This window comes from Urocitellus parryii, chromosome X (genome assembly GCF_045843805.1).
Source record: "Urocitellus parryii isolate mUroPar1 chromosome X, mUroPar1.hap1, whole genome shotgun sequence".
In the NCBI taxonomy this organism is placed as follows: domain Eukaryota; kingdom Metazoa; phylum Chordata; class Mammalia; order Rodentia; family Sciuridae; genus Urocitellus; species Urocitellus parryii.
In genome coordinates, this window is record NC_135547.1 from 61,046,846 (window position 1) to 61,118,934 (window position 72,089).

Sequence of the window (72,089 nt, forward strand, 5' to 3'; positions counted from 1 at the left end):
CTAGAGTTAACAAATAGAATCAACAAATGGGACTTACTCAAACTAAAAAGTTTTTTCTCAGCAAAAGAAACAATAAGAGAGATAAACAGGGAGCCTACATCCTGGGAACAAATCTTTACTCCACACACTTCAGATAGAGCCCTAATAACCAGAATATACAAAGAACTCAAAAAATTAGACAATAAGATAACAAATAACCCAATCAATAAATGGGCCAAGGACCTGAACAGACACTTCTCAGAAGAGGACATACAATCAATCAACAAGTACATGAAAAAATGCTCACCATCGCTAGCAGTCAGAGAAATGCAAATCAAAACTACCCTAAGATACCATCTCACTCCAGTAAGACTGGCAGCCATTAGGAAGTCAAACAACAATAAGTGCTGGAGAGGATGTGGGGAAAAGGGCACTCTTGTTCATTGCTGGTGGGACTGCAAATTGGTGCAGCCAATTTGGAAAGCAGTATGGAGATTTCTCGGAAATCTGGGAATGGAACCACCATTCGACCCAGCTATTCCCCTTCTCGGTCTATTCCCTAAAGCCCTAACAAGAGCATGCTACAGGGACACTGCTACATCGATGTTCATAGCAGCTCAATTCACGATAGCAAGACTGTGGAACCAGCCTAGATGCCCTTCAATAGATGAATGGATAAAAAAAAATGTGGCATTTATATACTATGGAGTATTATTCTGCATTAAAAAATGACAAAATCATAGAATTTGGAGGAAAATGGATGGCATTAGAGCAGATTATGCTAAGTGAAGCTAGTCAATCTTTAAAAAACAAATACCAAATGACTCCTTTGATATAAGGGGAGTAAACAAGGACAGGGTAGGGACGAAGAGCTTGAGAAGAAGATTTACAGTAAACAGGGATGAGAGGTGGGAGGGAAAGGGAGTGAGAAGGGAAATTGCATGGAAATGGAAGGCGATCCTTAGGGTTATACAAAATGTCATATAAGAGGAAGTGAGGGGAAAGACAAGAGAATACAAATGGAAGACATGATTTACAGTAGAAGGGGTAGAGAGAGAAAAGGGGAGGGGAGGGGAGGGGAGGGGGGATAGTAGAGAATAGGACAGCAGAATACATCAGACACTAGAAAGGCAATATGTCAATCAATGGAAGGGAAACTGATGTGATACAGCAATTTGTATACGGGGTAAAAGCGGGAGTTCATAATCCACGTGAATCAACCGTGTAATATGATGTATTAAGAACTATGTAATGTTATGAACGACCAATATAAAAATAAAAAAAAAATAAGATCAAGGAGCTGAGGTCTGACTAATTTTCCTGTGTTACTGTTAACAGACAACAGTTCCATTCTTGATGATGGGAAGTTTGAGTATTGTTTAAGAGCACAGGATTTCGAACAAATATCATTTACACGAGTCCTGGCTTAATCATTAAGCAATTGTGTATTTGTGAAGATGTTTTTCCTCTGAGCGTCAGTTTTCTTATCCTAACGTACACAACAGAATTGTAAGGGATAAGTGAATTCATATAATTATATTACAGAAAAAAAGCACCAGAATTGTGATACTTTTGTGTGTGTGGAGGGGTACCAGGGATTAAACTCAGGGTCACTCAACCACTGAGTCACATCCCCAGCCCCAATTTTGTATTTTATTTAGAGACAGGGTCTCATTGAGTTGCTTAGCATCTTTCTGTTGCTGAGACTGGCTTCAAACACACAATTCTCCTGTCTCAGCCAAGCTGCTAGGATTACAGGTGTGCACCACCGTGCCTGGTTGTAGTAAAATCTTAATAGGTTCTGTTATAATAACTTAATATGAATGGACACATTTAACCCTAACAACAATCTTAAAAGTTAAGGGCTTAGCTTTATCCTTATTTTACGAATAAGGGAAATAACACTGATGCACTGAGGGGTTAAATTACTATCTTGACTGAATGGTAAGAGCCAAGCTTTAAACCTAATAGATTAAATTTCAGAGTCAATCACACTAACAAATATTAGCTATAACTAGTATCACCACTTTATGGAATACGAAATCAACTTAGTTTAGAATTTTGAAAGTGAAACAGCTATGAAATAATGAATAATTAACAACATAAAATCATTTAACATTGTCTTTCTATTCAGACAATCATTATCATATTCTCTAATTTGGCAAGTTTGAATCAGTGGACATTTATTGTTCTGAGATAGAAGGATGTAGAGAAGACCTCAAAGGGACTTGCATCATTCCAGTCCTAAGAACTACCAAATGTATGATCTTGAATAAGTCACTACTATCTAAGACACAAATTTTATATGGGAACTATGAATGTAGAAGCAAATGAATTCTACAGGCCTCCATGTCTACAGTTCTATGAGAATCCAAACAAGAGAGGCATTTGAATCTGTTTCAATAAATAATTATGTAATTTTGTCTCATCTTCATTTTCACTTCTGAGAAAGAAAGTATTTTCTCTTTCTTGAGGGTAAGAATGTTGAAAAAAATTACAAATGATATAATTTCAGTAACAAGTATTATAAATGGATCAGGCATTCCAAAGGGCAGTGTTAGAATAATTTTCAGTTGCAATTAGCAGCTATGAGCAGCTCGGAGTGCTTGAAGAATCCACATTCATTCAGGCCTGACAGGAACTCCTGCAAGATGGGGTGCTCTGCTCTAGCGAACCCTTAGTGAAACCACATCCTCAGCACTTGTGGTTAGCATTGCCAAACTACTGGGCCAGGAAACCTAGAGTCAGGGGGTTCAGGGCATGAAATCCCTGACTCAGTAAGCCCCCTCCCTTAGGGACAAAGACCCTTCCAGACTGCTTTCCACCACGACAGCAATATTTAGAGTTTCCTCACAGTGTGGTTACATTAGGCAGAAAATAGTTGGCTTATGGGTATTATCTTGCTAATATATCATTGACCGGCACGCCCCACTCGAACCCTATAACAATTGTGTGCATTCCAAAAATAAACTGAGCTACTGGATGTCCACTGAGGTTTGTCACCAGCCAGTTTTCTCACCAGCTTCTGGAGTCTGTGTATTGATTCCACGTCTACCCCCATGACTGAGGTAGCTGAGTGACTAACTGACCACACCAGTGACAGGAACATATGCGGGGCAGCACATATATCTCTTGATTATATGCAAGATGATTTTAGATACTTTGTAAATAAAGTTTTAAATTTTAATTATTAATTTAATGCATGAAATGAAAATGTAATTAGATTGGGCTATTAATCAAAATCTTGAGCAAAGAGTTCAGCTGAATATTACCAACAATCTGATTGGCACCAACCAATCAGAAGAATGAATGATAAAGAGAGGAAAATTCTCAAAATCTCATGATTCACATGTTACCCTTTAGTTGTTGTATCACACAGGGAGGAGTGTGTGTTAAGGGGCCTTGAAGATACAGTGATTTATTAACCATTTGGAAGATTTTTGATTTTTAAAAATTGATAATGGATACTAATTCATATTGATAATCTGATAGATCTAATTTTAGCACCTCAAACATTTGATTTCATGCCTATTATTTTTGAGAGTGAAGCTCATATAGGTATTTAAACTATAAGAATCAACTTGAGGGTAATATTGAGTATCAAATAATGTAACATTCAAGGTACTGTAAACATTTCAAAGATGAACTGACAGTAGTGGTACATGCATGTAATTTCAGCGACTTGAGAGGATGATGCGGGATTGTCATAAGTTCAAAACCAGCCTCAGCAATTTAGTGAGGCTCTAGATAAGACTCTGTCTCAAAATAAAAAATAAAATAAGAAGTGCTAGGTATGTGGCTTAGTGGTTAAGTGCCTCTGGCTTCCACCCCTGGCTTCCATCCCTTATACTTCCCCCCAAAAATGTAGAGATTATAAGCACATGATTGAAATTTGAGAAATACCTCAATCAGTAATATTGTCTGAAAATCAGCTAGACAACACATACATACATTCACACAAATGCACATTTTTTATCCTATTCAGAGTAAATCAGCATCAATCCAGTAGAGTAGGTACTAATATAAATTAGTAAGGGACTCTGAGAATCAGAAATATTAATTAAGTAATAGTAAAACTTTTTGAAGATTTTTTCCCCTGATCATCACCAGAGGATACTAATGTTCAATCAATCATCTCTATTGTTTTATAAAAAACTCATATTCATTTTTGTAAAGTAAAGATTCTGAATGGTAGCTATTCATTTCTTCAGTTGTAACCATGTAAACAAAATTGCATTTCAGAGACCATTGAATAAAAAAAAAAAGCCTCACTAAATAAATACCACATTAAAATGACATTAAGGAGTAGAATATTTGGTGTGATGCATGGAGAATTAGCTGCTTAATTTTCATTAGTGGTAATGGATCTAATTCACCTTATATCAGGCCCTCAATATTAGAGGCAAACCCAATAGCAAAAGAAGAAATGGTAAATCAAGCCTTAAGATCTAATAGGAAAGGTAATGGAGTTTCCCATTCTATTTTACTACTATGACCTTACTCATGTACTCTAGGGGAGTCCTCTAACTATGAATCCCTGGTGTAAGCCTACTTTCTTTTAGTTTTCTATCTTATAACAGATGACATTCTTATAATCCATTACATGCCACACACACACACACACACACACACACACACACACACGATCAATCATGTTTCTTTTCATAATGTTAACATCTATTCAGTAAAGTAGGTGCTAATAAGATATCATAAGGGACTCAATGAAAGTCAGAAACATTTATGAAGTAATAGGGATAAATATGGAAGATATTTTCTACTGGTAGTCATCATACAGTCCTAAAGTCAACCATATCAATTGATTTCTTAAAGCTCATATTCATTTTTTGTGAAGTGAATTAAGTTGTTACCATGTAGGAAATTGGAATCTAGAAGGCAGTTTTATGTTCTCTTAATAGGTTGTAATATTATTCCAAGTCAGGTTTCATTGGGGCAGGATAGCAGATAAAATGAAAATTACAACTTCTTTTTTGTTTTTATTTTTTGGGGTACTAGTTATTGAACTCAGGGGCACTCAACCACTGAGCCACATATCCAGCCCTATTTTATATTTTATTTAGTGACAGGATCTCACCAAGTGCTTGGTGCCTCATTATTGCCGAGGCTGTTTTTGAACTTGTAATCCTCCTGCCTCAGCCTCCTGAGCTGCCGGGATTACAGGCATGAGACAACACGCCCAGTTTACAGCTACTGTTCAATATAGTAATGCCTGTATAGTAAAGTTACCCGGAATCAGTTCCTATATTTATTATTTTGAAATTAAAGTGCCAAAAAACCATACTAATAATAACGATTTATATTTCTCCTTTTAATAAGACATTGTTACTTGTTTTTATTTGCAAAACTAATAATAAACTGATAAAACATAAATAATATATTTTTCCTTACTTTTGTAACTGGGCATGTAAGAATCTTCTGTTTTTTTTTTTTTTTCCTCTTACCTCTGATCACGTCTTCTCAATCTACAAGAAAGTATTTTTCTCTTTATTCTAAATTCTACAAGTTGGAATATATTAGAGCTTTGTCTTTGAAACTCTTCTCTACAGAACTGCAGGTACTCTTTTGGTACATTTTCTACTATCATAATATTATATATCACCTATATGGTGATGACTCTCCAAATTATAATGCCAACTCATATGTAGCCTTTAATCTTCAGGATTGTAAACACAACTGCCTATTCCTCATCTCCATTTAATTATATAACACAATTCAGAAGTCTAACATGTACAAATGTTAGCTCATACTGTCTTCTTATTTTCTTTACCATCTCTGTAATTTTGTAGTGGTTTTCCAGTTGTTCAGGAAGAAATACTTTGTGTCTTTCTTGACTCCTCTTACTTATCCATAGTCTGCATATAATTTGCCAGCAAATTTTGTTGACTCTGCCATCAAAATATATTTTGAATTGAGGCACATCTTTCAACCTTTACTGGTATGATCTTAATGCAAATGACCTTGATTATTGCGATAGACTTCTAACTGGATTCCTTCTATCATCCATTGACACTACAGTTTATTCTAATCATTCTCAGTGCACTAACCAAATTGCTCATATTAAAATGTAAATCAGGTCATGACTCTATTGCTCTGAATCTTCCACTTGGGTATTTTCTCATGCTTCTTAAAAGCTAAATTCTTTATAATGAACTATAAATCATTATGTAATGTACCTATTCCCCTACCCTCAAAAAAACCAAGACAAAATACTTCTCTCTCATTATCTTTTATAACTCTCCCTTTTGCACACTCCCACTCAATGTTACTGGCTTCCTTGTTGTTTCATTACAAATCACACTGAATTCTAGCTCAGTCTTTCCATATTCTATTTTCTCTGCCTGGAATGATCTTCCTTTAGATATTCTCATGACTCAAATATTCCTTTTCTTCAGCTCTTCATTCAATTATTTTTGTTCTATAAAAGGCATTTCCTTGATGCCCTGGTATTTCAAACTGACATCTTCAACTTTATACTTCACTTTCCTGATTTATTTTTCACCTTGAAATTTATCATCATTAATATATAATGTATTTTACTTGTTTACCTTTTCATTATCAGTCTCTTCAACAACTATAATGCAAGTTCCATTGATAGGGATGTTTATCTGCTATGTTCACTTCTATATCTATAGTGTATAGATATTTTATGTGCACATTATTTAATGTAGGAAGGAATGTGTGACAGAGATTTGGGAACTTTAGAGGGGTGTGACAGACACCAATTTATATATGGCCACAGAGTATATAAATATAATGCCAACTCATATCTAAATTTATATAATTTGCCTTGATCAAATTATATAAATCATTAATTTATGATAAATAAATAAGTATGAAAGTGTGTACTGAGAATTACAGGTTAGGTGATTACAATTGTTTTGAAGTTCGCATTGAAGGGACTTAAGTACTTGCTTAATAAGTATTGGCCATATTTTACTGTCAAGAGTTCAAGTTTCATTACATATACGAAATGCTTGAAACATTATCCTTGATGGGTTTCTCTTTGTATAGGGTTATGTTTTCAGGTTGCAAAAGTTTAAACATTTTATACAAATATGAGATAATTATTTGATATTATTAAAATTCATATTCTCATTTCTTCCACAGCAACTTGTTACTAAATGCAGGAAAGAAATTTGTTGCTATCGCTTCTGCTATGACTAATATTTTATATTTCTTGGCAATTATTAATTGCAACAAAGTCGAACATTGAAAATGAGAAAACATTTTTCTAGTTTGGAACTTTGTGTAAATTAAGAAAAAATATTTTTGAATAGAAGAATAAAGAAAAAGTTGCATTTTTTAATTTTAATTTTTATTACCACACTAAATGCCGAAGAATGAGGGATTCCCATCTATACAAATGTATTTATAAACCATTAAAGTTTCTCTGGTTAAATAACATAGGTTTATTCAAACAAATAATTAAGTAATATCATCAATTAACTGTGTCCTAAAGTGTAATCATTATGTTTTTGGGAAAAAGAATAACATCTGAAATTAAATATCTTCCATACCCAAGACAAAGTGTAACTGTGCAAGTAGTATAAAGATGATATAATGGAGATAGGGATTATATACAAGTAAATGTAAATAGAAAAAAATGTATTTTGAACCTGAAATGAGAGACTCACAAGTATTTTATTTCATGAGAAATAAAGGCTGAAATACATGATTAATTTGTAACACATGACTATTATACTAGCCACATTACTTGGATTTTCTCAGTGTTATTATTTAGATGTGGTGCCCCCCAAAAGCTCACATGTGAGACAATGCATGAAGGTTCAGAGAAGAAATTATTGGGTTCTGAGAGTCTTAAGCTAATCAGCAAACTAACCCTGATAGGATTAACCAAGTGATGACTGTACTGATAGGGTGTGGCTAGAGGAGGTGAAAATTGGGACATGGCTTTGGGTTATATATTTGTATCTAACAAGTGAAGTCTCCATCTCTCTCTGCTTCCAGATCACCATGATGTAAGCTGCTTCCCTCTGCCACATTCTTCTGACATGTTAAGCCTGACCTCGGGCCCTGAAGAATGGAGCCAGCTTTTTATGGATTAAGACCTCTGAAACCATGAGCCTTCAATAAACTTTTCCTCCTCTATAGTTGTTCTAGTCAGATCTTTTAGTCACAGGAACGAAAAAGCTGACTAAAACACTCTGGTTACATATAAGCATTGAGATTTAAAGGAATTATAGAAATTTTTTAAGATAATCATTATATGCTCCCTTTTCAAATCTCAGATATATATTCATGTTTACATTGTTATAGATGTAAATGCTTATATTATATTTGTATATTTAACAGTCATTTACAGTAGTTTTACATTCATAGAAAAATTAAAAAGAAATTACAGAATTTTTATACACCTTTTTCTAGACGAAATTTTTCAACCCCAAAACTCATAAGAAGCCCTAACCCTTCCTGTGATTCTACTTGAAGATAGGAAGTATCTGGGAAAAAAAATTAAGTTAACAAAGTCACAAGGGCAAGGCTCTGATCTGAAACTGTGCATTCACATATTTATAGGAGGAGATACCAGGGATAGGTGTGTGTGAGGGTGTGTGTGTGTGTGTGTGTGTGTGTGTATGTGTGTGTGTGTAGTGTCTTTGTCCCTTTCCTTTTTTTTTAAAGAGAGAGTGAGAGAGGAGAGAGGGAGAGAGAGAGAATTTTTAATATTTATTTTTTAGTTCTTGGCAGACACAACATCTTTGTTGGTATGTGGTGCTGAGGATCGAACCCGGGCCGGGCCGCGCGCATGCCAGGCGAGCGCGTTACCGCTTGAGCCACATCCCCAGCCCCTGTCCCTTTCCTTTTCACTCTCTTATCTTTCCATCACATGAAAAGGTAGGGAGAAAGCAACCATTTATAGAAAGGGAGTGCTTACCCAAAACCAAATCAACACTTTGATCTTGAATTTCCTATTCTCCAGTAATGTGAGAAATATATTTATGTTGATTAAGTCACCTAATCTGTGATAGTTTGTTATAGTAGCTCATGCAGATTAATATTTTTTACATCACACATTTCCTCTATTATATCTTGCATTAGTATGCTGAATTTTTAGAAACTAATCAACCAATATTATATTCTATTTTCAACCATAGTTCCTAGTTTAGAGTGCAATCTTTATCTTGTATGGTTTTATGTACCCATGATTATAGTGCCATATATAATAGCTATGTAGACCTTAAAAGCTCTGTGCTTCAGCTATTCAACTGTCCCTCCCCTCAAATTCCTTGCAATCACTAACTTTTATTGCCTTTATACTGTATTATATGTATTATTTTTCAGAATATCATACAGTATATGCCCTTGTCACACTGTCATCTTTCACTTGGCAAGGAGTCCAAGGTTCCCCCATATTATTCTGTGGCATGATTTTTATCATTGAATGATTTTCCAGTGGCATATTGTATACCTATACCATGGTTGGTTTATTCATTCACCAACTGAAGAATATTTTGGTTACATACAAGTTCAGTAATTGTGAATAAAGCTGCTGTAGATATTTGTGTGCAGGTTTTTGTGTTTAAGTTTTCAACTTATTTGTTTAAATATCATAATGTGCAATCATTGGATATGTAATAAGTCTCTCTCTTTTTAGCTTTGTTAGAGACTGTCAAAACTGTCTTCCAAAGCTACTGTGTTATTTTGCATTCTCATAAAAAAATGAAAAAAAGTACCTATTATTCCAAAATCTTGCCATTTATTTAATGGTGTCATTGTTTAGAATTTTAGCTATTCCAATGGGTATATGGTAACATCTTGTTATTGTTTTAATTAACAAATCTCTAATGATATATGGTGCTGAGAATCTTTTCATATGGTTATTTTTCATCTGTGCTTTTCCATTGGTGAGATATCTGTTCAGATCTTCTTCCCATTTGCCCATTTTTTAAATCAGCATATTAGTTTTTCTTATTTTTCAATCTTAAAGTTTCTTTGAATATTTTCGATATCAATCCAATCTCAGATGTATATTTTACAAAAATTATCTCCTGGTTTATTATTGACTTTTTATACCTTTAACAGTGTTGTTCACAAGATAGAAGATTTTAATTTTAATTAACCTCACTACTCTACTTTTTCTTTTAGGGGGTTTGCTTATAGTGTTGTATTTTAAAAATCATTTCAAAATCATCACTTAGATTATCTTGGATATTATTGAGTTTTAGAGTTTTTTCCTTTTACATGTACATCTATACATTTTCTAAATACTTTTTATAAAAATTGTAAGATATTTGTCTATATATGTGCATACTCATATATATGTTTTTAATGTAGTTGTTCACTTCCAATCACACTATATTTTAAGTTTTATTAGTAATTATAGTTCTGCATAATATTGAGGATCATTTTGCATAATAATATAAGCATGGAATAAAGTTTACTTTAATTTAGTCCCCAGTACTTCTCTTTTCCCTCCCCTCCTCCTTCCACTTGTTCCCTTTTCTCTACTCTACTGGTCTTTCTTCAGTTTATTCATAGTTATTTTTAAATTAGTGCACTATAAATATACTCAAAGGTGAAATTCACTGTTGTATACTCATGTATGTACATATGATAGCTTTATCAGTTTCATTCCACTATTCCTCCTTTTTCCTATGCCTCCTCCATCTCCCTCAATTCCCCTCCTCTATATTATTGCGTTCTTTTCTATTTCCACATGATCCTTCCTTCTCAAAAATATTTTCATTTTTTTCCATGCCTTTGCTATTTTGTCAAAGATTAGTTAACTATATTAGTGTGTGTGTAGTTCTGGGCTAACTTTTCTGTTTATTGATCTACTTTTCTATTTTTGTTGTTGTTAATATCACAGGTTCTTGATTATCATAACTTTATGGTGATATAGATAAGATTAATCCTGTCATGTTTTAATTTTCTTCACTATTGTATTGGTTACTCTAAGTTCTTTACATTTCAAAATAAACTTTCAACTCTCTTTGTTAATATCCACAAAATAACTTGCTAATATTTTAATTGGGATTATATTGAGGATATAAATCAAGTGGGGTGGACCTGACATGTTAATAATACTGAGTCTTCATGTTCATTCATATTAACTATTTCCTTTATTTTATTTATTTTTTTTAAAAGAGAGAGTGAGAGAGAGAGAGAGAGAGAGAGAGAGAGAATTTTAATATTTATTTTTTTTTAGTTTTTGGTGGACACAACATCTTTGTTTGTATGTGGTACTGAGGATTGAATCCTGGCCACACACATGCCAGGCGAGCGCACTACCGCTTGAGCCACATCCCCAGCCCTGTTTCCTTTAGATATTCTTTGGTTAACTTAATCAGAGTTTTGTACTTTTTCTGATATATATATATATATATATATATTTGTTAGATTTATGCATACTTCATATTTAGTGGTAATGTAAATGATGCATGTTTTTCATTTCAAATTCTAGTAGTGTATTGTTGGTATATAAGAAAGTAATTGTATTTCATATGACAGTCTTATAATGTGTAAACTTGATATAATTTCATGTTAATTTCAGGAGTTCTTTCTTCTTTGGTATTTTCTACATAGATTATCTGTCTGAAAATACAGTTATATTTTGTCTTTTTCTATTAATGTATTTCTATTTCGTTTTCTTGTATTACTGCATTAGCTAAGACTTCTAGCATGATATTACAAAAGAGTGATGAGACAGGAAAACCTTGCCTTGATGTTCATCTTACATGAAGAATCTAGCATATCATGACAATATTTTTCAAAGTAATGAATTTCTCTCCACTGCCAGTTTGCTGAAAGCTTCTATTATGAAAGGTTGTTAGCTATTTCCCAAAGCTTTTTATGTACCTGCTGCTATGATCACACAGCATTCTTTGCATTTTCAATTCAATTTACATTAACTGAGTTAGAAATAATGAATCAGCCTTGCATATTTACAATAAATCCTACTTGGCAGTGATATATAATTATTTGTGCTGTGTGAGATTCTATTTGCTAATAGTTTTTAAGGATTTTTTATATTCAGGTTTATAGTCTTTTTTCTTTTTGTTTCTGAGTATCTTTATTTGATTTTAGTGTTAAGGCAATGTCCTTGTAAGAATCATTTAGGAATTATCATCCTGATTTTAATTTTTTGGAAGAGGTTATAGAGACCTGGTATTTTTTAAGTTAAATGTTTGGCAAAACCCATATTGAAGTTATCTATATCTGATACATTCTTCTTGGGAAGGTTATTAGTTATTGATTCAATTTATTTAATAGATTTATACCTACACAGATTTGTTCATGTATGAATATTGGTAGATAGCATTCATTCAGGAGTTGGTCAATTTCATCTAGGTTATAAAGTATTTAGGCATCAAGTTCCTAATAATACTCATTTATTATAATTTTCATGTCCATTGGTTCAGTGATAAGAGCCTCACTTTCATTTCTGAAATTAGGATTATTTTGGTAGCCTAAATAGAGGTTTGGAAATTTATTAAAGTTTTCAAAGAATGAACTTTTTTTTCTGTTTCCTATGTTCAATTTAATTGACTTCTTCTTTAATTGTCATTATATTTTTATTCTGCTACATTAGATTCAATTTACTCTCTTTATAATTTTGTTAGAAGAAATCTTAGCTTATTGATTTTAATCAAATACAGTCACCCAATATTATTAAGTATTGAAACACCCACCTAATATCATAGATTTGTTTATTTTCCCTTGAATTTTCTAAGAATGACTTTTACTACATTCCACACATTCTAGTACATTTTAAGTATAATTTAATTAAAATTAAAAAATTTTCTCATGAGATAAATTCTTTTTATATTTTAATTTTTTAATAAATGACAGCAGAATGCATTAAAATTCATATTATACATATAGAGCTCAATTTTTCATATCTCTGGTTGTATACAAAGTTTATTCACACCAATTCATGTCTTCATACATGTATTTGTATAATGATGTCCATCACATTCCATCATCATTGCTGACCCCCTGCCGCCTCCCTTCCCCTCCCATCCTTCTGCCCTATCTAGAGTTTGTCTATTCTTCCCATGCTCCCACTCCCTACCCCACTATGAATCAGCCTCCTTATATCATAGAAAACATTTGGCATTTGTTTTTTGGGGATTGGCTAACATCACTTAGCATTATCTTCTCCAATTCCATCCATTTACCTGCAAATGCCACTATTTTATTCTCTTTTATGGCTGAGTAATATCCCATTGTGTATATCTCCCACAGTTTTTTTAAATCCATTCACCTGCTGAGGGGCATCTAGGTTGGTTCCACAGTTTAGCTATTATGAATTGTGCTGCTATAAACATTAATGTGGTTAGATAAATTTTTTTAATATATGTGTTATTTAGAAGTATTTTGTTTAATTTCAAGTGTTTGGGGATTTTTGTAGCTACCTTTCTGTGATTATTTCTCATTTAATTACATTATGATTTCAGAGTAGATATTAAATGAGTCTATGCTTTTTTAATTTTGACAAGATATATTTTATGGTCCAGCATTTGGTCCATTTTGGAGAAGGTTCTATGTGAGCTTGATTAGAACACATAATATTTAGTTGTTGGGTGAAGTAATCTATAAGTGACAATTAGATCCATTTGAGATTAATGGTGCTGCTGACTACAATTAAGGCTTTACTGGTCTTCTGCCTGGTGAATCTGGCAATTATTATTAAGTATTGAAACACCCACCTAATATTATGGATTTGTTTATTTATCCTTGAATTTTTTGCTTCATATGTTTTGATGCTGTGTTTTCAGGTGCATAGACATTATTGATATTTGTCTTCTTGAAGAACTGATTCAAGTTTCATATGTATTCACCTTTATTCCTGATAATTTTCCTAGCTCTGAATTATGTTCTCTGAAATTAATACAGCTACTTTACCTTTCTTTTTATTACTGTTAGTCTGGCATATTTTCTCCACCATTTCCCCTTTTATCTATCTGCATCTATATATTTAATGTGAATTTCACCTTTTGAGTAGAGTAGTCATCTTCTAATAATTCACCAAAATGATGAACCAAATGGAAAGATGAAGAACAAGAGTTGCTCCTTTGTCACATATATGCAAGTCAACAAAAAAGTGATTTTGTAGATATAAAGGGAGTGGATACTATTAAAAAAGAAATGTTCTACAAATCCTACCATGGAAAATTGGGAGTCTATTAGAATTATTAGCAAGGTATTGAAACTGTTGTAAACAAGCAAATTAAGAACATGTTTCATGTCAAAAGTATTAATGGTGGGGCTGAGGATGTGGTTCAAGCAGTAGCATGATCTCCTGGCATGTGTGCGGCCCGGGTTTGATCCTCAGCACCACATACAAACAAAGATGTTGTGTCCGACATTAACTAAAAAATAAATATTAAAATTCTCTCTCTCTCTCCCTCTCTCTTTAAAAAAAGTATTAATGGTTGTATCAAGCCTATTAAGCCTTCTATGAGCTCAGATAACATCATGGAACATGTGAAAGAAAATGAAAAAATCCAATTTCAGTAAAGAGTTTTAATGTTCAAATATGATATATGATCTGCTGATTCTACTATTTAAGATCTATTATTATGGTGTATGAGTTAGGTTTATTCAGAGAAACAAGAAAGATGGATAGGTTATAGATGATAAATAGACATTTATCATGAATATGGGGGCTAACAAATCTCAATGCCTATAGTCAACAATATGTAGTTTCTGGAAAACTGATGGTGTAGTCTCAGTCTGAGTCCAAATTCCCAAGAAAGAAGAAATGTGATAGATTATTTCTAATGGAAAGCTAGGCAAAGTCAAAACCCAGGAAGAGACAAATTCAGATTGAGTCCCAAATCAGGCAAAATACAATGCCCCATCTTAAAGGCCATCAGGCAGGAAGAGTTCCCCTGTTGCTATAATTTGGCCTTAAACTAATTTCCTGAGATCCTCTCAGAATCTGCTTTACTCTATCGACCAATGCAAGTGCTAATTTCATCAGAAATAGGTTTGATTAAATATCTAGGAATATGTGTCCCAGTCAAATTGACACATAATATTAACGATGTTAGAGTGGTATACGTTAACACATATACATGTGTACTGTGTTTATTATATTAAAAATTATATTAACAAAACACAAAGTTGGGGACTTGGAAGATAGTTGGGCAGATCTAGGGATCAACCCTTAATTTTTCCATAGTCCAGAAATTTGGCAGTGAAAGAACAGTTGACCAGAGATGTGGGTGATAGAAAAAGACACTATAAAACTGAATAATGGAGAGTTTGAGAATTAGAGGGACTTGGAATTTTGTAAGTGGAGAAGAAAATTAGGATAGAATTCTATGACCCCAAACCATGACCAGGATGAAGCCTGGGGAGAGAGCTAACAAAGAGAGAAAAAGGGAGTGGAAAAGTCCACAAACTTACTCCCTTAACAACAGTTGGAAAGAAAAGCTAACCATGTTAAATAAAGAAGGACAGGAATGCTAATACGATGAAGGAGATAACAGAGTTTAAAACAAATTGTGAGCTGAAATTGTGCCAGGATGGGCAGTCATTTTATAGAGTTCACAACTAGTCAGCCTCCATAGAAGAAATTAAATCAATATAGTTTCTCCCCACCTATGTATGGCAACAAATAAATCCATAGAGAATGCACCTGACAGGTGTTCTCACTAATCCATCTAGAAGGATCTTGTAGAGGGAATTACTGCTAACTAATGGCTACTGAAACCACTTCTTCCTAACCACAGACAGGGAGAGTGAGGTAGGGATGACCCAAGAATAAATCACTTCAGTGGAACTTTAATCCCACCTCAACCCTTCCCAGAGCCTCCCCAGAAGCTCAGAAAAAAATAGGTCAATTGACATGCTTCTCCACTCAGTTACAGTTAAACCCTAGTGATCTGCAGTAGCCTGATTAGAGACATCTGTGTAAGAGACTGCCCACAGAAAGCTTGCATCCATATGCCCCAGAGTTTCAGATAGTCACCAAGTGTTTGAGTAGTGCTACCATAAAAATGCCCCAGTGGAGGGGAATAAGCACTCAGAAATTCACAACTGCCAGCCATAAGAGGTCAGATGAAGGCAGGCCAATGGACACTCTATCCCAGACATAGGGATGATACCTTGGTGATATGCATCAGCCAGTTTGGAAGTTACCATAGAACAGACCACCCACAGAGAGCCTGCAATCATAGACACCAAAATTGTAGACAGCTACCAAGTTCTATGCTACTATAATGTAGCCCTCACAGAGGGGAGTGGGCACTCAGTGTTACACAATAGTCAGCAACAATCCTTAGCCCTGTACCTTGCATCTCTACATCTCACAGCAACAGCTAGCATATACAAGCACTCTGCAAGCGTGTAGACTTAGGTCCAGAGGGGGGGAAAAAAAAAACAAGCACCAGATTGTGAGAAAACTATAGCAACCAGGGAAGTTGTTGTTGGTCCTCAGCAACTCTATGATGATCCACAGTTACAAGTCCCAGAGTTGCAGTTATCAAAATTCTAACTCAGATGCATAAAGGCGTTTTCTGATAATAACCCTAGGAAGCTGTTGGAGAAGCTCAGTGCATACACAATAGCAGTACACCCCACAGAGGGTCTTACAGAGGACCATTCCAAAGACACCAACAATCTCCCTGTACACCCAAATACAAGCACACTAAACTTGTGTAACTTGTGTGCTCCAGAGGGGAGCAATAGCTTTTTATCCCCCACAGGCCACCAGCACCACATCAACTAAACTACAATACCTCCACCTTAAACTACCTCACCAACACACCATGAGATATACATGGGGGAGCCCATACTGGATTTGACAATAGTACTTACACAGAGCTTTTGTTCAGGAGGGCACAGAAGCCTGCACTCATTAAAAAAAGAGCTGCTAAGTCAGAGAAAATTAGAGAACCTTTCCTATGACCTAACACAAAGTTAGTAGGTACCTGAACAGATTGGAGGGGCCTCATACAATAGTATCAGAGTTGTACTGGTGTGATCACTACTTCTATATCCCGGGAAATGTAGAAGAAAATCAAAGGAGTAGTGGGAATCTTCTAAAGGTCTTGTATACTGATGAACTCCAAATCTGGAAGACACAATTAAAAATCTCTCCAACTCAGCATTGAATATCATAAATAGCTTTAACATAAAGTTTGATTTTATTGATATCACTTTAAACATTGAATAGATAGACATTATATTATTATTTGACATTGGAGCCCTCAAACCAATTGACTATATTTTTCTCATGTTTTAAAGCATTAGCAGGAATAATCCTTTCTATATTTGCTTTTCTAGCACAAATTTACACTTGGTTCTCTATTTTTCTCTCTTGCATTATTGACTTTTGCCTCAAATCACTCCCCCATTTTTCTTATTTTTATCTTAGTTTGTTTTATTTCTCTATGTTTTCCTTTTCCTTTATTTTTCTTTGCCATTTCTTCTTTTCTAACTTCTGCAACTCATGCATAGTGTAACAGTAATTATATTATATTTAATAATTAATTTCTCAACCTATTGAAAAACATTACTACAATTATATTTGGATTAGGGTAAGTGTAAACATTATCAATAAACTTTGTTCAAGGTTTTTTTTTAGCACATAGATTTGTTCTGAAATGACTGCAGTTAATAGGGTTTAGTATCTTCCCTCAATATGAAGACACTAGGCATGGAAAAAGATACACATTAAGAAGGATTATCAATAATTGGATATTTGCTCAGCCTGGGTCAATGAAGAGAGAGAAGCTCACTAAATAGTATTTTGCATAAAAGTAGAATAGACAATCATGCCAGCAGATGGGTAGAAATGCAAACAATATGAAAAAAGCAAGGAAAGAACCACCTCAAACAGCCCGCAACACTTCAACAACTGATCTCATTGATAACATGGTGGCAGAAAAGTTCAATACAGAATTTAGAAAGGTCATAGTTAAAATGGTCAATGAACTAAAATGAACTATCAGGAATGAACTAAGTTTGAAAACAGAGGAAGTTAAAGATCATTTCCATAAAAAGATATTCTAAATGAACCAAACAGACCTGGGCTTGGTGTTCACTCTTATAATAGTGTTTGGGGAGGATGAGACCAGAGGATAGCAAGTTCAAAGCCAGCCTCAGGAGCAGAGAGGTGCTAAGCAACTCAGTGAGATCCTGTCTCTAAATAAAATACAAAATAAGGCTGGGGATATAACTCAGTGGCCGAGTGCCCCTGAGTTCAATCCATAGTACTACCCCCCCCCCCAAAAAGGAACCAAACAATTACTAAAAATGAATGATTCAATAAATAGAATTAAAAATTCAGTTGAAAGCATTACAAATAGATTAGTCCCCAGAGACAACAGATTCTCAGTCCTCAAAAACAAAGTATATGTTCTTTTGAAAAAGTAAAAAATAAAGAAAATGTATTAAGAAACCATGACCAGCCTGTAATCCCAGTTGCTGGGGAGTTTGAAGCACTAGGATTGCAAGCTCAAAGCCAGGCTCAGCAAAAGTGAAGCACTAAGCAATTCAGTGAGACCCTGTCTCTAATAAAATATAAAAATGGGGTTTTGGATGTGACTCAGTGGTTAACCCCCCCTGGGTTCAATCTGCAGTACTAAAAAAGAAAGAAAGAAAGAAAAAGAAACCATGAACAGAATATTCAGGAAGTCTGGGGTAACATTAAGTGACCAAATATAAGAATCATGAGCATGGAAGAAGGCATTGAAATAAAAACTAAATAAAGCAGAAACTTTTCAATAAAATAATATAGAAAAAAAATCCAAACCTTAGGAATGAAACGGAAATATAATTATAAGATGCGTTTAGAGCCCCAAATGAACAAGATCAAAAAATATTCTCTCCAAGGAATAATATAATTAAAGTGCCTAATATACAGAAAAAAAGATAGAATTTTAAAAGCCTATAGGGAGAGATGACAGGTCACATTAAACCTTAAGACAATTAGACATTTGACATATCTCTCTGTCCAGACCCTAACATCTAGGAGAGCTTAGAAAAACATATATAAAGCCTTTAAAGATAATGGGTGCCAACCAAGATTGTCATAACCTTTAGCTTATATCTCTAGTTCTCTTATATCCCAATGATTCTTAGGTTTGGTCTCCAGATGTTGTATGAGAGATCTTCCTTATTATGATCATTTGCTTTTATTTTTTCCTTTATTGTATTTCATGTACTCAAATATCCTGTCTTCAAGGATGAGATTCTGTCTTCAAAGACTGAAGTTCTATTTTCCATACAAGATAATCTGTGGATGACACTTTCAAGTGAATGTTTAATTTGATTAATTGTGTCCTTCATTGCCAGAAGTTCTGATTGACTTTCTTTCAATATTTCCATTTATTTATTGAAATGGTTTCTCATCTCCCAAATTTGTTGTCTTAATTTATTTCTTATATTTTCCTTTAGTTCATTGAAAATTTTAATAATCGGTTGCTTATAACTTTCCTCTGGAGTTTCATCCATATCTGTGTTTATGGGATCCTTTGTTGAGGGATTGTAAGTTTGTGGGGGAGATTTTTTGCATGTTTCCTCCTATTTCAGAGGTCCTGTAGTTGCACATTGAGTTAGATGTATTCTCCTTTCTCTTTTATACATTGACCTTACATGTGAAGATTTTTTTTTTTTAAATTGTAGGATTTCTCTGTTTTTGATTTACAAGTAGATGCCAAAGAAGAACCTGGAGTTCCCCTCTCTTGTTATTCTTCAGAGCCTGTTTTTTTTGGGGGGGTGGCGGGAAGATTTTGTCTCTCTAATTATTTGAGTTTTGTTTAGGTTCAGGAGTGGTTAGATCTTGTGAAGAATGTAATTCACTGTTGTTTGGCTAGGTTTTAAGAATACATTCTCAGAAGGGTCTCCAATCTTAAAGTGTCCAAATCACTCTCCAGCCTCACTTGGAAGGGAAGGTAGGAAAAACACTCATATCAGTGAGTGATGTGTAAAGACAAATGACCAGTGTCCACTATGACATTTTAAATATTCATTGTCATCTATATAGGAATGGTGGGGTCAGCAATTAACGTCAGTACTAGCAATACATGATGGTTAACAAAACCCATCATTCAATATCAAGTGTCCACTATGTAATCCACTGTAATAATCACCTAAAAATGAAAGGGGTATGAATTGTATGAACTATATAATTCCATTGTTCAGTGAAGTTATAGTTTCTTATGTAAAAAGAAGATAGGTTTTGAAGGTGAGAGAAAGTTTGAAACAGTTATTAAAAAGCAATCAGAGGAGAGGCAGGAGGTAGACAGCAGATGTTGGCTACAAATAATAAGGAATAAAATATCATCCAAAAGTAATAAAATAAAGAAATAGAGAAAGTGGGAACAAAAATATTTGAATCTTAGTAAGGGAAGAGAGTGAAGAATGGGGATAAGATGCCAGAACCTAAGTATGAGCAAACTAACAACTGTAAGATCAAATTAACTCCAATCCATGTGTATTTCATCTCATCTAAGACAAATCAAGTCTAAATAATAAACAAGTGCAGAGGGAAGCAATTAATATGAAGGCAGAATAATAATCAAATTACATATATTTTTTTCAAATTTATCCATGCAGTGAGTACACCCCGCACACACATATGTACCCACATATACATACACAAAATTATGCATAATAGAAAAAAACCAATATGATGAAATGATGTTTGCAATTTTTTAAAAAATAGCTAAAATTTTTTAAAGCCGAAGAAAAAATAGAATAAAAATGGGAGTATAGGCAAAAGGAAAAGGAAAAGTGAGAAAAGAAGAAAAAATAAAACAATGAAAAATGAGGAAAAATCCTGTGTAGAAATAACAAGCTCATTTATGTCGATGATGGTTATGATGGAATTTCTTTTTTTTTAAGAGAGAGAGAGAGAGAGATAATTTTAATATTTAGTTTTTAGTTTTCGGCGGACACAACATCTTTGTTTGTATGTAGTGCTGAGGATCGAACCCGGGCCGCAAGCATGCCAGGGGAGCGCGCTACCACTTGAGTCACATCCCCAGCCCGGTTATGATGGAATTTCAATATTTGATTTGTTTTTGGTTTTGTAACCTTTGGGTCAGGGGTTACTGCCTGCCTTTGTGGTTAGGAGACAAAGCTGGTTGTGATACATCTCCTGTCACTGAATGCAGTTGTGCTGGATGTGTAGCAACACCAGAGCCAGTTTTTCCTGTCCGGTATTCACAGGGACTGTGCTAGAGGTGCCAGTGATGATGCAGGTGGTGGTTTTCCCCACAGGGGCCCACATGAAGTGTGGTTACTGGGGCAGGTGCCTTCCTCACTGGGCACATGGGTAGAGCCTGGCTACAGCCATGGCATCTTTCATATTTAGTGCTCAGAGCCCTGTGTACTCTTTCCCTGCTTAGGCACATTTTCCATGCCTGGAGTGTTTGCCAAACCAGGGGAACTAATTTTGGATTTGCTTACACTTAGCCACTACCCTTACCAACTCTATTAAGTCAGACTTCCTCTCTAATATACAAGTTTCCCAAACCAATCTTTTTGTGATTATTATTTATTTACTTATTTTTATCTACTGGCCATGCAATTTCCTTGGTTTGTGCTGTCCGGAACTTCCCTTTGTTGACACCTGAGCTGGTGTTTTTCTTATTATTTCTTATGTTCAAGTTTCTGACTTTGTGCATTGCCGCAGTCTGGCTGGGCACAATTCAGGAGCCACTTGTCAAAAGAAACAAACTTTATTTTTAAAACTACAAACGCCAAACAAAACAGCTCCTCAGGAAAAACCCTCAGAGCCCAACTGCCACCACTGGCTTCCAGAAGCCTCTCCCCACACAAACCACACCACCTCCCACAATCCTCCTGCTCTTGAGGCCGATTGGCTGGGTCGTGTGGGCGGAGCCAAAGAAGTCCCCCAATGAGCAGTTCCGTAGTCTGAAGGGCAGGGAAACAGCCCAATGAACATGACTGCAGAGGAGCCAATCAGCTAGATGTTGCTGGGGTCACTGTGAGCCAATCATCAGCTGGCAGCTTGAAGGGCAGGGAAACAGCCCAATGAACATCGCCGCAGAGGAGCCAATCAGCTAGATGTTGCTGGGGCCACTGTGAGCCAATCATCAGCCGGCAGCTGGGAGTTTGCTGGCAGCTGGAAGTTTTCTGGGGCCCCTTTGGCTGTGGCTCTCAACATCTCCCCCTCTCTGTTTAAACAACAAGCATGTGGCTTAGGGACCGTGCCTGCCTTAGGTTGTCCAATACTACATATGGTTCTTACCCGTCTTCGGATGAGCTGACCTCAGGGCGTCAGCCTCCTGTCTTAGGTTGGTACCATTGTAATTGGATCTTACCCGTCATTGACTACCGGTCCAGTATACAGCCACACCTGTGGAGAGGTACCAGCGGGGGGGTGAGGTTCTTTGCCTCACCTCTGTTGGCCCCCAAATAGCTGAACGATCATGACAAGCAGAAGAGAGGAAGATATACCAAGCCAATTGACAGCTCTTGTTGGAAAAATTGTACCACCGATGACATCATCAGCAAAAATACTCCAACACTACCACAAGTCGCTGCACCAACAGATAGTTCACAATGCATACAAGTGAGTTAAGCGGTTCAGTGATGGCTATTGCAGAGACTGTAGATTAGTTTTATCTTTGTCTTCACCGGCACAGGGATGAAGATAGGAATTCTGGCAATAATGGCTAAAGAAAAAATTATATAACATTCTAGAAGGTACTAAAAGAAAACAATTTTCTTAACAATTTACATTGTCTTCACTGGCACTGGGATGAAGATAGAAATTCTGGCAATAATAGCTAAAGAAAACATTGTGTAACATTCCAGAAGGCACTAAAAGAAAACAATTTTCTTAACAATTTACATTGTCTTCACTGGCACTGGGATGAAGATAGAAATTCTGGCAATGATGGCTAAAGAAAACATTGTGTAACATTCCAGAAGGCACTAAAAGAAAACAATTTTCTTAACAATTTACATTATCTCCACCGGCACTGGGATGAAGATAAGAATTTTGACAATAATGGTTAATATTAATAATTGTGTAACATTCTAGAAGGCACTAAAAGAAAACAATTTTCTTAACAATTTACATTATCTTGAAAAGAATTATTAAATATAATGAAAATACATTATCTCCACCGGCACTGGGATGAAGATAAGAATTTTGACAATAATGGTTAATATTAATAATTGTGTAACATTCTAGAAGGCACTAAAAGAAAACAATTTTCTTAACAATTTACATTATCTTGAAAAGAATTATTAAATATAATGAAAAGGATAGGTGAAAGTAAACAAACAGATCTGTTAGCCTTTTTTTGTTTACATATTAAAACAATTCTTAACAGTTATTTACCCAATTTAAATTAAACCATTTAAATCACGTGAATAAAAAAAAAAAATTTTTGGATCCATTTTTTTTTTTTTTTATGAGCGCTCATCATATATGATATATGGACATATGTACATTCAAACACAAAACACAAGTGTGCACACATAATATAATACATACAACACATAACATAATGGTAAAGGCCTTATAACTTTTTACAGGTGAAATCTCCATTGCAATGTTTAAAAACTCTATAGTAAAAAAAAATATATAGAACTGATCAGCAAAACATTAACCTAGGTCTATATGAGCTCAAAAAACAAAATAGAATAAAATAGATATTGAAAAAAGCATCCTGGTTCTGTTGCAGATGTAAGGATAGCCAAATTGGAGTTTTGGATATCAGCTGTTATGGATTTGAGCCAAATCATCTTCTTTTTGGTCTGTAGAAATTGCTTTAGTTAATCTCTCTGGAATCCAAATCGGATGCTGTTCTCCCTGTGGAAACACAAAAACAGGCCCCCGACTCCAGACAATCACTGGGTCAGGACTTTAGTTAATCTCTCCGGAATCCAAATCGGCTGCTGTTCTTCCTGTGGAAACACACAAACAGACCCCCGACTCCAGACAATTACTGGGTCAGGACCTTTCCACTGTCCTGTTAGAATATCTTTCCAAAGTACCTTGGGCTTATGTACATTTTTTGGACACATATGCCTTTCTGCAGCACTAAGTCCTGATGAATCCAAATTTAAAAAGTTTAGAGTAAAAAGGGTTATTTTAAGTTTATCTTTGGGGAATATATACCCCTTCCCAATTCCGTCTTTTTGCTTTAATAAGTACATTTTAATAGTTTGATGAGCTCTTTCAACTATGCCTTGTCCCTGTGGATTGTATGGGATTCCTGTTATATGAGTAATGCCAAATGATGAACAAAATTGTTTAAAAGAAGTAGATGTATAACCAGGGGCATTATCTGTTTTTAACTGTTTTGGAATGCCCACAGTGGCAAAATTTTGTAAGCAATGAGCTATAACATCTTTAGTTTTTTCTCCGGCATGAAGGGAGCCCATCAAAAATCCAGAAGAAGTATCAACTGTAACATGCAAATATTTTAATTTTCCAAATTCTGGCAAGTGTGTGACGTCCATCTGCCAAATATGGTTAGGTATCAATCCTCTAGGATTGACTCCAAGATTAACTTGTGGTAAAAAGGTCACACAATTTTGACATTGTTTTATTATTTGTCTAGCTTGCTCCTTAGTTATTTTAAAATGCTTTTGTAAAGTATTAGCGTTGAAATGGAACCTTTTATGAAAATTTATAGCTTCTTCTAGTATAGAGAAAATATGTACGTCATGTGTAGTTTTATCTGCTAAATCATTGCCCAAACTAAGGGCTCCAGGCAATCCTGTATGTGCCCTGATATGTCCTATAAAGAATGGATCTTTTCTGTCCCAGATTAAACTTTGTATAGTGGAAAACAAAGAGAAAACAGTAGAAGAAGGGGAAATCCTACCAGCATCTTCAAGGGATACTATAGCATTAACTATATACTGACTATCAGAAAATAAATTAAATACAGAATCTTTAAACATCACAAAAGTTTGTAATACTGCATTAAGCTCTACCTTTTGAGCTGATTGTTTGGGTACTAAAAATGTAAAAGTTCGATCAGGTGTAACTATTGCTGCTGTACCATTATTTGACCCATCAGTGAATATATTTGGAGCATTCATGATAGGTGTTTTTCTTGTCATTTTTGGAAAAATGACAGGATGCAATGACCAAAAAGACAATAAAGGATTAGATGGTAAGTGGTTATCAAATGAAACATTAGATTTGCAAATGATTATTGCCCAAGTATTTAACTCATTAGCTAATTCATCAATTTGATTCATAGTATATGGAGTAATAATTTTATTAGGAGAAATTCCAAACACTGCCTTTGCTGTTTTTATTCCTTTGAGTATTAATTGTCCTACAGCCTCAGGATACCTAGTAAGAATAGTGTTAGGAGAATAAGATAAATGTATCCATAATAATGGACCTTCTTGCCAAAATACTCCTGTAGGAATATTTTTTGTTGATAGTACAATAAATAATAAAGGCAAACTTATATCAATTCTATCCAAATGCATATTTTCCATATATGTTTCAATGATTTTTAATGCCTTTCTTGCTTCAGGCGTCAACATTCGGGGTGAATTTGGATCTGATGGACCTTTTAGGATATCAAATAAAGGTCCCAATTCTCCTGTTGGAATACCTAGATAAGGCCTTATCCAATTTATGTCTCCTAATAACTTTTGAAAGTCATTAAGTGATTTGAGTTGATCTACTCGTATTTGAATTTTTGGTGGACGGACCATGGTTGAGGATAATAGAACTCCCAAATAATTAATTGGAAAATTTAATTGTACTTTATCTATTGCTATCTCTAGATTATAATTTTTTAATAAGTTTGTAAGTGTGGCATAACATTCTAGCAATGTGTTTTTAGCTTTGTGTGCTAATAATATGTCATCCATATAGTGAAATATTTGTAGCTCAGGATTTTGATTTCTAAGTGGCTGGATTACTTTGTTAACATAAATTTGACACATAGTTGGGCTGTTAGCCATCCCTTGAGGGAGTACTTTCCATTAATATCTCTGATCAGGACCTTCATGATTCAGTGCAGGGATAGTAAATGCAAAACGTGGACTATCCTCAGGATGAATTGGAATTGAAAAAAAACAATCTTTAATATCTATAACTAAAACATACCAAGTTTTTGGCAAAGCAGACAACTGAGGAATCCCCGATTGAGCAGGTCCCATAATGACCATTTCATTATTAATGGCTCTTAAATCTTGCAATAATCTCCATTTACCAGATTTCTTTTTGATGACAAAAATGGGAGTATTATGGGGAGATACAGAAGGTTGTATATGTCCTTCCACTAATTGTTGTTTGACCAGATCATGGGCTACTTGTATCTTTTCTTTAGTCAAGGGCCACTGAGGGACCCATACTGGTCTTTCTGATTTCCAGGTAATTTTTATTGTCTCAGTGGCCCTTTGTGAAAATCCAACCCATGTCTGTCTGTTCCTTGATTTATTTGTATTGGTGCTGCTATACCTTGTTCTTGTTTTTCTAATCTTTTTCCTTTCCTAAAACCTTGTCTAGCCATAATAGTGGGTGCATTTTGATTGATATTATTTGTTAATGTCAAACCTAATTGATCTAAGACATCTCGTCCCCATAAATTTACAGGAAGATGATCCAATACATATGGCTGTATAGTTCCTTCACATCCTTCAGGATCCTTCCAATCTAAAACCATTGCACTTTTATCGGGATTATTCGCCACTCCTAGGCCTCGAAGCGTTTGAGTGGCTTGTTGTAATGGCCAATGTTTTGGCCATTCTTGACGAGAGATAATGCTAAGGTCTGCACCTGTATCCAGTAGCCCATTAAATTCATGTCCTTGAATATTTAGTTTTAGCATGGGGCGAGAATCTAAATTTAAAGAAAGCATAGCCCAATCTACACCTGTGGAGCCTAATCCCTTGGAACCTCTTTCTACAACATGACTGGAAAATTTATCATGTAGGCTTGGTATTATTAGTAATTGTGCTATTCTATCTCCTGGTGAAATTACTGATATACCCTTTGGAGAACTGGCTATAATTTTTATTTCACCTTCATAATCGGGATCAATTACCCCAGGACTTATCAAAAGTCCTTTTAGAGTAGAAGAGCTGCGTCCCAATAATAAGCCTACTGTTCCTTTGGGAAGAGGTCCTTTCACCCCTGTGGGAATGATTTGAACTCCCATCTCTGGAGTTAGTACTGCTCTGGCAGAGGCGCAGATGTCCAACCCTGCGCTCCCTCTGGTTTGTCTGATGAGGGATCTGATGCCCTGGGCACTACCCTGATGGGGTTGCTGGGGTTGCTGGGTTCCTCCAGAGCTCCGTATATTTATGGTTTGGGGCCCCGGAGCATTGGGGCCCCCTGTCCGTTTTTTGGCAACGGAGCCCGATGCCTTTGTCCACGATATTGTGGATAAAAACCTTGTCCTTGTTCGTTTTTTGATAATGGAGTACCCTCTATGGTGGTTTGAGAACGGCATTCATTAGCCCAATGTCTCCCTCTACGGCATCGTGGGCAAATACCCGGTATTCTATTCCTTTGATACCTAGTATTGTTAAACCCTCCTCCTATGGGGCAATTCCTTTTAAAATGTCCTGCTTGTTGACAATTGTAGCATGTTCTTAGCCCGGCATCTAAAGCCTGTTTTACTGCAGCTGCCACAATTTGCCCTTGTTCATTAATGTCTCTGGCATCTAAAGCCTGTTTTACTGCAGCTGCCACAATTTGCCCTTGTTCATTAATGTCTCTGGCATCTAAAGCCTGTTTTACTGCAGCTGCCATGACTTGCTCTTGTTCATTAATGTCTCTACACAATTTAATATATTTGTTTAAATCTTCCTGTTTCCATGGTCTAATGATATCTCTGCACCAACGATTTGCTTGGTCATAAGCCAGTTGTTTTATTAATGGCATTGCTTGTTCTGTATTCCCAAAAACTCTGGTAGCTGTTTGAATAAGCCTATCTACAAATTCAGCATAAGGTTCATTAGCTCCTTGTATTATCTTAGATAATTGACCTTGTAAACCTCCATGTCCTTGTAAAGTCTTCCATGCCTTAAGTGCATCTATAGCAATTTGTGCGTATACACCAGGATCATATGCAAGTTGTTGCTGCCGATCCTCATAAGGTCCCTTTCCTAACAACATATCTAGATTTCTCTGAGGATAACCAGCTGCTGCATTTCCCATAGCTGTCTCCTTGCAAAATTCCTCATTAGCAACCTTCCATAACAGGTATTGTCCTCCAGTTAGCACAGCTTTACACATATTAGCCCAATCTGCTGGCGTCATGTTTAAGTTGGTAATGGATTCGATCAAGCTTACAGTGAAGTGTGCTTGAGGACCATAGGTTGTTACAGCCTCTTTTAGCTCCTTCACTGTTTTGTAAATTAAACCCTGGTGAATTCGCTGCCCTCCTACCTCAAATACAGGGCATACTTGAGATCCTGTCTCAGGATCCCAACTATCAACTGCGGGGGTTGGGAGTCTCTTAGCATATGGAGGTGGTGCTGTTGATTGGACCCTTATGCCCTCTGGTGATAGAATGCTCTTAGTAGCAGTCTCCTGTAGAGGTGGTGCTGTTGGTTGGAGACTTTCGCTCTCTGATAGAAAGGTGTTATTAGCAGTCTCCTGTTGTAACTTTTCCCCTGATGGCTTTTTCTGCTCTAAACTTCCTTCCTCTGTCTCACTAGCTTGAAAGACCTTGTCTTGTACTTGAATCTTTTCCTCATTCTGACTAACTTGAGAGACCTCTTTTACTTGAATCAATATGTCTTCTCCTTCCTCTACCTTTGTCTGATCTGAAGGCTTTGGACTAAGCAAACCAGATACGTTCGCCCACAATGTCAATGTGCCAACTGGCAGAGTCCCTGGGTTGTTCTTTTCTATTCTTTTTAAATCTTCACCATGATGGTTCCATTGTGATATATCTAACAACTCCTCCTTAAAAAGCCATGGGCTATATTTTTGTATTGTATCAACGTATGCCCTGAGTATTCTTGATTTTACTGAGATGCCTCCTTCGTCTAACAATTTACTTAACACTCTTTCGGTTTGTTTTTTACTAATTGCTGATCCCGTATTTCTACTATAATACAACCCAGCAAGATAACACCAAACCAAACCGAGACAGAATCCAATAAAAATGGAACAACAAAATTTCATTATAGCCTTTCTATCCTCCTGACATGTGCATCCGTCCTTTCTCCCTATCTGTTCCTCAGACGTAAATAGTTTTTCCTCAAATGTGAGTGGTTTTTCTTCCGTCTCACTCATCTCCAGGGACTGAAATGTCCATCCTTCCTTTCTCCCTATCTGTTCCTCAGACGCAAATAGTTTTTCCTCAGATGTGAGCGGTTTTTCTTCCCTCTCACTCATCTCCAGGGACAGGCAACTTAAAACAAAAATGAAGCAAAACAAAAGAGTAAACTTAGAATGGCTACCCATCCTCTCGCCCTGCCCTTAGGGGCGAGCAGTTTACTTACCCTCAGTCGCTCCCCGTACGGGCCACCAAATGCCGCAGTCTGGCTGGGCACAATTCAGGAGCCACTTGTCAAAAGAAACAAACTTTATTTTTAAAACTACAAACGCCAAACAAAACAGCTCCTCAGGAAAAACCCTCAGAGCCCAACTGCCACCACTGGCTTCCAGAAGCCTCTCCCCACACAAACCACACCACTTCCCACAATCCTCCTGCTCTTGAGGCCGATTGGCTGGGTCGCGTGGGCGGAGCCAAAGAAGTCCCCCAATGAGCAGTTCCGTAGTCTGAAGGGCAGGGAAACAGCCCAATGAACATGACTGCAGAGGAGCCAATCAGCTAGATGTTGCTGGGGTCACTGTGAGCCAATCATCAGCTGGCAGCTTGAAGGGCAGGGAAACAGCCCAATGAACATCGCCGCAGAGGAGCCAATCAGCTAGATGTTGCTGGGGCCACTGTGAGCCAATCATCAGCCGGCAGCTGGGAGTTTGCTGGCAGCTGGAAGTTTTCTGGGGCCCCTTTGGCTGTGGCTCTCAACAGTGCATTTTCTTTCTTTCTTTTTCTTTTTTTCTTCTTCTTCTTCTTTTTTTTACCAGGTCAGTATTAAGTTTCAGTGAGTAAACTTTAATTATCCACCTGGCTAAGAAACCGTCTTCTTGCTGATGCTGATGCTGATGAGATTCTCTGAGGTAATTCTTTTCTCTGCCATGATGTCTACCCCCATCCCCAGTCCATCAAACTTATGGAATGTATTTTAGTGCTATATCTATAAATCAATCATAAACCTAAGGATACTAAAGTAACCATAAACTCATAGTTTTTATCTTATGTTATTTTTCCAGGATATTTATAATTTTGAATTTTACTTTTAGGTTAATGGTCAATCCATAGTCAATTTTTGTCTTAGATATAAAGTCTATGTTTAGATTCAAGTTTTTTTTTTTAATTTTTTCATATGGATGTCTAGTTGTTTTATAATTTGTGGAAAAGACTGTATTTCCTCCACATTTTTTAAAATTCCTTTTTCAAAGCTAAGTTGATTGTATTTATGTCCCATTTCTGAGCTCTCTATTCTGTTCCATTTCCATTTGTTTATGTCTTCATCAATACCATGTTTTCATAAAAAGTTTGTAAGTCAGATAGCATAACTCCTCTAATTTTGTTATCAACTAATACTGTACTGACTGCTGTGTGTCCTTTTTATCCCATAATTCAACTCCATTTAGAATCAGTTTGTTAATATCCATTAGAATAACTTGCTTAGATTTTGAATGGGATATATTGAATCTCTAGATCTACTAGTTGGGAAAAGTCAACACCTTAATAATAATAAGTCTTTCCATCCAGGCATGTGGAATCATGTTTATTAACTTTATCTCATTCTGGAGTGTTTTCTTTGGTTTGGATATAAGGTATCCTCTCTACACCTCATTGATTGTTTCTTTTGCTTAGAATCCTATGTAAATGCAGGACAGGAAATGATTAAGAGGATTGCAAACTAATCAGTTGATCCAAATTTGAATGGACTAACTGGCTAGTAACTGTAGGTAGGTATAGGATAGCTGGGGAATATTAGTCAATGGTAGCATGCCCTATAAGGGTTCATCTTCCCTGTGGCCCTTTCCCCTCTTGCTTTGCTTCCTGGCTGCCATGAGGTAATCAGCTTTCTTATGCCACTGTCCTTGAATTATGGTGTTCTGCCTTAGTTCAGGTCCAAGCAATGGAGTTGGCCAATCATAGAAAGAACTACTAAAAGTGTGAATCCAAAATAAATTTTTATTTTCCTACTAAAATTGAATTTACATTTTGATAATACATTTGAACACATAAATGCTTCTAATGTCCTTCTAATTTTTAAAATTTACAGTTACTAGTATGGAATTATGTAAAAATGTGTATGTGTAACCAATGTGATTCTGCAATCTGTATTTGGGGTAAAAATGGGAGTTCATAACTCACTTGAAACTAATGTTTGAAATATGATATGTCAAGAGCTTTGTAATGTTTTGAACAACCAATAAAAAAATAAAATAAAATTTATTTTTAAATTTTAATTTGTTAAATATTATTTTTTAAGAGAAACATTGGATACAATTTTGCTCATTTTCAGCAAAACATGAGAAACTTCAGGCATGGAAAAGGACCACTCGTGTTAAACAGAACTCAGGTCTGTTCATATCAAACCAGCTTCACTGATGCTGAATTTTACTGTTCATTGGACTTATTCAGGAAGCTTGTTAAAACTGTACACTCTTGAAAAGCACCACACAGAGATTTTCATTCAGCAGGTTTCTTTTTTTTTCTTTTTCTTCTTTTTTTTTGGGGGGGGGGCAACATTAGTGTTAATGCTAGGGATTGAAGAATCTAGGACCTTACGCATGCTAGGCACATTCTCTATCACTGAGCTACATCCCAGCTCCAACAGTAGACTCTGATACTGGCCAAGAAGTCTGATTTTCAATTAAATATGCCTATGTCAGTCTGATGAATATGTTCCAAAAATTTGGAGAAAAATTTTGTATGTGCTGACTAACTTACAATTAAACGCCACACATGGAAAATGTTCAAAGATATGTATGTTTAAATAGAAGTACAGAATGATAGCATTATTCATAGTTCTGAGAATGTATTTTCCAGTATTATTCAAAATCAGAAACTCATTAACCTGGGCAGGCTTTTTGAGATTTCAGAAGTTTCCATAAATCTTTGAAGAAATTGGCTAGACAGTAGGGTACCCAGGTAAAAAAAGGACAATTAGAAAGAAGTGAAATCTCCTTTCTCACAGAAATCCTAATAATTAAAGCAGACAACTTACAATACCTTCTAAATTAGGCTATGCAATTTGCCTAAGTGAAGTACAGAAAAATAACTAATATATAACATTTTTAAATCATTTATCTCATTGTTTCCTTTCATTTCTAGTTATTACATTCTCTTTTTCATAAAATGAACTTACTGTATATAATTTTCATAAAATAATTATTTAACTGACAAACATGTTTAATATTTTCAGAAAAATGTCATTAAATCTTGGAGTAATAGACATGTTAGGATGTCAAAATGAAGATTGGAATCCATTCATATTATTGATTAGTATCTTAGATTTAGCTTTTATTTTTTATTAAAAATAGTCAAGCAGATATCTAACATATATTGTAATATATAACATTTAATTTTTAAATGAAGTAATATAAATAATGATTATGTATCTCAGAAAATTTCATTGTGCTTTTGTTTAACTAATTTAACATATATGTATTTACGTATATATATATAATTTATTTTATATACTTTCAAAATCTGACCTTATAGAATAGTTTTCATATTTTTCCTATAACACACTAACGCAACCCTTTACTCCATTATATTTGCATAAAAATGGTAATCGTTAAAAATATACTCCAAAGACAATGAAAGTCAGCACATAAAAATAAATTTAATGTTAGTATAAAGAATTACAAATGCCTTTAAAACATCCCAGAATTAATACTACCCTCAGTATTTTTGATAATATAGAAACAAAATGGAAATTTGATAGCTAAAGAAATAACTTTTGTAAAGGATTCTGAATATCAATTTAATATTCATTAGTATACATTGCAGCAATAAAGTTTTTTATTCTTATTATTTTTTATGAATGTAATCAACATTTCTATTTTTCTAACTGTAAATGAGAGATTACATTTTTTATGCTTTTTATGGTGAAATATTAGATTAATTTTATGGCAAGTCCTGAAAGTTCATTTCCTTTCACCATCAATCCAGTTTTTCCTTTATTGCAGAATTATACTTACAAATAAAATCATTTGAGGAATATTATATTAAAAAAGTGAGCATAATATAGCATGTTTTCAGGTTCATAGAATAAACTATTAATTTCTAGAAAAATTCTGTTTAATTTTCACATTTCTCACTGAAATGGGGAAGACAAAAGGTAGTTAATGTCAGCAAATGGTGCACAGATTTGATATGCTGCAACTGTAACAAGGTTTCTTTTTAGCTAGCTCATCACTGAACAAATTCAATAAAAATATTTACAAACCATTTTTAAAGTGTTAAAGCAAATTCTACTTAAGAAAATGTTTCAAATATTTTATAAATGACTATGTAAACAAATGAATATATTTCATGCAAATTTTAGTAGTTATTTCTTGGTCAAGCTATTGAGATATACACTGTATTAACTTCTGAGTGTTTCAATGGGCAACCAACACACTGAAAGAAAAATTTAAAATAAAGCAGCTTTTAAAAGCAAATGCTATGTTATCCATCAAATAATTTAATTTGTTCATATCCTTAATATATCTAATTCCACCAATATTATAAAATAGAATTGTAGTACAGTATAAAAATTTTCAGATATTTCTCATCTTTTAAGACAATTTCAGTGTTTAAAATGAATATTTAAAAACCTGCTTTTCTTCTTGGTTTATCCCTTAACAATGTGACTGTAGTGGTAATTAGGGAATAATTAATACAGAGTCAATTAGTTAAATTGATAAGAACATCTGAATAGGTTAAGAAGCTGGATTTCTACAGTTGGGCATGCTAAATGATCATCATCTCAATTTAGAGCAAGAAAAATGAGCAGCAAGTGAAATCAAGGTAGCAGTAAATGAGAAAATAAGCAAGCATATGTTTATTTGTTATTAGAAGCACATTAAATAAAGCTACTTAACTGAACAGCAGAATTGACTTAAAATATTGGAAAAATTAAACAGGTTGTATAACACATGTAATTAGTTGGTATGTGTATTATGGAGATAGAAACCTTTCCTATCATACAGAATTGTTACAAATAAATAGTTAATGGTATTTTCATCATTATTAACATTTCAAAAATTTTAGCAATTATTTTGCAATTTTATTATAAAATTGAGTTTTTAATGCTGTTCTGTGAATTGGAGAATTCTCAATGAAAATGAAAAGGCAAAAATGTTTCTGTGGAAATCTTTGCTTAATTTTCCAGCACCTAATCATTTTTTACATAATTTTTTTTCATAAATAGAAATGAGGCAATTCACTCAGAAGTAGTCATTTTTTTATCCTATTCAAGATGAGTTGGCCTGAACTAAGGACTCTCCTCTCTATTCTCCTTGTGACTAGTATGCATTACTTCCATGGGCCAGCTGGCCAATTTTAAAGTAGTCTGCATTCATAGTACACAACTTATATAATTGATTTATACTAAGTCTCTATAAGACTGAGGTCCTAATATGGACTAGAACTAAAAACTGTCCCCAGTATTTATATCACAGCTAGTTACCTGGGGCATAATTATTAAGATACACTAGTATTTCTGCTCCTTTTTGAGGCTTCCCCAACAGAAAGGCTCTTAATGATAAAACTGTATTTCTTATGTATACCATACATATACTTGCATCACTATTTCAGCATCCAACATTGCCAAAATTCACTTACACTATATAGTTTTACAGATAGTGATTAGCCTCAGTGGAAAAATGTTATACTTCTACAATTAATAATATATAGAGGAAGATAGGGGTATGTGTATGTGTGTGTGTGTGTGTATTTGTGTCTTCTGAAAATAAAAAAAAAAGAAGTGGTGCTCTGTTATTTGTTGGTGAGGCAGTCCTTTAGTCATCTTACTTTTTAAATGTTCGCACAGTCATGCTGTAATTTATAGGAGTCACTGATTTTTAAGTCCCAGAATGAAACTAACAGAACTGCACATATGAAAGCAGAATAAAAATTAAACAAATGGAGTAAATCCATAATGGTGATAAATAAAATACAGTAGCTAAAGAATAAACAGTTCAATACTGAAATTGAGTATATATTCAGATGAGCTAATATTTAAGTTTCAATAAATCAACTGTCAGAGTGTATCATGGTTTACATATGAGGTTTCCTCCAAAAACTCTTGTGTGAGACAGTACAAGAACTTTTAGAGGTGAAATTAGTTTTAACATAATCAGTGCTTTAATCCTCTGATAGGGATTAACTGTAAGGCAGGTGGGGTGTAGCTGGAGAAGGTGGGTCCCTGAGGGTATGGCTTTGGGGTGTATATTTTGTCTTTGTTGAACAGCACTCTCTTTCTCTCTCTGCTTCCTGGTGGCCATATCGTAAGCCACTTTCCTTTACCTCAGACTTCTGCCATTATGCCTTGCCACCTCTCCAGGCCAGATCAATCTATATATGGATTGAGACCTCTGAAACTGAAGCTAGAGGACAAAAGGAAGATAATAAATAATTGTGTCTAATCAGGAAGATGGAGGTTGGTTGCAAAGGAAAGGAAATCAAATGCTGTTGCCAAGGTAACCTGCTCCAGGGATTGTTTCTCCATGCAGGGAGTTGTAAGAGTTGTTAATTAGTGACTACTGGACTTCTACCTTCCTGCCTGGCTTACTCTACCTTTTAGCCCACCTTTTGGGTCACTTGTCACATAGGCATGATGGGGGAAGGAGAAAGGCAAGGTAAGGGGTGAAGGAGAGCAGAGAACAAAGAAATTCTAAAATGCATCAAAGGGTCAAAGATGTCCCCACTTCTTTGGATATCCAGCTCTGGGGCCCCTTCTCTGTGGAGAAATCTATCTCTGTTCTTCCTTTAGATAAAACTTGCTTTCTTTGCTTATCTTGGTGTTTCTTGGATATTCAGTCTTCAAATCTGGGGAAATGGAACTCAGCCCTGATTGATTTTTATCACCTCTAGTACCAAAATCATGAGACCTCAAGTAAACATTTCCTGTGATAATTGTTCTTATCATATCTTCTGTTCACAGCAACAAAAATGCCCACTAAAGCAAACTGACATTGCAAAAAGGGGTGGTTGCTGAGACTAACCTGACTAAGTGGTTAAGAAGCTTTTGGACCTTTTTGAAGTTTGTGGGAGGAATTTTGAAAAAAAAAATGTACAGTTGCAATCTGGAAAAGTTTTAGATTGTTATAAGTAGATCTTAATGGGCAATTCTGATGGAATTTTAGAATACCAGAATGCCAAGAGGACTGTTGATTGTACATACTGGACTCATGAAGTTTCAGAAAAGAAGGAGGACTCTACTGGAAATTGGACTGGAGGCCATTCATATTACATTCTAGCTTAGAAGTTTTTTAAGTTTTGCCCATGTCCTCAGAATTTCTGTGAGGCACGAATTAAAGGTGACAGATTAATTAATCTGGTGGAAGAAATTTCAAGACAGCATAGCTTTCAGGGTGTAGCATGATATTTGTCACCCACATCCTGCCTTGGCAATGAAATCAGGATCATCCCATGTGAATTGGGCTGGCAACTAAAAAGACCACACAAACACAACATAGCTTTTTCGGGGATCAGGGATGGCTCTGTGACCTCAGGGGTCAGCTTCTGTGCTATAGGGCAAGAGGAGCAAGGGAGGCAAGAGAGCGAACACATGCCAACCCCCCCTACTTATAGGGGAGAAGACATTCAATAGAATATTCCACCCAAATAAGGCAAGGGGTAGGGTTTCAAAGGGTGGAGTCTTCCTTGGTGATGTCTTGTAGTCAGCAGATTGATTGACATCTTGGCAAGTTACACCCATCTCAGGTGCTCTGTGGGATTGCAGGCAGAGTGAGAGGAAAGGCACTTTTGTGTCATACAGCCCAATCAGGGAGCAACAGCAGATCAGTCCCCTCATATGCTCAAATGAGCATAGCTACACACAAAGCCCATTGGTAGCTCAAGACAGATATTGCTGGCAGGCTTTAGCCAAGTTTATTGTGATAATCAAGAGCATAAAGTAGAACCAAAGATTTGAAAAAACTTGCAGTTTATCCAGAAAGCTGTGAGCAAAACTGAGACTAATAAAGCTGTGGTAGTTAAGGTGAAAACAGCCACTAAAGAGATGCTGTTAAGTACTTTACCAAGAAACAATAGCAAAGATGGCTTGAGAGAATCTCAAGAACTGGCATCTCAGGCTCAAGGATGCAAAAGTAAAAACTATTTTGAGAAGAGATGAGTGGGATATGCTGCTTGCAAAGGGGAGCCTAGGAATTTTTTTCACCATGCTCAGCCACCCAAGCACTCAGTGGTTGCTGTAGTTGTGGTCCCAGGAGGTCTGGGTACTGCTTGAGATGGTGGCACACTTTACCATCAAACATGTGGTGTTGGTTCTGCAGGATTGCAGAATGCTGGAGTCAGGGTACCGTGGTGGCTTTCACTGAGATTTCTGAGAGGGAGACAGACCAGGCAAATTGATGCAGGATTAGAGTCCCTACAGGCTGACCCCTGAAAGGGTGATGCATGGAGATGTGAGGTAGAAACCAAGGCTGCAGTGGAGACCCCTCAAGTTTATAAAATTCTAGCATTGTAGAATGTCAGCCAAGAAAAGCTATAAGAATTGAACAGAGATAAGCCAACACAGAGGGCATGTGGAGTACTACCAGTAAGACCTCAGAGGAGGAGCTACACAAGTCCTTTGGAGAAAATACAACAATGCCATGTTCCCCACGTGCTGGACATGGAACTACAGAATTTGTTTGCCCCATGGAATTTTGGTCTTGCATTGGTCTCATCCCTTCTTTCAGTGCCCCTATTTCTCCATTATGGAATGCAAATATTTATTTTCTACAGTTATATATTAGATATATGTAATTTGCTTTTTTATTTTTCAGGGGCTCAAACTCAGAGTTTGTTTTGAGTCTCAGAAAAGACTTTGAACTTGGATTTTTGGAAAATCCTGAAACTCTTAAGTCCATGGGGACCATTGGAACTGGACTAAATATATTTTATATTCTGAAATGGGTATGATATTTTGGAGACCAGGAACAGAATGCTATGTTTTACTTATGAGGTGATCCCCCAAGTCTCATGTGAGAGGCAATGCAAGCAAGTTGATGTGAAATGATTAGGTTATGAGAGTCTTATTCTAATCATCATCTTAAGCAGTAGCTAGACGTACAGGGGCCATAGCTGCAGCAGTCCCTGAATGCCTGGGTGGATAATGATGGTGAAACAAACTCCTATCTTCTGATAGGAATTAACTGCATGGTAACTATGGACATGTAGGGTGGGAATAGGGGAGGCGAGTCATTGTGTGGGGTGCATTTGGTGTATATATTTTGTCCCTGTTGAGCAGATATCTCTCTGCTTCCTCATAGCCATGTCCTGAGCTACTTTCCTTCAACTCAATCTTCTGCTGTGATGTGCTGCCTCCTCTCCTTTCCAGATCAATTGAGTCAACCATCTATGGACTGAGTTCTCTGAAACCATTAGCCTCAAATAAATTATTCCCCCTCTAATTCTTCTTATCAGGTCTTTTGGTCACAGTAGTGAAAAAAAATGACTAAAACAGAGTGAGAAGAGCTTTTTCATGAAAAAATGTAGGCATAAAACCAAGGTAATAATATAAAATATAAATATTATTGACTATTAACACTGCATAATAAAAAAGATTCATCTCAAAATGTGGTTAATATGGGTTTAATGTTGACATCCTTGTCTGCTCTATGCATGGTTACTATGATCTTCTTAATTTGTATGTGTATACATAAAACAAATTATACAAAAGAGACTTGGGTTTTTAGACAGCTTCAGGAGTAACAAAGTTGTGACAAAGGTACTAATCATTACAGTTATTTTGAGCAATGAGCTTCCTAAGGAATTACTCTCTTCTAAGAGAACATTTCCAAAAATTAGGCAATATACCAGAAGTTGTCAAGAATTAAATGGTAAACATTTTTCTTTATCTAGGATGATTTTTGTTATTGTTGTTGTTCAGCAAATCAAGTAATGATGAAATCCCATGTATACAAACCTTAAATTACCATGTTACTTCAGGGCAAATGTACCAAAATATTCTTTTTTTTTTTTTTTACAAGTCTCTAATGTCTTTATTGATTTAGTTTTTTTCCCCATTGAACCTTGACCTAATGATTTCCAAAGCCTTGTCACACATTATAAAACAACCCATCAAAGCAACAGGGAAGTAAAGAGAATTAGAGTACATTTTTTAAATCCTTCCACGTGATACATTTAACAGGAGACCAAACAAAATATACATACTGAAATTAGACCATTTTTCACTCAAGCGTCTTTTAACAGGTGTGTTAAAATCCAAGTCTACTTAGAGGAGGAACCAGCACACTAAGGGGGTCTAGACCCCTCACTGAAAACCCCCTCCTATCCTCTTGGCATGGGGTCAGCTCCTCGATTCCTGCAGGTTCTTGCCTGGATGTCATCCCTGAGTGCAGACAGCAGGTGGATCTAGGTAAAGGCGGGGAAACCTGGCCCTTCTCCTTCCTTCTTGCCCGACCTTGAAACTCCACTTACTCCTTACGCCCAGCAGGTCCTGCAGAAGCACTCTCAGGGGACCCAATCACTAACCCCACCCCAGCCGGAGGCGGGAGATTTTCCTCCAGCTTTCACAGATGAGAGACAATGTTCTGCCCTTGGCTTTCTGAGTCCAGCTTGTTTCACTCAGCAGGATGCTCTCCACTTCCATTCATTGACCAGCAAATGGCCGTAATTCATTACGGCTCAGAAAACTCCAGTATGTATGTGTAGCATGTTTTCCTTCTCCTTTCATCTGCTGATGGGCACTTGGGCTGGTTCTATGATTTGGCTTTTGTGAATTGTGCTGCTGTAAACATTAAAGGGTACTTGTCACTGGAGTTACTGATTTTAGTTCTCCTGGATACATATCAAGGAGTGGGAGAGCTGGGTCAAATGGTGGTTCTACTCCTAGTTTCTGAAATGTCTCCACGTTGCTTTCCAGAGGGGTTGTACTGATTTGCAGTGCTACAGCTAGTGTGTGAGTGTACATTTTCTCCACATCCTCACCAACATTTAGTGTTACTTGTATTCTTGATAATTGCCATTTCAACTGGAGTGAGATAAAATCTTGGTGTTGTTTTGATTTATATCTCCTGATTCCTGAACATAATTTCACAGATTTATTGATCCTTTATGCTTCTTCTTTTGAGACTAGTCCATTTTTGATTGGGTGATTTGTTTTCTTGGTTTTAAGGTTTTTTTTTAACTTATTTAAATATTATGACTATTAATCCCCCATCAGAGGTAGAGCTGACAAAAATTTTCTCAATTTCTTAGGCTCTATCTTCATGTTGTTCGTTGTTTCCTTTGCTGTGAAGAAGCTTTTTAAGTTGATGGCTTCCCTTTTATTGATTTTTAGTTTTATTTTTTGAGATTTGGAGGTCTTGTTGAAGGGATCGGTGCCTGTATCTTAATGATCAAGTGTTGACTCTATGTTTTCTTCTAACAGTTGCCAATTTTTGAACTAATTCCAAAGTCTTCAAATACATTTTGATTTGACATTTGTGCAGGGTAAGAGACAGGGATCTAAATTCATTCTTTTAAATATGGATATCCAGTTTCCCCAGTACCATTTGTTAAAAAGTCTGTCTTTTCCCAACGTATATTTTTGACAGCTTTGCCAGGTATCAGATGGCTATAAAAATGTGGATTTGTCTCTGTACCTTTTATTCCACTGCTCTTTGTGTCTACTTTGATGCCTGTACCATGCTGTTTTTGTTACTATAGCTCCATACTTTAACTTGAATTGGGCATTGTGATGCTTCCTGCATCTCTCTTTTGCTCAGGATTGCTTTGGATATTCTGGCTCTCTTTTTATTTTCCAAATGAATTTTAGGACTATTTTTTTCCCTAGTTATGTAAAGAATGTCATTAGTATTTTAATGGGGATTACATTAAATCTGAATATTATTTTGGTAGTATAAACATTTTTGATGATATTAATTCTGCCTATCCAAGAGCATGGACTATTTTTCCATTTTCTAATGTCTTCTTCAATTTCTTTCTTCAGTGGTCTATAATTTCATCATAAAGATCTTTCTTTTTTTTTTATTGGTCGTTCATAACATTACATAGTTCTTAATACATCATATTACACAGTTTGATTCACGTGGATTATGAACTCCCCCTTTTACCCCATATACAAATTGCTGTATCATATCAGTTTCCCTTCCATTGCTTGACATATTGCCTTTCTAGTGTCTGATGTATTCTGCTGTCTGTCCTATTCTCTACTATCCCCCCTCCCCTCCCCTCCCCTCCCCTTTTCTTTCTCTACCCCTTCTACTGTAAATCATTTCTTCCATTTGTATTATCTTGTCTTGCCCCTCCTTTCCTCTTATATGACATTTTGTATAACCCTGAGGATCACCTTCCATTTCCATGCAATTTCCCTTCTCACTCCCTTTCCCTCCCACCTCTCATCCCTGTTTAATGTAAATCTTCTTCTCAAGCCCTTTGTCCCTACCCTGTCCTTGTTTACTCCCCTTATATCAAAGGAGTCATTTGGTATTTGTTTTTTAAAGATTGACTAGCTTCACTTAGCATAATCTGCTCTAATGCCATCCATTTTCCTCCAAATTCTATGATTTTGTCATTTTTTAATGCAGAATAATACTCCATAGTATATAAATGCCACATTTTTTTTTATCCATTCATCTATTGAAGGGCATCTAGGCTGGTTCCACAGTCTTGCTATCGTGAATTGAGCTGCTATGAACATCGATGTAGCAGTGTCCCTGTAGCATGCTCTTGTTAGGGCTTTAGGGAATAGACCGAGAAGGGGAATAGCTGGGTCGAATGGTGGTTCCATTCCCAGCTTTCCGAGAAATCTCCATACTGCTTTCCAAATTGGCTGCACCAATTTGCAGTCCCACCAGCAATGAACAAGAGTGCCCTTTTCCCCACATCCTCTCCAGCACTTATTGTTGTTTGACTTCCTAATGGCTGCCAGTCTTACTGGAGTGAGATGGTATCTTAGGGTAGTTTTGATTTGCATTTCTCTGACTGCTAGCGATGGTGAGCATTTTTTCATGTACTTGTTGATTGATTGTATGTCCTCTTCTGAGAAGTGTCTGTTCAGGTCCTTGGCCCATTTATTGATTGGGTTATTTGTTATCTTATTGTCTAATTTTTTGAGTTCTTTGTATATTCTGGTTATTAGGGCTCTATCTGAAGTGTGTGGAGTAAAGATTTGTTCCCAGGATGTAGGCTCCCTGTTTATCTCTCTTATTGTTTCTTTTGCTGAGAAAAAACTTTTTAGTTTGAGTAAGTCCCATTTGTTGATTCTATTTGTTAACTCTAGCGCTATGGGTGTCCTATTGAGGAATTTGGAGCCCGACCCCACAGCATGTAGGTCGTAGCCAACTTTTTCTTCTATCAGATGCCATGTCTCTGATTTAATATCAAGCTCCTTGATCCATTTTGAGTTAACTTTTGTGCACGGCGAGAGATAGGGATTCAGATTCATTTTGGTGCAAATGGATTTCCAGTTTTCCCAGCACCATTTGTTGAAGATGCTATCTTTCCTCCATTGCATGCTTTTAGCCCCTTTATCAAAAATAAGATAGTTGTAGTTTTGTGGATTGGTTACTGTGTCCTCAATTCTGTACCATTGGTCCACCCGCCTGTTTTGGTACCAGTACCATGCTGTTTTTGTTACTATTGCTCTGTAGTATAGTTTGAAGTCTGGTATCGCTATACCACCTGATTCACACTTCCTGCTTAGTTTTGTTTTTGCTATTCTGGGTCTTTTATTATTCCATATGAATTTCATGATTCTTTTATCGATTTCTACAAGATATGCTGTTGGGATTTTGATTGGCATTGCATTGAACTTATATAGGACTTTTGGTAATATCGCCATTTTGATGATGTTAGTTCTGCCTATCCATGAGCAGGGTATATTTTTCCATCTTCTAAGGTCTTCTTCTATGTCTTTCTTTAGGGTTCTGTAATTTTCATTGTATAAATCTTTCACCTCTTTTGTTAGGTTGATTCCCAAGTATTTTATTTTTTGGGGGGATATTGTGAATGGAGTAGTTGTCCTCATTTCCGTTTCAGAGGATTTGTCGCTGATATACAGGAATGCCTTTGATTTATGCGTGTTGATCTTATATCCTGCCACTTTGCTGAATTCATTTATTAGCTCTAATAGCTTCTCTGTAGACCCTTTTGGGTCTGCTAGGTATAGAATCATATCATCTGCAAATAGTGATAATTTAAGTTCTTCTTTTCCAATTTTTATCCCTTTAATTTCTTTCGTCTAATTGCTCTGGCCAGTGTTTCGAGGACTATGTTGAACAGAAGTGGTGAGAGAGGGCATCACTGTCTTGTACCAGATCTTAGAGGGAATGCCTTCAATTTTTCTCCATTCAGAATGATGCTGGCCTGTGGCTTATCATATATTGCTTTTACAATGTTGAGGTATGATCCTGTTATCCCTAATTTTTCTAGAGTTTTGAACATAAAGGGATGCTGTACTTTGTCGAATGCTTTTTCTGCGTCTATCGAGACTATCATATGGTTCTTATTTTTTAGTCTATTGATGTGGTTGGATAACATTTATTGATTTCCGTATATTGAACCAGCCTTGCATCCCATGGATGAATCCTACTTGATCATGGTGTATAATTTTTTTGATATGTATTTGAATCTGGTTCGCCAGAATTTTATTGAGGATTTTTGCGTCAAGGTTCATTAGAGATATTGGTCTGTAGTTTTCTTTCTTTGAAGTGTCTTTGTCTGGTTTCGGAATCAGGGTGATGTTGGCCTCGTAGAATGAATTTGGAAGTTCTCCCTCTTTTTCTATTTCCTGAAATAGCTTGAAAAGTATTGGTGTTAGTTCCTCTTTAAAGGTTTTGTAAAACTCTGCTGTATACCCATCCGGTCCTGGGCTTTTCTTAGTTGGTAGTCTTTTGATGGTTTCTTCTATTTCTTCTATTGTTATTGGTCTGTTTAGGTTGTCTATATCCTCCTGGTTCAATCTGGGCAGATCATAAGACTTAAGGAATTTATCTATGCCTTCACTATCTTCTATTTTATTGGAGTATAAGGCTTCAAAATAGTCTCTGATTATCTTCTGTATTTCTGAAGTGTCTGTTGTGATATTGCCTTTTTCATCCCGTATGCTAGTAATCTGGGTTCTCTCTCTTCTTCTCTTCGTTAGCATGGCTAAGGGTCTGTCAATTTTATTTATTTTTTCAAAGAACCAGCTTTTAGTTTTGTCAATTTTTTCAATTGTTTCTTTTGTTTCAATTTCATTAATTTCAGCTCTGATTTTGATTATTTCTTGCCTTCTACTTCTTTTGCTGTTGTTTTGCTCCTCTTTTTCTAGGATTTTGAGATGAAGTATGAGATCATTTATTTGTTGGTTTTTTCTTTTTTTGAGGAATGAACTCCAAGCAATGAATTTTCCTCTTAGGACTGCTTTCAATGTGTCCCATAGATTCCGATATGTTGTGTCCGTGTTTTCATTTAACTCTAGGAATTTTTTAATTTCCTCCTTGATGTCTTCAATAACCCATATGTCACTCAGTAACCTGTTGTTCATTCTCCAAGTGATGCTTGATTTTTCCTTTCTTCTTTTATCATTGATTTTCAGTTTCATTCCATTATGATCAGATAAGATGCATGGTATTATCTCTACCCCTTTATATTGTCTAAGAGTTGCCCTGTGACATAATATATGGTCTATTTTTGAGAAGGTTCCATGTGCTGCTGAAAAAAAAGTGTAACTACTTGATGTTGGGTGGTATAGTCTATATATGTCAATTAAGTCTAGGTTGTTAATTGTGTTGTTGAGTTCTATAGTTTCCTTGTTTAACTTTTGTTTGGAAGATCTGTCCAGTGGTGAGAGAGGTGTGTTGAAGTCTCCCATGATGATTGTATGGTGGTCTATCAGACTCTTGAACTTGAGAAGAGTTTGCTTGATGAACACCGCTGCACCATTATTTGGGGCATATATATTTATGATTGTTATGTCTTGTTGGTTTATGGTTCCCTTGAGCAGTATGACGTGTCCTTCTTTGTTTTATTAGATATGAGTATGGACACGCCTGCTTGTTTCCGCTGTCCATATGAGTGGTATGATTTTTCCCAACCTTTCACCTTCAGTCTATGGATATCTTTTTCTATCAGATGCGTCTCCTGTAGACAGCATATTGCTGGGTCTTGTTTTGTGATCCATTCTACTAGCCTGTGTCTCTTAATTGGTGAGTTTAAGCCATTGACATTTAGGGTTATTATTGAGATATGGTTTGTACTTCTATCCATATTTGTTTGTTGATGTTACTAAACCTGATTTGTTATCCTCTTTGACTACTTTCCCCCCTTTACTGTCCTACCTCCCATTGTTGGTTTTCAATGTTATTTTCCATTTCCTCTTCCTGCAATGTTTTGCCAAGGATTTTTTGAAGAGATGGTTTTCTAGCTGCGAATTCTTTTAACTTTTGTTTATCATGGAAGGTTTTAATTTCATCTTCTAACCTGAAGCTTAATTTTGCCGGATACACGATTCTTGGTTGGAACCCATTTTCTTTCAGTGTTTGAAATATGTTATTCCAGGATCTTCTAGCTTTCAGAGTCTGTGTTGAGAGATCAGCTGTTATCCTGATTGGTTTACCCCTAAATGTAATCTGCTTCCTTTCCCTTGTAGCTTTTAAAATTCTTTCCTTATTCTGTATGTTGGACATCTTCACTATAATGTGTCTAGGTGTGGATCTCTTATGGTTTTGTACATTCGGCGTCCTGTAGGCTTCTAGGATTTGGGATTCTGTCTCATTCTTCAAGTCTGGGAAGTTTTCTCGTATTATTTCATTGAATAGGCTGTGTATTCCTCTGGTATGGAGCTCTGTGCCTTCCTGTATCCCCATGACTCTTAAATTTGGTCTTTTGATATTGTCCCATATTTCTTGGATGTTCTGTTCATGGTTTCTTAGCAGACTTGCTGAGCTGTCTATGTTCTTTTCCAGTTGAAATACTTTGTCTTCATTGTCTGATGTTCTCTCTTCTAAGTGATCTACTCTGCTGGTAGTATTCTCAATTGAGTTTTTAAGTTGGTTTATTTTTTCCTGCATTTCTAGTATTTCTATTTGTTTGTTTTTTATTTCCTCTATCTCCCTGTGAAATTGATCTTTTACTTCCTGGATTTGTTTGTCAATGTGATCTTTCATTATCTGATTTTGCTGTCTCATGTCTTCCTTGAGACTCCAGATCATCTGAAGCATGTATATCCTGATCTCTCTATCTGACATTCCATCTGTTGCACCTATTACCTCTTCTAAAGTTGAGTTGACCTGCATTGCCTGTGGTCCTTTCTTTCCTTGTCTTTTCATACTGCTGGCGTTTCTTTCTGCTTGGTGAAACTGTTGTGTTTTGAAATTTTCCCTCTATTTATTTATATTGCTCTTGTATAGTTGAATAATCACCCTTGCAGGGCATGTAGTGGCTGTGATCCTCCTCCAATTGGTGTGATCCGTCTACCACGCTGGCAGGCCCTAGGTCTGCTCTGCTGGTCGGTCAAAGGTCCGCCTACCCAGCAGGCACGAGGGGCACCTCTATCACTCCGCAGGTTGCTGGGCCTAACCTCCCGATGGGTCGAAGGTTCACCTAGCTTGCAGGGGGCTGCTCCCGGAGCGAGAGCTAGGCCTCCCGGGGGAGCCCGGATGGTGGAGGCCGACTGCCGGTTCAGGCGGGGCGGGTCAAGCCGCACTGGGTGCCGGCGGCTTGCAAACGCGGCTGGTATCAGCAGGACTTAACTCCTGCACCCACTGTGGGGGCACCTTTATCGCCGAGTAGCTGCGGTCGCGTGGTTGGGAACCGGGCGGGTGGGGCCGCTTCTCCCAGGGCGAGAGCTGGGCCTCCCTGGGGAGCCCGGATGGCGGAGGACTGCCGGTTCAGGCGGGGCGGGCCAAGCCGCTCCGGGATCCCGCGGGTTGCAAAGGTGGCTGGCGTCTGCAGGACTTAACTTCTGCACCCGCTGCCGGTTCGGGCGGGGCGGGCCAAGCCGCTCAGGGATCCCGCTGGTTGCAAAGGCGGTTGGTGTCTGCAGGACTTAACTTCTGCACCCGCCGCCGGTTCGGGCGGGGCGGGCCAAGCCGCTCAGGGTTCCCGCGAGTTGCAAAGGTGGCTGGCGCCTGCAGGACTTAACTTCTGCACCCGCCACGTGGGCACCTTTATTGCCGAGTAGCTGTGGCTGCCTGGTTAGGAACCGGGCGGGTGGGGCCGCTTTTCCCAGGGCGAGAGCTAGGCCTCCCCCGGGGGAGCCCGTATGGTGGAGGACTGCCGGTTCGGGCGGGGCGGGCCAAGCCGCTCAGGGATCCTGCGGGTTGCAAAGGTGGTTGGCGTCTGCAGGACTTAACTTCTGCACCCGCCACCGGTTCAGGCGGGGCGGGCCAAGCCGCTCAGGGTTCCCGCGAGTTGCAAAGGCGGCTGGCGTCTGCAGGACTTAACTTCTGCACCCGCCACGTGGGCACCTTTATTGCCTAGTAGCTGTGGCTGCCTGGTTAGGAACCGGGCGGGTGGGGCCGCTTTTCCCAGGGCGAGAGCTAGGCCTCCCGGGGGAGCCTGTATGGCGGAGGGCTGCCGGTTCGGGCGGGGCGGGCCAAGCTGCTCAGGGATCCCGCGGGTTGCAAAGGTGGCTGGCGTCTGCAGGACTTAACTTCTGCACCCGCCACGAGGGCACCTTTATCTCCAAGTAGCTGAGGCCACCTGGTTAGAAACCGGGCGGGTGGGGCCGCTTCTCCCAGGGCGAGAGCTAGGCCTCCCGGGGGGGCGGGCCAAGCAGCTCAGGGATCCCGCGGGTTGCAAAGGCGGTTGGCGTCTGCAGGACTTAACTTCTGCACCCGCCGCCGGTTCGGGCGGGGCGGGCCAAGCCGCTCAGGGTTCCCGGGGGTTGCAAAGGTGGCTGGCGTCTGCAGGACTTAACTTCTGCACCCGCCACGTGGGCACCTTTATTGTCGAGTAGCTGTGGCTGCCTGGTTAGGAACTGGGCGGGTGGGGCCGCTTTTCCCAGGGCGAGAGCTAGGCCTCCCGGGGGAGCCCGTATGGCGGAGGACTGCTGGTTCGGGCGGGGCGGGCCAAGCCGCCCAGGGATCCCGCGGGTTGCAAAGGTGGCTGGCGTCTGCAGGACTTAACTTCTGCACCCGCCACGGGGGCACCTTTATCTCCAGGTAGCTGAGGCCACCTGGTTAGAAACCGGGCGGGTGGGGCCGCTTCTCCCAGGGCGAGAGCTAGGCCTCCCGGGGGAGCCCGTATGGCGGAGGACTGCCGGTTCGGGCGGGGCGGGCCAAGCCACTCAGGGTTCCCGGGGGTTGCAAAGGTGGCTGGCGTCTGCAGGACTTAACTTCTGCACCCGCCACGTGGGCACCTTTATCGCCGAGTAGCTGTGGCCGCCTGGTTAGGAAGCGGGCGGGTGGGGCTGCTTCTCCCAGGGCGAGAGCTAGGCCTCCAGGGGGAGCCGCCTGCCGGAGCGGCTGATGGTTGGGGGACTAGACCTCTGTGCCCGCGTGGCCTTCCAAGATCCACTTCTCTGGGGCAACCTGTCACTTCGAGTAAACCTACCAGTTCACGGCAGCTCTCCTCTTAAGGAAGTTATGCTAGAAGTTCCTCCGTAGCTAGGCTGCAGCTGTTTCGATGAGTCTTTCATATCCCCTTAAAGTGGAGACGTTGGAGTCGCTGCTTCCTCTCCGGCCGCCATGTTGGATCCCCTCACCAAAATATTCTTAAGGTGAAAGTAGATAGCTTTGACATTCTTAATGAGCTCCTTTATTTAAAAATGTTTCTTCCATTGAATTACATATGCTCATTATAAAAATATATAAGATATTAAAAAATAGAAAATTACCTATAGTCATAATACTCAAAGAAAAAATTATATAAATTTCCAGTATTATTTCCTTCATATTTATTAAAGCTATAGAGAACATAGAATGATAATATTGTATAGTATATGTAAAAATTATTTTAGAGTGTGAACAAATATGGAATAAAACCATAATTGAAGCTAAAAGAGAAGGCATTTATTCATGGTCTTTTAAAGAATTGTGGATAAACATAGATGTAAAAATTCTTAATAAAATATTGGCAAATTTCATACAAAACACATTAAAAAGATAGTGTACCATGTTCATGTGGGTTTCATACCTCTATAATGTTGAGACCTTTATAATAAAAACTATGAAACACTATAGAAAGAAATTGAGGAAGACCTTAGAAGTTGGAACTATCTCCCATGTTCTTAGATAGGCAGAATTAATATTGTCAAAATGGTCATACTACTGAACATGGTATACAGATTCAATGCAATTCCCTTAAAAACTCTTATGATGTTCTTCATGGAAATAGTAAAAGAAGTCATGATATTAATTTGCGAAATTAAGAAGCCCAAAATAATAAAAAAATACTTAGTGTGGAAAGTAAATCAGGAGTCATCAGACCTTAAATTATGCTATAGAGCTTTATGAACAAATCCAGAATGGTATTGTTACCAAAACAGGCAAGAAGACCAATGGAACAGAATAGAATATGAATGCACTGTGGTTTATTTTCTTCTTTCTTTCTTTTTTAGAAATTTATTCACTGAGGAATAACTGGGCTTGAGGGGACAGTTTTTGGCTAATATTAATAAATCCTTTAAAATATTTTTGGGTAGATTATTATGTGAACATTAGCCTAACTGCAATAATAGCCCAGGAGTACATTTGATAGATCATATATTAATATCATGATTATTCTTTAAAAGAAATTATCAGGCTGTTTTATAGTGACTACTATCTCATATTACCAGCAGTGTGTGAGTGATTTAGTTCCTCTGCATCTTCACCAGCATTTGGTGTTGTGATTATTTTTTTAAAAAATTTTATCTACTTTGGTAGATGTATAGAAATAGCACTTTTTTACTTTAGGTGTACTTTCTTAGTGGCTATTGATCATGGAAATAATTTTGTTTGTTCATTTCCCATCTGTATATCCTCTTGTTTGAAATATCTATTCATGTATATTTCTTATTTTTCAATTTTTACAAAAAATCAGGATTAGTTATATGTTCTTAATACTAAACTTTTGTTGAACATATGTTAGGTATTAGAATATTAGGTAATAGTTCCCTGCTGAATGTGATGTTTTATTTAATAGGGCTTTTATAACAAAATATCACAAACTTTTTGACAACCAATAGAAATTTATATTCTGAAAGTTCTAGTTCTGGAAATTGAGAGTTGAAGATCAAGGTATATCAGGGTTAAGTTCTTTTCAGGCCTCTCTGGTTTTCAGCTTCTTGAAACCTCTTAGATAGTCACATTCTCCCTGGTATCTCTTTCTCTCTCTCTTTTTTAAAGACCCTAGTTATATTGGATTATAGCCCCAACATGATGGCTTCATTTTAACTTTATCAATTCTTCAAAGTTTCAATTTTGCAAAAAACAAAAAAATTACTGAAAGTCTCCCATAGAACATGTGTCTAAAATTTATAGTACTGTTATGTACCTAAAATTCTTTCAAGAGGTATTATGGTTTGAATGTAGTATGTACTCTTAAGGTTCATGTGTTGGAAGTTTGACTCTCAGTGTGATGTTGTTAAGAGGTAGTGGGACCTTCCAGAGGTAGAAACAGTGGAATGAACCTGACCAAAGTTTCATATGTGCATTGGTGGATGTAGCACAGTGGGTCCCTTGTGTATCCAGAGGACACTGATTTTAAAAAAAGAATAGATTGTAAAATGATTGAAGAGGAATCAGTGTAGTAGTGTGGGGGAGGAGTGAAGTGTGGGGAGTACTTGGGAATGAATCAGAATGGATGTATTCCAGTGCTGTGTAATAACTAAAAAAGAATAAAATATCTAAAAACAAAACAAAAACAAAACCCCCCCCCCACACACACACATACAAAGAGGTAGGGCCTAGTGGAACATCATTAGATCAAGAAGTGTTGCTCTTGTGAGGAATTGATATACTTCCCTTAGGACCTTGATTTAGTTCTCATAAGAGGACTGTTATTAAAGGGGTGAGGCTGTCCCCTCCCTTCACTGACTTCCTGTCTCACCATGTGATGTGATAGCATTCTCTCTCTCTCTCTCTCTCTCTCTCTCTCATGTGTGTGCATGCCCGCGCACGTGCACACACACACACACCCACCCACAAACACACACACACTCCTGCCCTGATGACATCCATCATGCTATGATGTGCTCAGAAGTTCCTCATCAGAGCCAAACAATTCTAACACTATGCCTTTAAACCTCCAAAATGTTGAGCTAAAAAATCTCATTTTTCATGTTTCTCAGATTCAGTTATTATAGTAATGTAATAATGGTATAACAGCAGAAAGTAGATCTCACATTAAGTGTCCTTATCACAATAAAATTTAAGACCTCTCAAAATATGGTTATATTCTGAGGTAATGGAGGTTGAAACTTCAAAGTGTGAATTTTGTGGTGTAAAATGAAGCCCACAGGTTCAGCTTTACAAACACTTTTGTTCAGTTTGAAGTTTGTAAATTCATTTTCCTTACATAGTTTTTCAAAGATAAAATATATATTTTTTTGTACTTGGGACTAAACTCAGGGGAACTTTACCATTGGGCCATATCCTCAGTCTATTTATTTATTTATTTGAAATGGGGTATTGCTAAGTTGCTGAAGCTGGCCTTAAACTTGCAATTCTCCTGATTTAGCCTCCAAAGTTGCCTTTATTACAGGTGTGCACCAATATACCTGGCACAAATATCAATTTTAATAAAGTTTAACTCATCAACTTTTCCTCTTACGGATCAAGTTTTGGGATTTAAATCTAAGAACTTTGCAAGGGCCAGATCCTAAATAATTTTTCCATGTGTTTTCTAAATATCTTAAAGATTTTTTTCTTACATTTTAAGACTTTGATATGTTTTTAGTTATTTTTTATATAAAGTGTGAGATTTAAGTCAAGGTTTATTTTTATTATGGATTTTCAATTGCTACAGGATGATTTGTTAAAATTGGCATGCTTCCTCAATTGGGTTACTTTTGCACCATTGTTTGAAATTGGTTGGCTATGTTTGTGCTGTTCTATTTTTGGCTTTCTAATCTGTTCCTTTGATCTATGTGTATCCATCCATGCACACTTTAATATCTTGGTTACTAAAGCTATATAATAATTCATAAGATGAGGCTGAGTGAATTTTTCCACTTTACTTTCTTTGTCAAGATTATTTTTCAGCTTTTCTAGGGTCTGGATATATTCCATGAAAATTTTGTTATAAGTTTGAATATATACACAAATATTCCTGCTGGGGTTATTAACAAACATTTGTGTTTAAAATTAATTCATACTCTAAAGCCATTATTGGGACATAATATTAATTTACTATCATTTAACTTAAAATTCTAATAATCAGAAGAATTCCACTCCAACTTTGTTATTCATTACAGTTATTGCATCCATTTGAATCTTGATACCTGCTTTCTATCATTTTGAGTTCCTGTCATCCTCATTTCTGTTATTCTAGTTCTGTGATATCCCTTCCTAATCTGATCCCCAGACATCAGAGGATAGATACCAATCAACTTTTTATTGATTCTCATGATCCACTCATGAGTACACTTCTGATGGCATCAATTAATTGTGTATTGTCCATAGAAAATAATTATCTGGTTCATTTTCCAGCTTTACATTGTGTATCCACTCTGTGACACCCAGTTGTCTGACCCTTATAAATCCTTACTTTAATGCCTGCAAATGCAGTTCAAACATGTCAAGAGCATTTAGTGAGGACCATTAACTTGTCTATCCCTTTCTACTAGGAAACAACCTCACATATCTGCAGCATTTTCTAGAATTATCAGGATATCAAATTATGCTACTGAGGAGACAGCTCCCATGTTAATGAATACCCCCTCATTCAATATTATGATCTGATCTCTTCAACTAAGTACTCTAAAAATTCTCTAGGGAACAAACTCCCAATCATTACCTGATCTATGCTGATAAGGTCTTGTAATTATATTGGGACATAATACCTTTCCTCCCTCTTCTGGACCAGCATAACTTTGTTTCAGTTATTTTGTGACATAACCTTAGTTGCAAACCTAATATCTATATAGAGAATTGAAAGAAGTTACCAAGAGTTACATATGTTCTCAGGGAAAAAGTAGCTTTGTTTTTAAGGGGAAAAAGTACTTGTTTTTAATTGGAGAAAGGGGAACAGGACACTTCTACAGACTCACACAGGTTTCAGAGGATTCTAGTTTTTTCAGTCTTCTTTAGTGTTACTTTCCTAAATGTTCAAATATCAAAAATCCAGGACTTTGAGTATAGAATAAGAGACTCCTACTGTTATGTGTTTCTCTGAAGTACCTTTGGTGTCAGGTACTTTTTAGTTCCTTGATGTGGTTCTCAGTTTTAATTTATAGTTAGAGAATTAAAGGGCCTATTTGTTATCTACCAAGTAGGCCTTTTAACTTTCACATTTGATTTAACATTTGACTGTTGAACATACCTTTGTGTTATCTTTTGCCAGACCAGAATTCTGACAATAATAAATGAGGAAAATTTTATTTTAAGTCTCATGGTTTCAGAGGTCTCAGCCCATAGAAGGCTGGCTCTATTTCTAAGGGCTTTAGGTAAGGCAAAACACCTTGGCAGAAGTGTGTGGCAGAGGAAAACAGCTGGGGCATGCACCAGGAAGCAAAGAGACAGAGAAAGAGAGAGCTCTGATCAACAAGGACAAAATATATATCCTAAGGCATGCTTTCAATGACTCACATCCTTACACACCTTATCTGCCTATAGCTACCACCCAGTTAATTACTATTAGGGGATTAATGTACTGACTAGGATAAAACTCTCATAGTCCTTACATTGTACCCCTAAACACTCTTGCATTTTCTCACACATAAACTTTTGTGGGTTACCTTGTATCCAAACCATAGCATTCTACTCTTGGTCCCCCAAAGCTCACAACCATATCACAATGCAAGATACATTTAGTCCATTTTCAATTTTTTTTGTAGTCTTATTATTGTCCAAAATGTCAAGTCTAAAGTCTCCTTTGAAACTCAAGAAAAATACTCGGTGGGAGTCCATGTAAAGATCAAAAGCAAGATACTACACATATCCAATATATAAAGTCACAGAGTAGACATTTCGATTCCAAAAGGAAGAAATAGGACAATAGAAATAAGGGATGGAACAAATACAGGACTGAAGTCCAGCTTGGCAAGCAAGTCCTGTAGTTCCATGTTCAGTATCTGGGGTATTTTGCTGTTCTCTCCAAAGTTCCTGTTTAGCTCTGCCCCTGTGTCCTGCATGGATATCATCTAAAGGCTTCTCTGTTTTCTTTTCTCTGCTGGATTCCTACAGCTTTCCTCGACAGACATTCCATAGTACTGCATTTTTCCCCCTGTACTGTGGATTAAACTCAGGGACACTCAAACACTTAGCCACATCCCCACAGTTTTCAATCTTTTATTTATAGATGGGGTCTCACTGAGTTTATTAAGACCTTGATAAATTGCTGAGGCTGGCTTTTAATTCATGATCCTACTGCCTCAGGCTCCTGAGCCACTGAGATTACAGATGTATACCACCACATCCAGTTGTATTGGCATTTCTTAGGAGTGTCTGCTGCAGCTTTCACTTCCTTTACACTTGTCTATACTCCAGCTTCCTGCTTTCCTGCAGAGCTAGCACCACATGGTTAATGCCAAGGTCTGCCACTATGTCCAATAGTAGCCAAGCCTCCAGGGACCATGGCTCCAGCAGCTTCTGAATTGCTGGGTGGCTAAACGTATTGAGAAACTTCTTAGGGCCCCTTGTGCAAGGAGGGTATCCCACTGGTCTCTTCTCAAAAGAATTTTTATTTCTATACCCTAGAACATGAGTTGGTTGTACTCTTGCCAATTTCTGAGATGCCCTCATGCTATCTTTTCTGTTATCTCTGGGTAAAGTTTTCAGTTTTTCTTTTTTTCAATTGTTAATAATTAACTAAAACTTGTGAATTGTGCTGCTATAAACATTATTGTGGCTGAGTCCTTGTAGTATGCTGTTTTTAAGTCCTTTGAGTATAGTCCAAGGAGAGGGATAGCTGGGTCAAATGGTGGTTCCATTCCCAGTTTTCCAAGGAATCTCCATACTGCTTTCCAAATTGGCTGCAACAATTTGCAGTCCCACCAGCATTGTATGAGTGTACCTTTTCCCCAACATCCTCACCAACCCTTGTTGTTATTTGTCTTCATAATAGCAGCCATTCTGACTGGAGTGAGATGATATCTTAGAGTAGTTTTGATTTGCATCTCTCTGATTGCTAGAGATGATGAACATTTTTTCATATATTTGTTGATTGATTGTATATCTTCTTCTGAGAAGTGTCTGTTCAGGTCCTTGGCCCATTTGTTGATTGGGTTACTTGGTTATTTGGTGTTTACCTTTTGAGTTCTTTATACACCCTAGAAATTAGTTCTTTATACACCCTCTATATGATGTGCAAGAGTAAAAATTTGCTCCCTGGATGTAGGTTCTCTGTTCACCTCACAGATTGTTTCTTTTGCTGAGAAAAAAAAAACTTTTTAATTTGATTCCATCCCATTTATTGATTCTTGATTTTAATTCTTGTGCTATAGGAGTCTTATTAAGGAAATTGGGGCCTAATCCCACATGATGAAGATTAGGGCCTACTTTTTCTTCTATTAGACATAGAGTCTCTGGTTTAATTCCTAGGTCCTTGATCCATTTTGAGCATGGTAAGAGATAGGGGTTTAATCTCATTTTGTTGCATATGGATTTCCAGTTTTCCCAGCTCATTTGTTGAAGAGGCTATCTTTTCTCCATTGCATGTTTTTGGCACCTTTGTCTAATATAAGATAATTGTAATTTTGTGGGATAGTCTCTGTATTCTCTATTCTGTACCATTGGTCTTCCGGCCTGTTTTGGTGCCAATACCATGCTGGTTTTGTTACTATTGCTCTTTAGTATAGTTTAAGGTCTGGTATAGCAATGCCACCTGCTTCGCTCTTCCTGCTTAGAATTGCTTTAGCTATTCTGGGTCTCTTATTTTTCCAGATGAATTTCATGATTGCTTTTTCTATTTCTATGAGGAATGCCATTGGGATTTTTATTGGAATTGCATTAAACCTGTGTAGTGCTTTTGGTAGTATGGTCATGTTGGTAATATTAATTCTGCTCTCTTTCACCACTTCTGTTTAACATAGTTCTTGAAACATTGGCCAGAGCAATTAAACAGATAAAAGAAATTAAAGAGATATGGATAGGTAAAGAAGAACTCAAATTAGCACTATTTGCCAATGATATGATTCTATACCTAGAATACGAAAAAAAATCCACCAGATAATTCTAGCACTAATAAATGAAATCAACAAAGTAGAAAGATAAAAATTAAACACTTATAAATCAAAGGCATTTGTGTATATCAGTGACAATTCCTCTGGAAAGGAAACAGGGAAAATACCCCATTTACAATAGCCTCAAAAAAAAAAAAAAAGAAAAGAAAAAAACCTTGGGAATCAATCTAACAAAACAGGTGAAATAGTCTACAATGAAAACTACAGAACACTAATGAAATTAAGTAAGACTTTAGAAGATGAAAGATCTGCATTGCTCTTGGATAGGCAGAATTAATATTGTCAAAATGACCATACTACCAAAAACACTATACAGATTTAATTCAATTCCAATCATAACCCCAATGACATTCCTCATAGAAATAGAAAAAAAGCAGTCATGAAATTCATCTGGAAAAATAAGAGATCCCAGAATAGCTAAAGCAATCCTTATCAAGAAGAGTGACGCAGGTGGCATCACTCTACAAGAACTTAAACTATACTACGGAAAAAAAAGTAACAAAAAAAAAAGCATGGTATTGGCACCAAAATAGACTGGTAGACCAATGGTAGAGAATAGAAAACACAGAGACTAACCCACACAAATACCAGTATCTTACATTAGACAAAGGCACCAAAAACAAACATTGGAGAAAAGATAGCCTCTTCAACAAATGGTGCTGGGAAAACTGAAAATCCATATACAACAAAATGAAATTAAACTCCTATCTCTCATGCACAAAACTCAACTCAAAGTGGATTAAGGACCTGGGAATTAGACCAAAGACCCTATGCCCACTAGAATAAAAAGTATGCCCAAATCTCCATCATGTTGGATTAGGCCTCAACTTCCTTAATAAGATTCCTATAGCACAAGAATTAAAATCAAGAATCAATAAATGGGATATATTCAAACTAAAAACTTCTTGGCAAAGGAAACAATCAGTGAGGTGAATAGAGATACTACATCTTGGGAGCAAATTTTTACCACTTGAACATCAGATAGAGCACTAATCTCTAAAGTATATAAAGAAGTCAAAAAGCTAAACACCAAAAAACAAATAGCCCAATAAATAAATGGGCTAAACTGAACAGACACTTCTCAGAAGATGATATACAACCTATCAATAAACATATGAAAAAATGTTCAACATCTCTAGCAATTAGAGAAAAGCAAATCAAACCTACTTTATTATTTCTTCTCATTCCAGTCAGAATGACAGCTATTAAGAACACAAAATTAATGTTGATGAGGATATGGAGAAAAGGGCACACTCATACATTGCTGGTGGGAATGCAAATTGGTGCAGCCAATAGGGAAAGCAGTATGGAGATTCCTTGGTAAACTTAGAGTGGAACCATCATTTGACCCAGCTATCCCATTCCTCAGTCTCTATATATCCAACAGACTTAAAAACAGCATACTACAGGGACACAGCCATATCAATGTTTATAGCAGCACAATTCACAAAAGCTAAACTGTGTAACCAACTTAGATGCCCCTAGTAGATGAGTGGATAAAGAAAACGTGGTATATATACACAATGGAATATAACTCAGCAATAACAGATAATAAAACCATGGCATTTACAAGTAGATGAATGGAGTTGGAGAATGAAATGTGAAGTGAAATTAACCAGTCCCAAAAAACAAGTGCTGAATGTTTTCTCTGATTTAAAGATGCTGATTCATAGTGGGTTTGGGAGGGAGAGCATGGGGAGATTAGATGAACTCTAGATAGGGGAAAGGGGTAGGAGGAGAAAGGAGGGGGCATGGGGGTAAAAAAGATGGTGGTGGAATGAGATGGATATCATTACCCTAAGTACATGTATGAAGACATGAACGGTGTGAATATACTTTATATACACCAGAAATATGAAAAATTGTGCTCTATGTGTGTAATATCAATTATATTACATTCTGCTATTATAGATAACAAATCAGAATAAAAATTAATTAATTAAAAATATACTGTACTCAGCAAATGCATAAGAATTTCATTTGCCAATTAAAATATATGAATTATGAATGTTTTTAAAAGACAGAAAGACCCCTGGAGGGAAATACATATCAAAACTACAATGAGGTACTATCTTCCCCAGTTATAATGGCTAATATAAAAAATAATAATATGGGCTGGGGTTGTGGCTCAGCAGTAGAGGTTTAACCTAGCCCCATATAAAAATAAATAAATAAATAAAGGTTTTGTGTCCAACTACAACTAAAAAATTTTTAAAAAATTAATAATACTAAAAATAACAAGTTCTGACAGAGATGTGGAGACAGCAAATCTTTATACACTATTCAATGGAATGTAAATTAGTATAGACACTCTAAAACATTACACAGATTCCTCAAAAATCTAAAAATAAAAATATTATACAGTTCAGCTATATCACTCCTCAGAATATATACCAGAGGATTAATGTCAGAGAATACCTCTCATGGGTCCTCTTCTCCTTAAGTAGCTTTAAAAAATCATGTTACTTTACTCTCAAAAAAGAAAGAAGAAAGAAAGAATAACATAGAAATACTTCATACTTGTGTTTATTGTGGTACTATTCATATTAGTGAAGTTATGAAGTCAGCCTAGGTTCTTATCAACCTATGAAAGGATAAAGAAAATATTATATATATATATATATATATATATATATATATATATATATATATATACTGAGAGCCATTACCAAGTAGGAATGACGCATCGTATCCTTGCCAGTGTACTCCATGTTAAATGGACTTGCCTTGGAAATTTGCTGCGACCTTGCTTGTGTGTTTGAGAAAGGTGACCCTGCTCAATCACCAGGGTGGATCCAGGATTAGGGTGTATTCCTGCAGGAAGTATCCCCGTCCTTGGGTTTAGGGCGTGACAATAGGAGTTTTAGGGAAGTTAGAGGTTGAAGATTATGGCTGCTGGGATTAGGGTGTTCCTGCTGCTTGTTCCCGTTGAGTTCTCGTGAGATTAAAATGGGATTTGGAAAAAGCCTCGTGGAGTAGGATTTGGGGACGGGCATATTGGGGATTGCCCCTGAACATGTGTGGAGGCTGGTGTGAGATCCGGAATAAAGAATTGCTGTTTGAACCTACAAAGCTGTGTGGTGGCTCCTGATTCTGTGCCAAGCTGAGACATTGGCATTTGGCATATATATATATATATATATATATATATATATATATATATATATATATAAAATACCTTATTATATAACAATAAACAATAGCATTCTTTCATTTACAGGAAAAATAATTAAACTGAAGGAACCCATGTGAAGCAAAATAAGCCAGATACAGAAATTCAAGTATCACATGTTTTCTGTCATATTTGGAAACTAAAAAAAAAAAAAAAAAAAGACTTGAAAGACAAAGAGGGATTCATAGGGGCTGGAAAAGGTGCTGAAAAGAGGAAAAGAGGAGAACAAGAAAATAAGGAATCAATGATAAAAGATGGGTGGATGAACATGATTGATGCACAATTATATGCATGTATGGAAATAAATATAGATCTCATTAATTTGTACACTTAATGTGTTAAAACTTATAATAATAGAAACTATCCCGAGGAGGTAAACAAAAGTGTAACTAGTTTCACTCAATTTATCACTCTAATCTGAAAGACTAAAATTAAATTACTCTTTCCAATTTTGGCTAAGTGATATTTTTTTCTGATAAATTAAATAAATTATGGCAAAATGATTTCTTTGTGTATTTATCATAGCACATACTCTTGATACACATATATAAAATATGCATTTGCAATTAATTTTAATTTTATTTTATTTGGGATTAGGGATTGAACCCAGAGAAGCTTTACCCCTGAACTACATCCCCAGCTCTTTTAATTTTGTTGGGAACTAGAAGGAAATTCTCCTTAAAAGACTAGCCTGACAGCCCCCTGGGAGACATTCTGCCCTGAAGGCATCCTGCAGCTACCTATCTCCCTGGAACATCCTGCGGTTATCAGGATCATCAGACATCTTGCAGCTGGCAGTTTTACCACCCACATCCAGCAATTGCAGAGACCTTCCCCATCCCTAGCATATGAATACCTACCCAGCAATTGCTGATTAGAGAGCTTCCTCATCCCCAGCATATAAATACCCCTGTGTGAACAATAAAAGTTTGCAGCTTGATCAGAACTTTTGTCTTGCTGTCACCTTTCCTGTCTCTTGTCCCTTCATTCCTCCCCATCTAGGTTCGCTACCCACGTTGATGTGTCCTGCCGGACGGGACATAATTTTATTTAATTTTTTTTTCAAAATTTGAAACAGAAACTTGCTAAGTTACTGAGGCTGGAGTCAAAGTAGTGATCCTCCTGCTTCAGCCTCTCAATTCACTAGGATTACAGTCCTGCACCACCATCACTGGTTGAAATTCTATTTTATATATTTGTTTTATTAATTATAAAACCTGTATTTAAAAATGTAAATCACAAAATTATCATATTTTTTATGTTCTGTTATAACCAAATGATTGATGACAAATGTTCTTAATTCTGAATTATAAATTGGATATGTTATATTGGTAGAATCACTCTTTTTTCCCTTGCTTTGTGTATTTAGAGTATTAGTAATTTTGTGAGTACAAAATTGGGTGGTGAATGAAGGCCTAAAAATATACCATAAAGATTGGAATGAGAAATAAAGAGGAAAACTTTTAATGAAATTCAAAAACAATTTTTTTTATAATAAAGTCTTCTGAGGTTGCTAGCTGCATATGTTCCTGTCACTGGTGTGGTCAATTAGTCACTCTGCTGCCTCAGTCACAGGGGGTAGACATGCAGAATCAACACAGAGACTCCTGGAGCTAGTGAGGAAACTAGCTGGTGACAAACCTCAGTTGACATCCAGTAGCTCACTTTATTTTTGGAATGCATACAACTGTTATAGGGTTCAAGTGGGGCATGCCTGTCAATCATACATAAGCAAGATAATATCCATAAGCCAACTATTTTCTGCCTAATGTAACTGCACTGTGAGGAAACTCTAAATATTGCTGTCATGGAGGAAAGCAATCTGGAAGGGTCTTTGTCCCTAAGGGAGGGGGCTTACTGAGTCAGGCATTTCATGCCCTGAACCCCCTGACTCTAGGTGTTCTGGCATGATAGTTTGGCAGTACTAACCACAAGTGCTGAGGATGTTGTTTCACCCCATCCTGCAGGCGCTCCTGTCAGGCCTGAACAAACAGGGGTATTTAAAACACTTCTGAGCTGCTGATACCTGCTAGCTGCACTGAAAGTTATTCCAACATCTAGCACCTGCCTTTACTGCAGTGAGGTGTCATGGTGGTCATGGTGGTCATGATCTAATCATTTCATTATCCATCATGCTAAAACTTAGGTCAAGGGATTCTGATTGGCTGACAGGCACAGCTCTTCCTCCAGAGTGACACAATGCCTGTGTATATCAGTAGCTAGAGAAACCTGGTTTAGTATGGCAGCTGGAGGAACGACAGTGACCACATGTTGGTTGCTGGAAAGAAGTGGATCCTTGTTCAGGTCCCTTTGGAACTAAGACTTCTAGGCAGCAGAGCATAAGTTTGAGGAGACAGTAAGCAAAAACTTTTCCAGTGAGTCACTAGGGAAATGGTGATTGGTTCCATTGCTTTCTCCATCCCTGGATCCTGGACCATGAATCCTAGCAAAAGAAGACACAGTACCATATATTGAGTGATTATTTAGAGTATTTACAGCTTTCTAGAGAATCTTGCAGCAGCCCTGCAAGGCACCCCCTAGCTGGTGCTGAAACTATCTTTGAAAGTCCATTCCACAGTTCTATCAAAACAGCTGCTTCAGGATGGTGGGGAACATAGTAAGATCAGTGAATCTCATAAGTATGAGCCCATCACCACACTTCTTTTGCTGTGAAGTGAGTTCCTTGGTCAGAAGCAATGCTGTGAAGAATACCATGATGATGGATAAGACATTCTGTAAGTCAGTGGATAGTGGTTTTTGGCTGAAGGATTAAGTGCACACAAGGCAAATCCACACCGAGAATAAGTATCTATTCCAGTAAGGACAAACCGCTGCCACTTTCATGGTGATAGTGGTCCAATATAACTAACCTGTCATCAGATCACTGGCTGATCTCCCAAGGGAATGATGCCATATTGAGGGCTTAGGGTCAGTCTCTGTTGCTGGTAAATTGGGCAATTGACAGTGGCTGTAGCCAGGTCAGCCTAGGTGAGGGGAAGTCCATGTTGCTGAGCCCATGCATAATTGCCATTCTGGCCACCATGACAACATTGTTCTTCAACCCATTGGGCAATGACAAGGTGTGGTTGGGAAAGGTGGACTTTGGGGGTATGCCTTTGTGGTATATATATTTTTATATTGCCAGTGGTGTCTCTCTCTGCTTCCTGAACATCATGTGAGCAGCTTCCCTTCACTACACTTTTCAGCCACGATGTTCTGCCTTACCTGGAGCCATGAGGTATAAAGCCAACTGTCTATGACTGAGACCTTTGAAATCATGAGTCCCAAATAAAAATTTTCTCTTTAAAACTGTTATTATCAGGTCCTTTGCTCACAGCAGCAAAAAAAGCTGACTAAAACAACAAGCAAAGGGCCTGAATACATATTTCTTCAAAGAAGACATACAAGCAGCAAACAGTTATATGAAAAGATGCTCACCACTAATTCATTACAAAAGTGCAGTTCAAAACCAATGAGACATCACCTATCAATTGTTAGTATGGTTAGAATAAAATTTGAAAAAGATAACAATTTGGTGAGAATATGGAGAAGAGATTGTACTCTGTGAGTGGGAAACAGTCATTACGGAAAACAATATGGTAGTTCCTAAAAAAATTAAAACTAAAACTACTATATGATACAGTAATTCCACTTAGGGATATATATCAAAAGGAAATAAAATCACTTTTTTTTTCTTTTTGCAGCAACATAGATTGAATCCAGGGATGTGGTACCACTGATGTATAATCCCCAGCCTTTTTAATTTTTTTTTTTAATTTTGAGGCAGGATCTCACTAAGTTGCAAAAGCTATCCTCAAACTTGCAATTCTCCTGCCTCAGTCTCCTGAAAAGCTATGTGAAAATAAGCCAGACATAGAAAGACATACTATGTGATCTCATTCACATATGAAAGATTTGTTTAAATAGTCAAACATATAGTAACAAATAGAAGAATGATTATTTCAAGGGATGCAGTTATGGAGATATTTTATTTATAAGGAGAATAAGTGTAAGAAAAATAATAGACAACATGGTGTATAATAATGTATTATATACATGGAATTTTCTAGGAGAGTTGGTCAACTTGTTTTGACCACATACACACACACACACACACACACACAAATTTAACATGGATATGTTAATTAAGTTCAATGTACTATCATTACACAATTATAGGTATATAATCATATTGCATGAATACCATGTAAAAAGAAACAATAATATTAAAATATTTATACTGTCTAAAGCGATTTATAGGTTCACTAAAATCTCTAACAAAATTCAAAAGATGTTTTATAGTAATAGAAAAAATGATGCTAAAATTCAAATGGAATCACATAAATCTCTTAGTCAAAACAATTGAGAACTAAAATCTTGAAGTACCTACAGTATTTAAAAAATGGTACCAGCATAAATAAAAATGTGTAGATAAAAATGAAACAAAACAGAGAGACCAGAAATAAATTCATAACATTTGGTCAATTTATCTTTGACAAGAATGCCATAAATAAACAATGGGGAAAGAGTTGTCTCTTCAACAAATGCTATTGGACAAACTGGATATTCACATGCTAAAAGAATGAAATCTGACTTTTGTTTTGCTTCCACATATACAAAGATAAACTGAATATTGATTACAGACTTAAACCTAAAACCCTAAGGTGCTATAATCCATAGTAAAAATCTTATGGGAGAATGTTTATGGGCATGGCTCTTGGCAATGTATTCATGTATATGGTACCTAAAGCATAAGATATGAAAAAAAATTAAAAAAATGTTACTATATATACCTAAAACCTTCTGCACAGAAAAATGGACAATCAACAAAGTGAAAAGAGAACCAAAGAAATGGGAGAGAACCTTTGCAAAGTATAGATTAGATAATGCATTAATAACAAATGGACAGAGGTATTGGTGAGGATGTAAATTAGCATAGCCATTATGGAAAAAGTTATGGAGTGTTTGCCAAAAATTAAAAACAAAACTACCATAAAATACAGTAATCTCACTTTTAGGTAAATATCCAAAGAAATTGAAATCAGTATGTCAAAGAAACATCTGCACTCCCATGATCACTGTAGAATTATTTATAATAGCCAAGATGTCGATTCAAACTAATTTGCCCATTAATTAATAAACAGATAATAATAATAAATAATAATAAATGGATAGATAATAAATAATAAATAAATAATAATAAATTGATAAATATAATAATATAATATAAATATTATAAAAATTCAAACAGATAAATATATAATAAATATAAACATATATATATGCATATACTATTCTGACATTAAAAAAGAAGGAAACATGTCAGTTGTGACAACATGGATACAACTGGAGGAAATTATGTGAAATAAAATAATTTAGGTACAGACAGAAAAATGCCACATGATATCACCATATTTGAAATCTAAAGCAGTTGATTTAATTTCACCAGAGGTCAAATGGTGGTTGCCAGGGGCAAGAGATGAGAAAGGGATTAGGTAGAAATTTGTAAAAGAATATGAAACTGTGGAGAGTGGTGACTTAAACCTGGTCTCTGATTCCCTTATGATTGTGTTTGTGCTGGGAGCTGCTTGTGCAGGGTGCAGGTCATGATGCCCCAGTTGCTATGTTAACACCAGCCATGGGTGGCTACATGCAAAGGTGTGCGGTTCTAACAGTCACAACCTTGGATTCAGACCTCAGTTCCTGGGGTTAGAAAATTCTGGGCATAACAAGATGGACTCATGTCTTACAAGTTTCATTGTGTCCTTCAGACTGCCTGCTTTGCTAAAACTTTCTCACAAATAACCTTCTGATGATAAAAAAAACCCATGTAATAAACTTGCTGGGCTAGCTCTAGGTTAGTCAAGACTTACCAGGGCTTGATTCCTCACATGGTCACAGCTTTTATTCTGTGTCTTTGCTGTCTTTTCTTCATCTCCTCATCAACTGGTTTGGTTATCTCTGAATTAATTGTTGCACTAAAAATATGAAACTTTATTCAGCTTAAAGTAACAAGTTCAGTAGCTATATTATGTAACATGTTGACTGTAGTCAATAATCATGTATTATACACTTGAAAATTATTGAGAGTAGATTTTAAGTGTTCTTACCAAAAATATAGAAGCATTTGAAATAATGGATACATAAAATAGCTTTATTTATCCATTTCACAATATTTAAATATTTCAAACATCACATTGTACACTTTATATATGCATACAACTTTCTGTTAAATGAAAGGGGAAAGCTACTCCAGGTTAAAAAAAAAGAAGTAGTTTGCTTAGGATTTGGGGGAAGACCAGCATAAACAAAGCCAGATTTTGAAGACTAGAATAAATACCTGATCCTTAAATTTTCAGACAATGTCACATGTCAACAAACATTAAAAGCTTTCAGGGAACCGTGACCTCACATAGTAGTCAAAATAAAGTACCAGACATTGAGCAGGCAAGAATCAGTACAAGAGAACTCTCAAATGGAGAATTTAGAACAGATGTTGGAAAGAAACTCAATGATCTTGAAGAAAATGCAGAGAAATGTTTCAATATTTTAACATAGATATTTAAAGGGAAGAAAACAAGGCCTGGAACTATGAAATTTCCTGAACAAAATAGAAGAATTCTTCAGGATTTTGGAATGTGTAAGGGTTTTTTTGGACAGTAACTCAAATGCACAGTAAATGAAAGAAAACTTTGACAAAGATTACAGCAAACTAAACTAATGGGATTCTGCACCATAAATTAAATACTCAATGAAATGCAGAGAAAAACTACACAATGGCAAAAAAAAATTACAATGTATATATGTGACAAGGGATTGATATCCAAAATATATAACAAAATCCACCATCTCAATAGCTAATAAACAAAAATAGGAAATATATCTAAATAGAAACTTCTCAAATGAAGATAAAATAGTCAATATGTACATGTGAAGGTGCTTATTATCACAAATCATCAGGGAAATGCAAGTGAAAAACCACAGTATCATCTCACCATAGATTAGAGGAGATTAGAGGAGTCTTCTTATCACTCCAATAAGAAAGGCCACAGGTACTGAGATCAATTACCAACAAAACATTCTTTTTTTTCTTAGTGTAAGAATTACTAATATCAAGAAGACTTAAGATAACAAGTGGTGGTGAGGATGTGAAGAAGAAAATCATCACATAATGTTGTGGAAATGTAAATTAGTACAGCCATATTAGAAACATTACAGAGATTCCTAAAAAAGTAAAAGTAGAACGACTGCATGATACAGCAATCCTACTACTAGGTATATATCTAAAGGAAATTATATTAAAGGAATATATATTAAAGGAAATGAAATCAGTCTATTGAAGAGATATTGCTACTTTTATGTTGATTGCAGCATGATTCACAATAGCTAAGAAATAGAAACAACCTAAAATGTTCACCAACTGATAAATGTATAAGGAAATGGTGTACATATGCACAGTAGAATATTATTCAGCCATAAAAAGTATAAATGTTATAATTTGTGACAAAACAAATGGAACTGGAGATCATTATGCTAAATGAAATAAGTCAGGCAGAGATAAAAATATTGAATAATCTCATATGTGAAATCTAAGAAATTAATCTCATAGAAATTGAGAGTAGTATGTTGGTTACTAGTGGATGGGTATGGTAAGGGACTAAAAGGGACAGAGAAATTTTTATCAATGTATACTTAATTACAATTAGATAGGAGCCAGAATTTCTGTGGTACTATAGCACATTATGTTTTCTATAGCTAATTATGCACTATACATTGAAAACACTAGAAAAAAAAGATTTTCAAGGTTTTCACTGCAAATAAATGAAAATATTTGAGGAGATATATATGTTTAACCTAATTTAAATATTATGAAATGTAAACATGTATTGAACCTTATATTTTATCTCATTTATGTGTATAACTTTTATGCTTTTGAGTATTTTAAAGACAAAATTATAAAATATGTGAATAAAATGACACTAAGAGAAAAGAAATATGTATTAGCATTTGCTTCCTCATTCCAAACAGTTATTAGACTGTTTTTCTTCTTGACAGAAAACCTGACATTAGTTCTGTGGAATGTACTCTCCTATAAAAAAATATTGTGTTCCTTCTAAACGCTAATAGTCCCATTTTTTTCCCCTTCCAACACCACACTCTACTTTCCTCTCCAGGAAGGAGATTAGAGGAGTCTTCTTATCACTCCAATAAGAAAGGCCACAGATACTGAGATCAATTAACAACAAAGCATTCCAGCAAAAATATCCCAGAGTTAAAGTCACAATAAAGATTTTATCTTTTCTAACAACATTGATCTAATGTATGAAATATGATATGTCAAGAGCTTTGTAATGTTGTGAACAACCAATAAAAAATGGCCTTTGTATGTCTTTTTGAGAAATATCTCTCACATTTTTAAAATCCAATATCTATTGTTTCATTCCTTCAACTGTCTTTTTTTAATCCTCTTGGTTTTGTTTAATGATCACAATTTTCTCTATTACCAATCTAAAAATTTTAAAAATTACTTCACAAGTGTAAGTAGTTTTCCTCCTCTTCTTATTCTCTGTTCCCTAACAAGCTATTTATTATTCTTTTGTTTGTTCGGGTCATAAATGTTCACGTTAAAAACTATTTGTATATGTCTAGATAGACTTGTTTACTTTCAGGCCATCCTGGTCATATTGAATGCAATGTGCAATTCTAGGAACTTTGTATAGCTCTCAAGAAAGTCCATTATTTAAAGTTACTGTTAGATGGATAGGTTCAGATGTAGTGGAGCTTGGTGAAACACTGTGGTTGTCCAATAAGAGAGTTTCTTTATTCTCAGGAGCTATGTTCCTGAGATCAAGGTAGAGGTTGATAAGACTCTAGCACAGAGCCTCCTCTTGCAGGGCATTGCTCTAACAACTAGGCATCCTGTGCCTTTGCACAGAAACTTTCTCAGACACCAGCATGCCACAGCCATGAAGTCATCAGAGACCCCAATCCCAAACACAGAACCCTTATGGTGTGTTGTACTAAATATCAGTAAGGCAATACAGATAAATTTTATTATCTGCTTACAGACATAAAAATTCCAAATATTCAAAATGGGAAACTCACATAAAAAATATGTAGCATCTGAAGAACAGAGAATTTTCTGTATTTCTTGGGGTATTTATAGTAAATGTGTCAGTGTTTTAATATTTTCAATATTGAACCCATGAATCAATTTTGAAAACCTCCTAGGAACTGATAGGAGAGCAAAGTGAGAAAAAATCTATATTTGAGAATTTGGAGAAATATGTAAGAGCTAGGTTCAGAATAATGTTGACCATACAAATACTAACATCAATAAGATAAAATCTTTTCAGTAGTGGATAAGACTTGAGATTCCAACAGTCACTCTTTCACGCATGTAAAATAGACTAAATGGGTAAGAAATGTTATGAAATGTATAGAACTGAGAACTAGAATTGACAATGTTTGCAAAGTGAAATTCTATTATTTTAACTATTGGTATAACATTTTCATGGAAGGAAAGGTTTGTCTTTGTTTAACAGACCCTTATCAGTTTCTTTACACAATAGTGAAACTTTTAGGACAGGAATAGACAAGCCAATGCTATAAAGGTGATGTGATAGCTCAACAGTTGTGCCTGCAAAGTAAATCAGGCTTGGTTTGGTAGTAAAGAAATGAGAGTGGAAAGAGAGGTCCCAAGATTAAAACTTAGGTTTTTGGGGGCCAAAATGGTGTAGTGAAAAGCTACTGGTACTGAGGTGGACAAAAAGAAGAGGGTGTGTTTTTGTATCTTTATAATATAAAAAGTAATTTTCCTCCTTTCTGATTTTGTTCTTAATGAGTCTACTAAAATACAAATGAGTTCTAGATTTGAGACTACTCTGAGAAAGTAAATCCATTAAGAATTTGTAGAAATATTGAAATAGACTTTAAATACTTCTTCAGTGTACATCACATATGTGATGTGAAAGGTGTATCATAAAAAGTGACATTTAAGCTGACTTGAATAATGAAGAAAATTCAGCTAAGTATTAGTTAAGTGAAAGATATTCCCATTAAAAACATTTAATTATTTAAGGGGAATGAAATTTTACATACACCATGTTCAATTCAATATCACGTTAATATTCAACAATATAACAAGTAAATTTATATTAACATTATAGTACAAAAGAAATACATAGTTTAAATCATGAGCTCAGCATTATATTTAATTGCTGGGAAAGAATTTATAAGTTAAGAATTTCCTCATAAGATTGTAAGATGAGTGTTTTGGGGATGGTGAACATTGTAACTTCATGTTGGAAAATTATATTTAAGTTGTATTTGTCTTTGGAATCTCCAAGTTGACAAAGGAAAGGTTGTGGAAAGCTACTAGTATGGTGTTTTGTTTCTTTTTCTTTTAAGAATTTAAAAATATAATACAAACCTTCATAACTATTGTGTGAGGATATTTTCTACAATGGAATCAGACTTTTTATGAAAAAAAATTGACATCAAATTAAAAGACCATAAATCACTCTCTATACTGAATTATCTTCAAAGGTTTCATTAACATCAGATTCGTTATGAACAAATCCAACTTCAAAATTGGAAAACTGACATGTCTTCTTCAAAAGGAAAAACTTTTTTTTGCCTTTTTTTTCTTTTTGTTTTTCATCCTTTCAGAACTAAAGAATATAAGTAAGTGTACAAAAACACCTTTCTGAAATTGGAGTACACTTAGAATTGAAAAACAACAGCTGAATCTGTGCTAAATTTGAAAGGAATTTAGTATTGTATATAATTTTGAAGTGTCTTTATTTCACTTTTTAAATTTTTGAGCATAATGTGAATTCTTATTATGAAAATAAAAAACTTTAGATTTTTCTGTATTCACAAGTGTCTCATCATACACCTGGATCATTTATAATCATTTCACAAATTTAAGTAGCCATTTTGCCAGTTTTGACTAACCTTGAATTAGCTTATTAGTGATACTTCTGAAAGATCAAAGCATAAAATAAGGATACTAATGACATTATCATCAAAGTAATATTTATTGGGCACTATTGTGTTTAAGACACGGGGAAAAGTTACATAATGCTTATGTTCAAAATCTACGTTAAACTACCCATCAAGAAATTCTGTTTAGAGAATTTCACTGAAATTTATTATTAGTTGTTGAAGAGGCACATTTATTTGAGATGAATGTACATATGGTACAGTATACATTCTACCATAATAAGTTAACTAGTGGAGTCAAGTAGTCTTTATGAAGTAAAGAAAGACATTTTATATTTATCAATATTTTTCATAATCTAATTATCTTTTCCACTACTGCAGACTACCACACTTTTTTACTTGTAAATGAACCACTTTTTTGAGAAAAATAATAAGATCCCATTACATTTTGTCATTATTATATTTTAGCAATATGAAAATGAGCTATATGAGTAATATATTTCACATTTATTTTGAGAAAACTCAGAAACAATTTCAGTATCAGGTAGGAACTGTCTGGATAGGGAGGTTAAGGTGAAAATGTTAAATAATCAAGTCAAATAAAGAATTAAATCATTACGGGGCTGGGATTGTGGCTCAGTGGCAGAACACTTGCCTTGCACATGTGAGGTACTGGGTTTGACCCTCAGCAACACATAAAAATAAATAAATAAAATAAGGGTATTTTGTCCATCTACAACTAAAAGAAATTTAAAAAAGAACTATATCATTAATAAATGAATCAAGAAGTAAAGGATATAGATATCATTCAAACCCAACTGTATGAAAGCATTAATTTTCATTATATGCAATTATTTTCTCAATATATTTATTTTCCAAAGTTCAGTTCAAGCATTGACACTTTTACAAGGCCTAACCTGACTTCATAGATCACCTCCAATTTCTCTTGCAATAAATTTTTTGTTACTAAAAACTAGGATTAATTGGCTATTAGTATACATCTTATTTTCTTAACAAATAATATTTTTAATAGAGAGAGAGAGAAAGAGAAGAGAGAGAGAGAGAGAGAGAGAGAGAGAGAGAGAGAGAGAGAGAGAGAGAGAATTTTTTGATATTTATTTTTCAGTTTTCGGCGGACACAACATCTTTATTTTATGTGGTGCTGAGGATAGAACCCAGCACCCTGCGCATGCCAGACAAGCGTGCTACCGCTTGAGCCACATCCCCAGCCCCAACAAATAATAATTTTAAAACAGTAGAAAGAACATAGTATTTGGAGTAAGGTGGATTTCAGTTCAAGTCCATAACATTGGAAAACTACTGAAACTTTTTGAAAAGATAATTTTATCATCTGAAAAAACTGACAATTAGAATGTACTCAAGTATTGTTTTGGTACCTAAGATTTCAATATGTGACAAGCACCCTAGAAGTATTGGAACATAAGAAAAAAATAAGTTTCTGTCTTTGTTATTGTTTTCATTTATAGCACTTAATAGTGTATTTGCA